Here is a 54598-nt window from a genome sequence, read left to right as displayed (position 1 = left end):
CACATATGTTTTCAACATGATTCTCTGCTACAGTTATATTTTGAAAAGCCTGCTTCTTTCCAGTTCTCAGCACTGAGAAATTTCTTCTTTCTTAGGTACTGTGCTGTGTTTATGCATAACAGATGCCCAGGTAACAGCTCATTTTAAATAAAAGGAGGCCTGAAGGAGAATTGCACCAAACTGCCTATTCAATATTGTGTCAGACACAGCCACTGGCCCAGCTGCCTTTTTTTTCCCCTTAGAAATCCCCAGAAGGTTTTGCTGCCTTCAAATTGGTAAAGTGCATTCCCTAGGATGAAATCCTCTGAAGCAGCACACATCCTTTATCTGTTAGGCAAAAAGGCATTATATTCTCATTTGGTGGTCCACATCAGACACCCTCTGTTTATTCCTTGCTGGCTAAAATATCAGTTCACAAGAATTGTAAAACCTGTTCTCTTAACTCGAAAATCAAATGTCACTTTCTTCTTGGCATGTTACCCAGTCATTTCAGTGCTTCAATCATGTGAATCCTTCAACCATATTTCTGTAAAAACACTGTCAAGTATCTTTCCGCTAATGATCGTTTCCAATTTCTCAGTTATTACTAAGTCTTCTCGCAGCGTATGCACAATTAACAATTTTTTTTCTTTATATATTTATATTTGCTCATCACAGAGTACCTAATTAATTAATTTCACATTTAAGCATCTGTACGAGTATGATTTCCTTGACCACTTTTTCTTCAGTTGCAGGTTAAGTTGTCAGACCATGTATAAAGTCAAGAAACTCAGAAAACTGATTTTCCATTAGCACCAACAAATAAATTGCATCTGCTGCAATTCCTCTCCTACTCTGGGAGATGGTTTGATGCTACACAAAATGTATCATGCAGCCCCTTAAGCCAGCAACTCACTTCCTGTATGTATTTTCCTGCATATTCATCTTCTTAATACTTTTGGAGAGATCGCTGAGAAGGTCCTGCCCTTTTTTTTGTCTCCAGCCACCCTTGCAAATCCTGGAGCCATGCAATTCCTGTCAGTGCTGACTGGGACTGGTCTAATCAGGCTTTGTCTGTTCATAAAAATATCAGTGAACAGTGGATTAAAAAAGCCTCAAAATGGTAATCTAGGCACAGTAATTTTAGTACTGCATGTGCATGCATAAATGTTTTTCCTCTACAAATGAGAAATGTAGGAATACTGCAGTGCTGTAATTTGAACTCAGCTATTGCTGTTGCGCCTCAACAGAACAGGGGAGAGCTCTCCTATCCATCTTTTCCCTCCCTCCCGAGGGCTTTCACACCTACCTCAGCTAACTTCCTGGACCAAAGTTCCATATTTGTTACAAGAGCATACAGCATTCTCAAACACTGCCAAAAACCCCTGCACATTTGCAAGGGCATACACACAACTGCATGATCCTGACCCTACAGTCTCTCCAGACACCTTGATTGCTGTCTTTCTATCAGGGTATCAGGACAAAGCTCAGCTAACTTCGAGTTAATCTCTGATCTAAAGGCCTTAAGAAAGGCAAATGAAGTGAAAAGAGCATCAGATTTTAAATTAGCAAGCACTATCACTGTGTAGGTGCCCATGTTTTCATAAATAGGAAATAGGAGCACAATCTCATCAGTCCTGATGTTACCAACCAACATGAATTTCCCCTTGCAGTGCATCTTACCACTTCCTATAAATATAACAAAAATTGAACACACTTTTTAGTCTCTGTTTTCAGCAGAGCCAGCAAGAAATACTATTTCCAATTCATGTTGACTGATGCATATATGATGATGACTGCTGTTCCCAGGTGTTTGTGCAAGCTCTATCAATCCCCCAACATAATGGTTCAGACAAGGCCACATATACAGAGGTTTTAGTGGTTTATTTCTTAGAAGGAAGGTTCATGTACTGTCTTCTGTTGAAGTGAAAATCCAGTAAGTTTTAGCCCATGTTGAAGACCCATAATTTTTAAATGAAAGTAAATTGGTGAGTGAGCAAATGAAAAAAAGTTAAAATCATTACCTGTTAATTTCAAATAAATATGATAATTAGGTACCTGACTGTAGTCTGGATGGCTTTCTAAAAAAAATACATAAATACATGAATAGAAAGACTAAGAAATAAGTATTAATTTGTGACTGAAATCCTCCAGTTCTTCCATTTCTATGAGACATCCAGCCCCATCTCTGCTCAGGAGAAGTCCAAAGCCCACAGTCCATTCCTCAGCAGGTAACCCTGACCTCCTGCAAAAGGAAGTCTGGAGATGTTAAAGGAAGTCTGAAGATGTGCTACATGACTCAGATGCTTGATGGAGTCCTTCACCCTCCAAACCTGAAGCCAGGCATTAATTCTTCTCAGCTCCAGTGAGTTGAGAAGAAGAAAAGGCTGTCAAGGAATAAAAAATGGTAAGTGGAGGGACTAGAAGGCCAACACAGAGGGAGCAAGCTGGTGGCATTGCTAATGTTCAGTGTTTGCTTTTGAACTCAAGTGTGTTTGTCTTGCAAATATGCAAGCCAGGCTGGCAGGTTTGCTGGCATATGTGAAAACATCTTAGCTGCAGGAAGCCAAAAACATCAATACTTCCCTCTAAACAAGGGCAAAGTGAAAAGATGTATAGGAAATAATTTCTACTTACTAAGTTTCACTTGCATACCACCATCTGATGATGAAATCTTGAAATCCCAAGAATAAGAAAACCTCACTGAGAATGGAGGTCAGTGAGAGCTTTGGCTGTGATTCTAGTAGCTGGGCTTTTATCAGCTACTAACATTGTTCAATCAGCAGTCAAGAAGGCAAAGCAGAAATTAATAGAAAATCCTTGCTGTTCTCTCATGCAGCCACTCACTTTTGATTTGTGGCTCCAAAAGTATAAACCACTGCTGCTAGCAGGTGAACAGAAGCACTACTGACTTCAGGAAACAGAACTTGAGGCACCATAAAATGAAGTTGTCTTCTCCCAAGTGCTGTAGGGATCTGGGCCTAAGAGATCAGCAAAATGATGAAATGAAAACCACTGACCACAAAAAAAAAAAGTAGTGGATAAGACATTTCCAACTCTACTGAATCACAAAATATTTTATTAATTCTAACATCAGTTTCATCAGTCTAGCCTACAGAGACAAAATTTCAAAGGTGCTCACAAAAACCTTGTATCTACATGGGTAAGAAAGACCTTGGAAGAACATGTATACATGTATCTCCTAAAATCAGAAACCCTCCCCCCACACCCCAATCATATAAATAGGTATGCCAAAATGGCATGAGCTTATGGGGATTCAAAGGAAAGGCTGTACATTTTTTATAGAAAACATGAACAAAAGCAAATAACAAAACACATACCAAACTAATCAAAACAGATGCCCAGAGTTCTGGGGGGAGGAAAGGCTGACATTTTTTCATCCTTCTACACATAAGCATTCCTTCATCTGACAGGGAAAGAAACTCTTCTTACGAGCTGAAACCCTTCTAATCAACATGGCAATGCTGATGGTCGATGGCCAGACACATTGCTACACACTCCTTGTCTGACTGGGCAAGGCAGATCCCACACACCAGGGCACAAACCATCCTGTATTGCTGCAGATTACACCCCCTGTTTTCAACAGGACCACATGCAGGGTCAACTCATCTAAAAGGAGGCTCCCAGACAAAATGCAAGTTATACCTCAACGACAATAATTTTTGTATTAATATTGGCTGAATTTCACAGAAATCAGTTGCAAAACTGTTTTAAAAATATAATCGTTTTTCCATTAATCATTTAACACTTAAATGTAAAGACTCAATTTCTCTAACTGTAATTTTCAAATTTTTACAAGAGAATTGTTGATAGGTCTTATCTTGAAAGTTTTATGCACATTGAAAATCCACATAATGTTAAAGTTGGTTGTGGATTCTAGGACACAGCCACATCAGCTGGGCCCATATGAATCTAAATAGGTTTTCCCAAAGCATCACCTTTAAATATTGCTGCCTTCTGCCTTTAAGAAAGATGAGAAAATCCCCATTTTACTCCCAAACCATCTTAAGCATGATTAGAAACTTTTCAAGTGCCATGAACATCTAAAATTGTCAGATAAGTTAAGGTATAGTATTGTCAAGCATGTGCAATTTGAATGCAACTAGATTGTTATTTGTGCAAAATCATGCAGTCATATTCTGCCTTTATGTGTAAATCCACACTGTCTTCAGTGAGGGCTTTCTGGTAGTCACTTAGAGCAGAATATAGCCTACATTTACCTTCTTGGTATTTAAAAGACAAGAACAATTATTAACTACTATCTGTAAAAAATCCAACTTGAGAATGTTTTAGTAGAAAAATAAACATTTTAAGTTATTGGCAGATTAACATTAGTGCAATTTTTTTGACTGCCTTACTTCCACACAGTAGATTAAAAAAATGTCACTTATGAAAAGAACCTAAGACACTTCAGAAGCAGATATGTAGCTGCCAAATAAAAAGGAGCAGATTCTGTGGCACTTTATGAAGCTCTCAATACTTAGTGCCTTCTAAAGCTCCAGGAAACGAGATCCAAGGCTTGTCAACTAATTACAGTTCTTTCCATACAAAAATATATCACTTATGAGCTTTTCAAAAGGCTGACTAACTGCTGACTAGAAAAAGCTTTTTTTTTTTTTTGTATTCAGCTATATCCTAGACAACATCTGGATCAACTTCTTTCTTTGAAGAACCATTTTTGATAGTCCGAGTTGGTACAAGGTCGTAACAATGGTGCTGGGTTCCCATTGTAAGCGTTTGCCTCGGCTTGTAAGCACATCTGGGTTTGTGGGTGAAACAAGGTACCATCCTAGAAAAGACAGAAATAAAGTTAGCTTTTCAGGTCTCAAAAATTGCAGACATATCACTGTGTTTTAAAGTAACAGAAATCATTCGCAACAAATAAATATCCCACATACCCTTCCAATGGGGTTGTGCAGTAAAGCCTAACTTGAGGATGTCTGAAACTTTATCAAAAGATCCTGCTTTTAAACTTATATAAACTGAAATCAGCATTGCTTTAGAGTAACTCATGAAGTGGCCTCTCAGCCTGTAAAGGATGTGCTAACATTTGCTTTCATTGCCTTTTGTAACTGGACCAGAATATGGCAGAAAAGAACTAAGCCAAGCACAAGCATTACTCCCAAATGTATCAATTTATTGCACATCTTGTAAGTAAAAGGTAAATATTGCTCATTAAACATAAATGTTGGAAATATTTTAGCAAAAAATTTTCCTGTCTCTTCGTAGGGTATATTTTTGATGGAAAAAATGGAAAAAGTAAAAATATCTAAGTGTGCCCCTTTCCTGCAGATGTGTGTGGAGTTCACTTGCTTTGCTGAAAGGAAAGCTGCCTCAGAAGTGTAAGGTCTGACAGGCCTCCACAGTCAAATTCCCTAAAGAACACATTTTGACATCTCAGGCCCTTTTTTTATGTTTATCTCCAGATCAAGTCTCTCCTTCCAATCCAGGAGCGCTGTCAGCTAGGACAGCAAGCTGCAAAAGGGCAGCGTAGCAGCTGTGGAGGACTGCACTACTCTGAGGCCATCCTCTTGGCCTGGGTGCCACTCCTACATGCAGGCATTCCCAAGGCCCTGGGCAGCTTTGAAAGAAAAATGCCAATGCCTTGTTTCCGTCCATAGCCCTGACTCCTGTGGAAGTCTGCTCCTTCCCTCATCAGGAATGTTGCACTTAATTGCATCCTGAGCCGCAGCTCCTGATGCCCAGCAGCATGTGCTTGCTCACAGACTTGCTGACAGATTCAGCTGAAGAATTACTTTCTTGCTTCCATCACAATAATTCAAATTTTAGAGTGGATTAATCAGTATCCATCTCACTCATTTTTGACTCAGTGTCCGCAAGAACTCAATTCTTGCCAAGCTGCTGGGAAGGCTGTTCAAATCTTTGATTATGCTCCATCCATAAGGACAGCTGTCTGACACTACTATGCACAAAGCAAAAGAAATGTGGTGCTGACACCTCACCCATCACTCGCCTTGAAAGGTGGAGACTGGTGCTTTTGATTTAGTGCAGCAGCAGAAAAGGAATTGGAGCAGCGCAGTACATTCAAATCACACACACACAAACTGATCATGAGAAAGAACATTTAAAGAAATTCCTAAAGTCTCAGATGATGAAATTAATGGTTAGGGTTACAGTGGAAACAGATGCATTCCATAATTTTTTTCAATTTTTTCATTTTCTCAATTTGAAAAGTTCGGTTCTCTTGATTACTTCTTGAAGTGACTGAAGATCCTTCAATATACGTCATCTTAGGGATTCATGCAATATGACTGAGCAATTTTGTTAAAAGATTACATTAAAAATGAAACATAATTTATAAAGTCAACCTTTTAAACATTTTTATTTAGTAATATCACTATGAGCTTCAGTCTGGACTAGATTTAGGGAACAGACAGTAACTTCCATCTTATTTTTTTAGAGTTTACACTGCTACCTATCACTGCTGGTAGTATCGAAGTGTGACATTTGTCAGCCATGGAGCCTGTAGGGATTCGATGCATTATGCAGACACATTATGTAAATATACCATTTTGATATATTATGTGACCTTTTCCATTAGCCAAATAACAACACTCCAGAACCTGACCAAGGCCATCATTTTTCATCCAGCTTATTTTCTCTCAGGCATCCAGGGGCTTCTTTATGGATTCAAAACTACTAAACACAAACTTTTCTAATAGCATGTAGAGGCAGCTGCTTAAAAGCAGGAAAGAACACAAAGTAATGGTGATGTGTGAAGTATTGGGGGAAAAATGGTAATATAAATATTGGGAAATAAGTCAGTGAAAAGAGAGAAGTAGGCCAGCCATATGACTGGCTGGGGAAGGGTTATATTGAAGCACCTCAATCTCAGGAGAAGACAGTAGGGGCGACATGACAGAGAGAATGTTCCCAACCTCCTTGATGTTAACAAGGGTGCTTTCCTTCCTCTAATCTTCCTGTTCTTTATGACAGGAATACTCTTTGCCCACTACCCTGTTTCTGTGTTCAGATGTTAAAAGCCAAGATAGCCCATTTCTCCCAGAGACCTGTGCCAGTGTTGTAGCATGATGTGTATGCAGTAAGATAAAAATTTTAAAAATTCAACAATTCTCCTTCCACCCACTCACAAAAAAGAGCAAACCCAAACCCAAGCAGGCACACTTACCTCTCTGAAAATAAACTTCTGGTTTTCAGGAACACTGTGGGCATTTTCTTGACACAAGTACATCGTCAAGTAGTCAGTCCCTGAATCAACAGCTGCACAGACTTCCGGCTGTCGCGTGTTGTAACGTATTTCATTGTGGGATGTGTACTCAAAAAACTACAAACCCAAGAGAAGAAACAAAGGACAGCAGTCATTTCATATGTACACAGAGAGTGTTTAGAAAGAAGCATGTACTAAGAGACTATAATTAGGTTCATGAATAAAAGTTGCTGCTGTGAAGGGAAATTTTGCCAGAAATATTCAAGAGTCCTTAACTTCTACTGCTTACTATTTTACAGAAAATCAATCTCATCACAGCACTGCTTTATTCTTGTAGCACTTAAATGTCCTGGAAAACAGGCATTCCAGCATTAAAGAATTTCCAAAATTCAATTGCAATATTTAACTTTCACATTCTAGGCCCCCCTTAAAAATTGGATGGAAAACAGTTTCTGGCCTGACATTATGCCTTCTTAATTCAGTCATCACAAAGTAATATTACTTTTAACTAAGGAATTGCTCACTGCATAGTTCAAATGCAGTTTTGTCCAGGTTCATTTCCAGTTATAATGGCCATTTCCAGCACTAGGGATGCATGATGATAAGCATTTTGTTCTATAAAGTTTTAAGATATTATTTGAAGCAAAACAGGTACAGCTGCTTTTATACATGAAAAATTTTCCTTAAAGACAATTTACTGTCTTTACTTGTTGCACGATATTCTGCAGAAATGTTATGAACATGCTCTGAAACTCCTGGCTTCTGTAGCAGTTATGGTTGAAGACTTCCTTAAAATTTTGTACTTATCATGAACATTTGCCAACTTTTGGACTTTATTAAAGAGTGGCAGAGTTGGAGAGTTGTTTGTATTTAGCAAGCTTATAAAAAATTTAGATGACTATAGTGCACGGATGTGTGTTTAGATCTGATTTAAATTATACTCAATAAAGTAGAGGAGAGTTGTATAAACATCAGAAAATTGCTTATTACCCATAGTACAGCTGCATTAGCAGAGACCAATAAAAGGATGAGGGAGAGAAGGAATCCTCTTTTGTTTTGTTTCCCCTCTGGAGACTGTAAGGCTTTGTGAAGGGGGCTGTACTAATTCAGAAATGTACATACTTGAACTTACCACAAAAACATCCTTAACAACCACCAGGGCTAATAACCTTGATGAGGAGTTGGAAGTGGAGTTTCAGTATAAACAGGACTGTGCTATTACAAAATCTTCAGCCATCCATTTCCAAGTGCAAAAACTCTGATCTGGACTAAACTGATTATAGTTGTTTCATTAAATCTGCCCGTCCTATTATCACAATCAGGAATTTCTCTGTCAAGGTGGCTGTCACACCCATACACTGACCAATGCTGCGCACTGCATCACCCTGTGGAGTCTCATGAGTGTTTTTGAGAAAGCAACATCAGGTTTGAAGTCTCCCTGCTGACATAAGACCCCAGAGACCATGATTTTCCCTTGAAACCTATTACTAAGATCTGTTCCTACAATGTAGGTTGCACTATTTTTACATTTTCCATATGCAAAAAACAAAAAATCTCATCAACAAAAGTAAATTGTGTGAATATTTCCTGTTATTATTATTTACCCTAACAGGCAGCAGCTACTCCCTGGCCTTTAGGCTTTATTCCCAGGTTCAGTACCTGGGATTGACACATGGAAAACCCGCTACTTTGGGCACGACAGTGAGCTACAGAGACATGCATTTTAATCCTATGGCTTGTGAATAAAGAAAAAGCCTCAGTTCTGCTCAGTTGTGTGTGGATGGACACTTTTTACAGCTGCCACTTTCACAAAGCCATATTTAGAGCCTTGCTCGTTAGGGGATGTATTAGATATAATAACTCTTTAGCAATTTGTATTATAAGTGAAAGCTTGCAAGCTGCTGACTGTACCAGATGTGCCAAGAATAAATGGAGCAGCTTCTAGATCAGAGCACTTCTTACTACTGATATCTTTCCTGAATGGTCTCTCAAGGACTTGCACCAGATTCCAAAGAAGAGCAAGTAAAATGGTTAATTTCTGGATAGCTTTAAGGAATGGGGTTATAGTACTAACAACCAAGCACTCCCGCCTTGTTGTCCAATGAACATAATCAGTTTATTACCCTACACTTCAAACTGAATAAATACTTCAGGCTTTGGGCTTTTCCAAGCTCTAGTAGTACAGGAAATAAATATCTTCCTCCTCAAAAGGTAAAGCATTTTTTAGTTCTCTTTTCTTGCATTCTGTCAGCAGAAAGGAGGCATTTTCAAACTGATCCATGGCCCAGTAACTAGTAGCCTTACTGCATTTCTTTCCTTCTGAGAATCAGTAGAGTCCCTTAAGTGCTATTGGCAAACTTGATGAGGCCTTTTACCTGGTGTCTCTGGCTTCTGGACAATCTACAGGATATGTCTCAGTTGCATCAGTGTCTCTCTAGTACTGGGGCCAGCAGCAGATTTTGGCTACCTCACTGGACCCTGAAACACACTCTCATCCTTCTCTGTGCCTGGCTACTGTTGTTTTGTATGCAGGGAAAAGTTTGCATTTGATGGGTAGAACCAGCAGAGAGGTTACCAGGTCTGATACTCTTTTTTGCTGAAAACCCAAGGGCTTTGGTAACTTCTTTGTTTGCCTCTCACTGTTAATGTCAAATGTATCAGCTCCAAATGGGAATTCTGGGAAGAACACTGTCAGTCAGTGTGTTCCCATCCTCTTATCACATCAGGCTGATTTCTTGCCATCATACATTGGTTCCCTCTGTACTGCTTCCCAGCCATATCCAGAAGGGCAAAGGGCTTTAACTGGTGTTGAGTTTCAAAGCCTTTCATTCTCCTCTGTGGGGCACATACTCCCACAACATAAGCAGCCTGAGGTACAAGCAATCAGTAGCCAGTGTTTTGTGTATTTCCTTCCTCTCTTCCATATACACTCAGCTCTTAACACTGCAGTGTTATCCCCACTTTCATGTGATAAGGATAATGCTAATTAAAAAAAAAAAACCTCCAGTTAGTTTTCTTACACTCATACAAAAGGAGTAAAAGAAACCCTCTCAATTAGATCATGGATTCAAGAAGGAACAGAAACAAACTACCACGAACTTTAGTTTTCTGAGAGTGATTTTATTCACTGAGATGTAAAACAGGAGCAGGTGCTGGACCTTATAAATAACCAAGAGCACAGTGCTCTCTCCTCTTGGCATAGTGCACACATATATTCAGAGGTCACCAAGTGGAGACTTGTTGCCAGTGAAAAGAGTTTTGAAGTTGTCCCATACATAAACAGCCACCTGCCTGTGGTGTGGGACGGGGAATGGGAGCAAAGCTTGGAATAAGGGCTTGCTGCTAAAACTCTATTTAGATAAAGAGTGGAGTGATGAGAACAAACTCACAGAAAAAAAGGCTGGAAGAGTTTGGGATTAGGATGGTGGATTCCCTTTAAGGGGGCCAAAGAGAAGTTAAGGGGTGCCTGTTGTCAGTAAACATCTCTGAGACTCTGTGGTTGTTGATACTAGAGGATGACCAAACCTTGCCACAATCATTTCATCAGCAGATAGCAATGGACATAAATGTGGAAGACTTGACTGTTTTGATTGTGACAGTGTCACCTGCCAAAGTATTCACACCACAAGGAACAACCTGCTACCTTTTCAGATTGTCAAGAAGGTGGTGGGATGGGAAAGAAATGGAGAGACATGTCCTGCTGGTAGGTTTCACAGCTATTTGTGAGCCAGAAAAGGGAGCTGCAAGTCCAGCAAGCCCAACTTCATTTCCCACCTCACTTGTGTTTCTACATCTTGTCTTATTTTAGTCTTCCTCTGTTCTCCCACACACAACTCTTCCTGCTGTCCGCTTGTTCTCTTGCAACTACCTATCACCCCTACTCATGCCCCCCTTTGCCAGGTGGTATCTCAGCTCCCACATTCAGTCACCCTGCCCCTTTCTACTAAAAGGTTCTCCAATGACTCTGCTTGGTTTACTCCCTGTCCTACTCTTCCCTGCTCATCACCTGTTGCTCAACCTCTGTCACAAACTACCACTGCCTTTGTCACCTTGGCCCTTTCTCCCTGGCTCCTGCCAGCCCTCCCATGCCTTTTTGCCCATTTCACTAATCTTGTTTTACCCATTTCCTGTGTTTGGCCTTCCCTCCTCAGGCTCTGCAGTTCTCTTGAGTCATCTCATATTTTCCTTTATTGGTTTACACTGCAGTCAGGTGGTTTCTCCACTTTTCCTTCCTCCTCCTGCTCGGATGCCAGCAGAGGGAGCGGTTTGCACAGTTCCCAGAGTATTGCTGCTTCCAGCCCGGTGCCTGCCACCGCAGGTACACGGATGCACCATCAGCAGAGATGGAAGAGCATTAATACCCAGAGATGTGATATCTTGCAGTAAATTCAGTTAATCTCTTAGTGCTAGCTAAACAAAGGATAACTGTAAAAACATGACAATTCGTCTCTGAATTGTACTTCTCTTTTGCTTTCACCTTTTATCCTATTTCTTTATTCTTTCTTGGGGAAAGAGATAAAATTTAAGCTAACTCTCTTTGCTCAGAGAAATGCAAAAAAAAAAAAAAAAAGCGACCCCTCTCCTCTCTGTAATCTTCAATACAAGGAAAAGTATATCTATAAATACCTTTGGCATGTCAGCATGTAATCCTCTACATTAAATGCTTCTTAATCTACAAAAGCTATCAAGTCACTTACAAGAAAGTGACTTGACTGGGTTATCTGATTATTAACTTCTCTATAGATCTATAGAAGTATTCTTAACTTCCGCAAGAATTTGAACTAAGAGAGTAAACAGGGTGAGGTTTATTCCTCTGGTGTGGAGTAAACTTTCACACAGGTGACATCTGTCAGTATTGAGATCCTTTGGCTTTTATGGTACAAGATTCTCCCCCTCCCTTCGCCTGCACCTTGGCCTTAAGGACAGAAATATTATGAAACATAAGACATAAACCAGACATGAGCTAATAAATACTAAATAATAGTTATAATACTTTAGGCAATAAACTTGCTATCAGCAACAAATCTATTTCCTCTTAAGATCTGAGGTACATTGCTTTTTCTTTCCCCTTTCTCATGTAAAGTGCAATTCATATTAGAAGCTTTCTCCCCAATATACATTTGTTTTACACTCCTTGAGCTTTTATGTTTGTTTTTTTTAAGCAGAGTTCAGAACGATAGCAGATACTCTGCTTTACTGTCACATCTCTGGTTTCTTTCCAAACTTCGTTTTACCTTTTTTCCTTTTTCCAAACAATCCTAACTGAATGTTTGGATTAATTTCACTAAAAAAGGACCTAAACAGTCAAGCCACCCAAGCTGTCACAGGGTTATGTACAAGAGGTCTCACAAGACCTTTGGTACTCAGAACTAATGAGACCATATCTCAAGTACTGTGTTTACTCTAATCTGGATTGGAAGCCAAAAATCAAGATAGACAGGCAAGTACATTCCCCACATCAAACATCAAGCTTCAATTCTGGAAGGTGGTCACTCAAAACTATGCAAAGCCAGCCATTATAGCCATTCACACAGTGCCCCACAACACTTTTACTATGGCATTATGCAGAGAGGCTTATAGGTATCAAAACTAACAACTGCTGCACACTGGTTTAGTCAACATGGAGAAAGAAAACAGCATTTTCATCTTCAGAAGTTAAAAACAAGACAGCAAGAATGACAGCCTTAAAGAGAGCCCCTGGTCTCCTGGACTGTGGAGCCCAAGAAAGGAGGACATTTCTGTAGAAGGACAGGAGAAGATGTGGTCTAAAACCTCTTAGGTAATTAGACAAGCACCACAAAGAAGAGACATGATGACAGACCCAGGTGGAACTAGGTGAGGTTTCCAATGTTATTAAGGGCTTTAGAGGCATGGACAGACAAAATCTCAGAGGGGTTTTGGAGATGAGTGAACACTGGCCTACCAGCACTATAACTGCACTGATGTGCCATTAACCCCTGCTAATGAGCTCTGTGGAAAGGCATAATAAAGGTATGCATGAGTTCCCTGGGCTGGGTAGACACATCCTCAGAATGAAGAAAATCTGACCTGAAGATACATCAAAATAAAAAGCATTTAGTGCAAGAATCAAAGCTCAAACTAAGATCACCTTACTGTGGCAACAAATTCTCTCAACTCTACTGCAATGACTTTACCATACTTCCTTACATTACAACCATGAATGTTAGTCAAAATAAAAATAAAACATTATTCTTACCTGATTTTGTCCCATGCCATGGCATGGGTAGAGTATGACCCTCTGTCCAGTTACTTGATGTTCATTTGTAGGGTTATAATCAAAGCAGAAGTTTTCCATTCCTCTATTCTTCAGCTAATCAAAACAAAAGAACATTTTAAAATATTAGTCTAAAGTAAGGAACATATTCTGTAGTCACTCTACACTCATCCTGCTGGGCTCTGAGATCTATCCCAAAGCTAGTGCAAAGCAATGGGAATAGATCAAAGGGATGCAATGGTAACATCTCTCAGACTAATATGAAATAAAACTGGATCATCTTGACTTTGAGCACTCAAGCAGCCAGACATGATGGCTTCCCCTAGGAATGACACTGTGTTCCAATGTATTTGCAAAGGAAGTGGGTAGAAACTATGAAAAAGTGTGTTGAAACCCAACAAGCCAGCAACTCATGCAGAACAAAAGAGTCTGCCATGACTTTTTCCCCCAGGATCTACTTGTTCAATTTTCTTATGAAAAGATGACTACATACTTTTCTCAGTTTGTCAAATGGGAAATGTTAGGAGGATTTGTTCTCAAAAGGACTCCAGTACCCTCTTGAGGCAGAACAAGCAGACAGATTTTAGGATCAGAAATTTTGAAAGTGGGCAAAATATATCTTTGAAAAGAGATATTATTATGGTGTGATATTAAATGCTCTTTACTCATGTTGCTGATCTCTGACAGAAGAGTGCATAACTTCTACATAAAATTTTAAAATATTAAGTTAGCTAATTTTAAAAACAACAGGCTAGTTAACAAGGATTTGCATTTAAGTATTCAGGAGGCAAAAGTAACTGAAAATAAGTTAAACAATCACATAGCCACTGATTCTTGGTATAAGCCACATAACCAAATTTGAAAACACACAGAGCAGAATAGGTTTGGTAAACAAGAAGCTGAATGCCCCTGTTGCTGAGTGCAATTATATCACAGACAAAAAGAATAGGCAGAGTAAATCTCAGAAGAGTTAGTTCAGCAAGGTGTAATTTCACTGTTCTTCCCTAGTCATGATAATCATATCCTGGGTTCTTAATGTGGAAAATGAGTGGACACATAGGGATTGCAGGCGGCTAGAACTAAACAAACAAGACAAACCCTGCGGGGCCTAAACCCACCACAGAGCAAACCACACAAGCTGGAAAATTAAATACTTGTGTTCTACATATGTTTGCTTTGCCAACTTCTACTTTTACTGCTACCCAACATCTTCTTTCCACTGCCTTGTGCTCACTCCCGCATTAGACCACTGCAACCCTCCTTGAACAGGCAAAAGAAAACATTTTGTTTACTTTCCTAATGGGACCCAAGAATTACACTTAGAAAAACAGGAAAGAGAAGTGTCTTACATAGACTATTTTTAACACTGCCATGGAACTACATAAACCAAACAATAAGCTTCTCATGTTTCTACATTCTACATCAGGAAATATCAACCTAAAATTCATAACCACTTAAAATGGTAATTTTATCTGTACAATTGTTGTCAGCAGCCGTCTTCAGGACCAGAGGGTCTCCCATTAGTAGGTTTAATAACATGTGACTCTGCCTGACTGTCTACTGGCTCCAAGGGCAGCAAAGCCTTTACCCATGATGCCCTTCCAGGCAGCCCAATGACTTCACAGTGCTCTTTGCCATCAGCCCCCGGCACATGCTCAAGTGTGAGCTCCCTTTTGGGAAATTTTAAATAATCTGTTTGAAAATGCCATGCACAACCAGAACTACAGTAACTCTTGTATGCATGTTACTCAATGCCCAAATACACACAGCAAAAAGATATGTAAAAGCTTACTAAACTTAAGCTTCATGTTGGATGGTTTGGAAATGAGGCTGTATTCTAGGGTGTTACCATGTATGTTCTCTCCTTTTTTTGCTTTCATGCATAAATCAAATGTCAGCTTGTGATACATGCTGACATTTTCCTACACGTACATGGTTCATGTTGTTCACCTGATTATTTTATTTTGTCAGACATTGGTAGATATGCCCACATTTCATCAGGAAGCCCAATAGGTATTCAAGACCTAATTAGTGGGAATAGTATATTCTAAGCTATTAAATTACCTGATCTGAAATAACATAGAGAAATTTGAAAATCTGACTGCAGCACCATTTATTAAAAAAAATCCAAAAAACAAAGATACACACTTGCCCTCTGTTCCAAGGCAGAAAAAAAGTATGAGAGAATTTGTGAAATATTTTTCTCTTGCTAAATGAAAATATACAGTTTAAGTATCTTTTATGTACAAGAGTGCAAGAGCTCTATCAAAACAGAGATCACCCACTCATTTCTGAAGCTATGTTTATTCCCACATCCACCATAAACAAGTCATGCAACAAGAACAAAATTTTCTCTGTGACTTACCTTAGTTCTTTTGCACAATGCTGCATTAGAGAAACAGAAGCAAGAAAAAATGTTGATCACCTTGCCATTAAAACACATTGTTCAGGTCTAAAACCACGTACCCATGCAGGACTATTGGCTGTGGTTTTTTACAGCATTTGCTTCTTAGTGAAACATTGTTATTGAAACTAAAGGTGTCACTCTATGTGCCATTTAGTTACCACTGTTTGGAGGCTGAGATAGGTAATAAACACCAAGATATTCATCATAGACCTTAACTCTTACTGCTAGGAGATATTTAAATCTATTGTTTCCTAATATCTGGACACTTGCATATGACTACACAATACAGCTGGCATTCTATGAATAAGTCTTAGTTTGATAAAGTCCATTGCAAACAAACCATCAACAAGAGATTTTTGACATTAAAACTTCATTACATTAGTTGATAAGTACAGCCAATGGAGCCCTGCCAGCCTTTCTCTACATTCACAAAATAGATCAGAATCCTCTTTATTCTGCCAGTGGCAGTGGAGCTGATCTATTAGTGATATGGACAGATGATACTGTGGGATGCAGTAAAATATGAATTTGCAGCAAGCCAGACAGCTTCACTAGTACTGATCAAACATCAGCTTTTACCTCAAAGGTAATCCAAGCAGTCACAGGAAATTATTCTACTGAGTAAATGCTATTTTCATATCACCTGTTAACTTCTTAAGGGCAATGCTGAAAAGGGCATACAAGACTGATGACTAAATCCTCTGAAGGAAGATGACACACTGCTGTTGGATTCATTGGCTCACCCCAGCAAGCCCAAATCTCCCTGGGAAGCTCAAAAACCTATAAGCCTGCAGCTCAAGCAATGGTGTGTTCACTACCAAACACTTGAATTTCTTCCAAAAATTCCTTTTAAAAAGCCTCTGCCTAGCTTTCAGAGGCTTTTCAGAGCCAACCAAGTAGTGCATATTTTTCTGTGATGACCATAAGGTCTCCAGGTCTAGTCAGTCTTAATCTTGGCTACCAATTCAACCTCAAGTGGCAGCTCTACAAATTGGATTATAATGAAGTTTTGGAGGTATACCTTAGAGAAGGGACCCTGATACTCTGAGAACTTGAAGCACGAGTCATGCAATATCTTTGATTATGTAATTTAAACCACATAGCTCTGTTCTTCTGCAAATCTGTCCACATATATCATGTGCTCTTTAGATAATTTAAATAATTTTAAATTCTCTTACATGTTGCAGCAAAACAAAATTCTTCATAGTTTTAAAGGCATAGTTTAAAATCTTCCTTCCATTTTTTTTTAAGATTATACCTAGTCTAAATTAAAAGAAAATTATGATTGAGCACTTGAAAATGAAGATGAGATGGTCTTGGAGGAAAATAGGGAAGGAGCTGTCAAAAGAAAAATACAAGTTTTTGATTTCCCAACTGACTCAGTCAGTAACAGATGCCTTTACTGATAGAAGGCAGAAAGAGAGACCAGATAGAAAGTCCCAGCACAAGACATCTATCAGGTTTGTTGCTTTACATTCAGCTGAAGGAAATATCAGCTAAACTGAGAACAAAGAAAAACTTATCATCAGAACATAGTATGGTCTCACCACCAAGTGATCAAACTTACAGAAAATTAGAGTAAAATCCTGATTTTTGTGTCACCACTGCTTTTTAAAAGCAATCTTGATGCCAAACTTAAAGCCAAATTCACTGACTGACCCTAATCTTTATCTTTGGATATGCATCTCAATGCCAGCCATACTTAATACATACCTCAGAAGAGAGAAGAGCCCTGACTACTCCCTTGCTTTGCAGCCATGCCTTTCCACAGCCACCCATAACATGAAAAGACCACAGAGCTGCCCAGCTCCTCTATCTCCATCCAGCTGCACGATGCAGAGATGTCACCACACCAATGCTGAACACACCAGCTGGCTCAAAGCTCTTCCTACAGACTCCCACACCATCCCTTCCCAGGGTAGCTAGGATTTGTAAGCTGACCCAGTCTCTGCTGTCCAGGTGGGCAATCTGTGCAGAGCTGGGGCTCAAGTCTTGTTACAATTTCACACCTACCTACTCGTAGGTACTCTGCATGCTCAAGGATGGCCAAATCAGAGGCTGTGCCAGAAAAAGACACATCAGTGCACTACACAAGAGCCTAAAAGGTATTATTAGCCTTTCCAGAAGTGCTGACATATTATTTTAACCCACTGAGTGTCTACCAGCATCACTTCCTCCTGCCTCCTCAAAGAAATTATTCAAGGCAGAAGGTTCATGTCCCACGAAGTTCCAAAGCTGCATGAAGCCCAAGGAGCAGCAAGAAGATATTTATCTCTTTTATAGGTGCCAGGCAGTTTGCAGGAATGCAATCATATCTCAGGCAAAAAGGTTCATAATTCACTATGTTTAAGTAAAGTTTGAGGCAGTTAGCATTTTAGATAATCAAGGGTAGGTAGTATGGATATTTTTATCTATGTATCAAGAAAAAAAATGTAGCATAAGAAGCTGCTTGCCAGTGCACAGCACTGAATGCTGCTCATTAATTCTTGACTCCGTCTGAAGAACACATGGCTGACTTATAGGTAATCTTAGAAATATTTTTAACTTCAGTTCAAAAGTAAAAAGATTTTTAAGGGAGGTAAAAATCTCCAGATTCCCTTGTATATTCCTTGAACAATTAAATAACCTCACACTAAGTTGAGCTGTTATCAAAGCTGACACTTTTAAATACAGTATTTTTGTGAAGCAGAAAAGCCCTACACAGCTAAGGCGGGAGTAAAGAACAGGATCAATGATTCATTGAAGCTAGCAGATGGGACTCAATATCCACAAATCAGCTGAATCAGTAGGTGTCGTTTCTGCACTCCCAATTTCTCAGAGTACAACCATATTTCCATCACATTTTAAATTCTTCCTCCCCCCCAAAAATGGCGTATTCTCATTATGCTTACAACGAGATGACAGCATTTATGAATTGTTTTTAGAGAAATATATAGAGCACACCTAAATTACACTCTAGATACCTCAAGCAGCTCTGAACAAGAGTTATAATTTCTAGGTACTGTCAACTCCTTGCCTGAAGATGCCAATTAAATCATAAAAGAAACTGCACAAATCCCTTCTCTTCACTATCACTGGCACCAGTCTAACCCTTTCTCTTGGAGGGAGAAGGATGGAGGTGGAAGGAAGGATAAAATTCCTGAAATGCTCCTGGAAGTTAAGTCTTATTGTACCTTACTGCTTCAACTGGCTCAGAACTTGCCAGTGGCAATCCAGAACAAAAGAGCAAAAACAGAACCACTGTTGTACCAGGATTTGTTCAAGGTACTGGATAATGGTGGGCAGCACCTTTCATGCCAGTGATCACAGGGGTACCACCTCTCCTGCAAGCTCCAAGACAAATGGAGGGGGCTGGCAATTCTCTCAGAGGCTCCTAAGGGCTTTTCTGACAACTGCTGCCCTCCCTGGGGGAACTCCCACAGCTCCCCAGAGGAGTTTTCCCCAGGGGAAACCACAGCATTTCCACATTAGCATCTTTTTCATTCAAGTTACAAAGCTATTAGGGCAGACTGTGGGGAGACTTTGTTCCTGAATGTTTTGTATGTCCACAGAGATCAGATTTTTTTCCCTTTCCTGAAGGAGATTCAGCAGAGGCTGAGTAACTTGGGGAAGGGCAGATGGCAGGAAGACAAGGGCTGGATGTGTTGATGCAGCGTGGGAATGCAGCTTAACTGGATCTGCAGAGCAATTGAGTTACCAGCAAAAGTACTTTTAAGTCAATGTGGCATTTAGTAATTAGGAAGATATTTGATACATCTTTGCCTGGTGGAAAGGTGCAGTTTTGTGTTCCTAACATTCAGCTGGTATCTGGTGATTTTTTCAGAGGAAACAGCTACTTGCTGCATCATCTCTGCCTTCATCCCTTCCAGATGAGATTATAGTAATGTAATATACGCAGAGCTATAGTTTATATTTCTTTGTAAGCTGCAAAAAGCATAAAGAGCTGTCAGCTCTTAAAAGAGAAGAGGATTCTGATTGAACCTATTGCCTGAGCCCTTGTTGGTCTAAAGTGATCTCCAGATTAAAAATTAACATGTTGGTTTAATATACAGAATCCCCTATGATCTGGAAGCACTTAGCACCAGCTCTCTTTCCCATCACCAGAGCATCATAGTTTTCATCAGATAAAATGTACGAACATATGTTTCAAAGCACACTCCTTTTCTTTTCAATTCAGCAAGTAAAATAAAACACTTTACTGTTATCTTTTTGTTACGCAATGTTTCGAGAAATAAAAATCTCTTTTCCTGCCTTTAACAGTCCCAAGATGTCACTTAGAAGGAGTAATCCACAGCAACATTACCTGTTCTCCTACTCTGTCACAGAACTCCTTCATAAACAGCATTCCCTTCAATATTCTGATAAATACCACATTTTAAAGCCTACCAGTTTTAACTGAATTCTACCAAAATCCCAAACTGATTTAGGCACAAAAACACCTTCACACTGACTTAGTAGGAGAGCTCAGAGAGCTGCAAGCAGGCTCCCTTCTCAGCAGCCACGTACCATTCCAAAGAAGCCTGGTCTGTCCTCGGGTACGTGAAGTTCTGGATACACGTTCTCCAAAAACCATTTGAAATCCTTACATTTCAGCTTCTCTCGTAGAAGTCTCCTTTCTGTCACATCTCCATATGGTTCCTGAAAGGGAAAAAAAAAAAAAGAAAGGAAAGAAGGAAAAAAATTAAAAAAAAAATCCGGAACAGATGCTCTCTTTTAAATTATCTGTATACATTATTAGGAACCGTATGCTACAGTGATGAGTAGGACTTCTAGCCAGGAAAAATCACCATGTTTGGGTGCTGGATTTGATTTCATTATCCTTACATTTGTTAAATGCTGACAAAAAATAATTGGAACTGTGCAAGTAGAACTTTAAAATATTCTAGAAGACAGTTTGTCTAAGAAAACTCCCTGAATCTGCAAGAGAGGAAGCCCTTGAATACAGATTGCTGGAGACTGAGAAGGCGTACTGGAAAATGAGACTTCCTTTAGAAAGATAATTGAAAATCTCCAAAGCAGTGAATGAATCTTTAGGACTTTAAATTATAACACTATCCATTTGCAAATTACCTGTACAGTTCTACACTTAAGTTTTGAAATTTGTGAAATCTGCTAATGCATCCTTTGAACTTCACCATTTTGGGGGGTGAGGAGTATGAAATCTTAAACCTCCAGAGAAAAGCTTTCATTGCAGACTTTTCCCTGTCTATGGATTGGAGCAGAGTCCATGTCTTTTTATGTCTGTCTTCAAAACCCTATCTTCATACTGACTAGGGATTTCAGATAGTCAGGCATGAGAGAGCATTTGCAGCCCCCAGATTTTTACAGGTCACTTGACACAGTCTTTCATCAAACCACAAATGTATTTGCATTTCTCAGAGCTGTGGAAATACCACTGAAAACACAAAGCAAATGTAAAACAGAGATGCCTGTTTGAATAAACAAACAGCGTGACATATTAGCTCTGAGGTCTGAACATTAATCTTGAAGTGAAACTTCATGGAACCAATTTTTGCAGCCATAACATCAATCATTTTCCTGTATGCTACAGAACTGAATATTTGGGTTTGATGAAGTAAAAAGGTCTGAGCTCAACTGCTGCAACAAGTGGTGCACAGAGCATTATGGAAACCAAAGTTCATTGGCAGCAGCTTTGATATGTGGAAAAATAACCCACATGAGTTTCAGCTTATATCCACTGTTTTACAATAAGCCAATACATGAAACTTTCAGTACGAACACAAATATCCTTTAAAGTTAAAGCTCTGTCATTACAGACATAAGATGCCCAGCACTTTACAAGAAAAATTGTCAGCATTTATTGCTCTTTTTGTGTATGACAAGCTGAAATCAGCCTGGCGTTGCCTATGGGCGAATCCCATATTTCTCTCCAAGTCAGACTCCGATAATAAAACCTAAATGGCTTTTATGACATTAAAGTAAACCAATTATTACAAATGTGTGGACTATAATGATCTAATTACTCAATTTAATCCAAACAAACACAAGATGAAAGCTAACCAAATTCATCTTCTCCAGCATCCTCCAGCATATTTTTTAAAAGCCTCATGTTTTCAAGGGCAGTTTTCCCCCGCTGCATCTATTGGGGTTGGCCACTCAAATGAGCGGGGGCCTCCCTGTGCCCAACACTGGTCCCTCAGGTCTGATCCAGTGAAGCCAGAGACTGATGCCCAGCAGCCCATCCCAGGGACAAAACCAAAAAGGCAGTGTTTAGAAAACTTTTCATGCAAAGAGATCATGCTGGGGAGACCAGGCACCTCCAGAAACAAGCAACAGCAGGCAATGATTTCTCTGAGCCTGAATTTCAGACCTGGTGACAGAGGTTCATTTAATTCATTTCTAGACACTGAGAGAACGCTCCAGTGTTACTGTTTTCCAGCCTTCAGGCCCCTAACAATAAATACGTCCAAGTTATGAATTTGCACACTGCTTTACTGTTTTGACATAGTCAGTTTTCACAGTAATAATTTCCTGAAAAATTTTGCAACCAATGATCTTGTATTTTCATTTCAAGGAAAATAAAAATTTCAACTTAAAAGAACCTCAAAACTGACAGAACTGATATTTGAAACATTTTATTAGGAACATTTTCATCTGAGTTGCCATGACTGATTTTAATTAATTTAATCATTTCAATATTGATTTTGGTTTCTACTTGTTGGTGTTTTGGTTTTTTTTTAACTGAACATGGTGCAGCAGTAAATCAAACAAAAAAATCTATTTTCGTTTACATCAGTCTGAAGTTTTACAATTATCACAAGACAGGTAATTTTGCTAAATATTATTAACATGCTGTTTACCTGAAGGTCTACTGTCCACTGAAACTTGTTGATTTGCATTCATTAATTGTGTAATTCTTATTGAGTGTCCCGGATCAGCCATTTCACAGAAGTGCACATTTTAGGCAAAACAACTCCTTCTTGCTTTGATGACCCCACTTCATATTATTCTTTCATTTATTCACTTATTATTGACATGGATTGGGCCACCTTGTATTCTTACAGAATTTTAATTTTTTCCAAAGAATTAAAAATTATACACTTATTCTATGTCTGGGAAAAACTTTCAGAAGGAATAAGAAATAAACATAGAAAGCACTTCATGTTAAATATTAGCTTAGTCAATAGTTAGTAGGTTGAAAACAAATTCTGAAATTCCAGGAACAATAGAGTTGAACTCACCAGGCGAGCGTGTGGGTTTCGGTGGTAATAAAGTTGTTTATATTCATCCATCCACACTTCAGCTGCACGCACACTGTTTGCCAGAGCTTTAGCCCGTGAGTACGGAGCTTGTTTGGGGAAAACATGACCTACATGGGAGCAAGGATGGATCTCAAGACTTCCTCCACACTGCCATATCTGAGCAAAGAATTGACAGTGTGTATCATTAATTTTGTCTTTTGCAAGCTCAAGGATATAGTAACAATAAGCCTGTGTAAGAGCAACACCGTCTCAAGAATACCACACCATACTACAAGTAACACATACAATAATTTTGTGTCTCATTTGATGACTAAACTGGATAAAATTACATCCTTGTTGCTCTTAGTAATTTGCTCTGAGTTCACAAGGAGATAATCACTCTCTGGTTTTATCTGGAGTGCAATATTCCTTTCTTAGTTTTATTTTCTCATGATAAGATGTGATCTACCATACAAGTCATGCAGACATTGTTAAAAAAAAAATAAATTAAAAGACAAAAGAAGCATGTTTCTTTTCCAAATTAAGCACGTAAATAGCTATCTCAGAAAGAAACCAGTAACTGATAACTAATCCTTACCAGAAATCTATAGATCTATATACCATCTATATATTCTACTGGAAAGCCAACTTGACAAAGGTAAGCTTCCCATTTGTACATTCACCAATCTAGAAGGGAGGTATAGGTGCCTGGTGATAAAATCTCACTAACTTTTTCCATTGGAAAGCTGGGAAATGTACCCCAGACCCAACACATGAAAAGAAAAAGCAAAGTACTTCTATAACTTATGATGGTCCAACCAACAACAACGAAACAACCTCCTCCATCTAAACCAATATTCCTGCTTGATGCCAAGGAAGTACTTGCACCCAAATGTGGAATTGGCAGATCCCTGCAAACCATCACTCTGCCCAGGTGCTCAGACTCCTGCTTCTCTGGCTCCCCAGGTTGGGAAATGTACAGCCCATGAGGTAAAGTCCAGAAACAACCATCAAGTGGATCCATTAGCCTCAGCACTATGTACACATTTTTGTAATTACATTCTTCTCCTTTGAAAACCAAAGACTTTTGGCAGTTCATCTACACAGCCACTTTCCCATCACCCATTCTGATCTCAAGTTTGATTACTTGAAAGGAAAGCAGAACTATGCATTTCCTATTCAATATTGTGTGTGACCACACCATGGCAGATGCCCGGTTTCTGAAGGGTGCCTGAAAGAAACAAGGTTTCTGAAATTTTGCCAGATAGGAGGAAGGCCGGAGATGTTGCTGTACTTGAACTAACTTGAGGCTGAGGCTGTCACCAATGGCTCTGATGGACTTCCCATAAAAGATTTAGAATTCTCCTCATGTATTCAACAATGCATAAGTGGCAGCTCATCATTCCTTTGTAAATGGAAGACAAAGGAAATTAGCTGGGATAGGTCTAAGGGGTAGAGGTTTGCTCCCTGATAACTTTCTTGTATAAGACATACATTTTTAATTATATGCTATTCAAATAAATACAGCAGGAGTGAAAGATATGAGGTAGCAAATAAAAGCTCTGCTGCTAAGAGTGCCAAAGATCAGTAGTGGGACGTTTCCCAACTCTCTCTCTCTGGGAGTTTTAGTGATCTAAAAAGATAAAGGCTTTCAGCTCACACAAGATAGGACTTGGTTTTAGACTGCTAACTTTTAGGGGATTTTTTAAAAGTTACTTAGAATTTCTCTAAAATTTCTAAATTTGGAAATCAATGAGTGTCATTTCCATTTATTTGGTTTTGGATAACAACATCAGACTTTCTGCATGGCACAATGCTGTATTTAATTACCAAAGTGTAAGCACTCTAATACATATGTTTACTTTTCTTTAAAGTTTCTTTAAAGATAGAGGTAATTCATTAAACATCTATAGGGACTACTGGACAATTATTACTTCCTGGATTTAAAATTTTAATTTCTTCTTTTTCCATGAGAAGTTTCTCTCCTCTTTTTTGCTTCTTTTCAGGGAAGCAGCATATTTGTCATTTGAACAAAGATGATTAAAGGAATTACACAATAAATCGAGAATTCTGTACTAATCTTTCAAACAATTTGCATATTTTCTTAGGTAAGTTACTTTACTGCCATTTTGAAAGCTGCTATGAAACCAACTATCCACTTTCACTTTACAATATTTTTTTTGAGATTAATTTCAAAACAACATTTTTCATAATTATTATTTCTATGTTCAAGATTATTTTTTAAAGCTGCAATTTACCATTCAAGATTTGTCAGCAAATATTAAGAGCCATAAGTTTATTAGTTTAAAAATTTCCAATGTTATATTCCACATAAGATTTATTAATTCACCTACTTTTAAAAAAGATATTAGGAACAGATGATAAAGACTACTGAAATAAAAATGTAGTTAAGAAGGAAGCACATGCCTCAGCTCATCCATGATAAAGTCTGATTTCAAAGGAATGAAACAAACTGACCATACCTCTGTTAAATTGATGCCAAAAAGAGAATTCTGTAACAGCTGAATTTTTAATAATTAAAGCTCTCTAAAAAATAACTGTAGGTTGCTAAGCAATGCTCATTAAATTCTAAGTATTTCATAAAAACAGTACAAAAATTATCTTGTCATCCTATTACAAAAGAAAATTGAATATACTTCAGCTAAACAATTCCTCAAAAGGTTTATTCACTTTCATTTTAATGGAAAAATTATGACCTCTATATAAAATCAGGTACAAATGAACAGCCATAAAATAAAGCAAGGAATTTAATAGAGAAACTAAAGTTGATTACTAAATGCTAAGTAAGTGGTTCTGCAGAAGATTCTCCATAAAACTAGTTCAACCTTCTTAACAGAAAAATACATAAGGTTTCATGCATATTTTGCAAGCTCATGTACATGTAGATCTGTTTCTTTACTAGGTCTGGGTAACTCACAGCTCTCATCATAAAAGCACACATTTTTCCTCCACTTCAGTAAGAAAACAAGGTGACATTCCTTTTTTCACTTTCACTTTCATCTTGATGCATGCAGACTATCGGCATATTTTCTTTTGTTTCCAGAGACAGATGGTGGCATTATGAAAACCTACAGAAAATGTTCAAAATCTCACCTTGGGATTGCTGTCCCTGCCAGGGTCTCTGGACAATTGACCTTGTGCTGGGTCAATGAATACTAAAGAATAAAAGCTCTACCAGCTCATTCTAACATTTTAAGACTATCTGGAAGAAATAAAAAAAATAGAAAGGATGCTATATCCTAAAAAAGGGCAAAATGTGGAAAACCCTATGTTTCTGCTGCTCTCTCTCTGCTGCAATGTTTTCTTGACAACTTGTGGCTAAGCCCCCAGTGTGGTGCTCATGCACAATCTGCTGGAAGCTGGGTGGGTGGAGAGGCACCCCAGACACACTCACCCAAGCTGCTCTCAACACAAGACAGAGTTCCAGATCCAGACAAAAAGAAACAATACAAAAATACTGGAAGAGAGAAGACCCTACGTGTTCTGAGTTGTATCACCCAGGCTCATGGGCAGTAACACTTCTGAGAAGAAAGGCCTTTTTGCACATGGTAGGCTGAAGGACAGACCACAGACATATTAGGCCTTGGTCCAGAAACAAACTTACATTGCAGCGCTACTTGTGGCACCAAGAGCAGAGAAGGGATAGAAGCTGTGACCAGGTTCCCTTTGCTCTGAGTACATGAGGGAGAAGATGAAAGAGCATGTTTTGAATCCCTCAGAAAGAGGAGTTTCAATGCCCATTATGCCCATGAAGTGAAATCTTATCCAGCCAAATAGCATTAAGCAATCCAAAACCAAGGTACATTGACTTGATTCTGCATTCAGCACGTAGCCTCCATCTCTCTTAGTCATTGTGCTTTTAGTGAAAGCTTTGTCCTTGTTGCACCTCTCAAAACCATAGAGAATTTCTTCAGCTCAGAATAATCGAAGTGCAAGAAAGAGGAGGCTTGAGGACAAGTCTTTTCATGTCATTGGGAGTGGTGTTTTCAGAGATGAGAGCAATAATAAATTAATTTACAGCAGTTTTGAGTAGTTCTGCTCCTAATTTTCAGGTCTGACAGGTTTAGAAAACACAAGGACAACAACACTAACAATGATTTATCCCTTCCGACCTCTTGGAACACTGCAGGCAGCCAAAAGAACACAGTTAAACAGCATCGTAGCACTCTGCTCTGTTCCACAAAAATCCTCTCCACACAGAGCACAAGTACAAGGGCTCCAAATCAAACAGAGCAAAGCATGTTGCGTACAAATACCCAGATGCTACTGGCAATCTGCACTAGGAAAATTGGCCAGGCATATTTGTTGGCCATTGCACAGGCTGTCCTGTTAAATCATTTGTCTCCCAGGAGTCGCCTGAACCACCTGCACCTACATGCTGGCTTAGACCCTTGCACAGTGCTTGTGCGCTCTCTCCTGGGGACTCTGCTGCTCCCTTTGTGCTTCTCCTGTATGCTAGGCCACCTCTGAGTCTTCCTCTATCCCATAAGGAGACCTCTGTCCTGCATGCTGAAGGAGTAAAGGCACTGCTCGTACATGCTGCTGCACCCCATGGAGTCCTGGCTCAGGGGAACCAGTGATATACAAAATGAGACTGGCTGCCAGAGCTTCATAGAGGTCAAGGGCAATGGAAGGGTGGGTCTAAAGCAGCAACTGGTACTGGGGCACTCTGAGCCAAAAGGAAGGGTCATGCTGCATGCAAGCCTTGGTCTCCCCAAAAGCAAGACACAAAGTGCAGAAACCCAAGAACTGCATGCCAAATGTGCCATATTAGAGATTTTCTCCAAGGAGTTGAAGTTCTGGGTACACTGGGCCCAGAGACTCCTGCTTCAGAAGGTCACAGGCTGATGGAGGTGGATCAACTGCTTCTCCCTTCAGGTGGAGGTCTGCTGAACTAGACCAAGACTACTGAGTAGGCTGTGTTTGGGCTTATGTGCCAGAAACTGTTCCCTAGATGAAAAAGGAGGTAGTCATGAACTCAGATCGAAGAGCGTTTCCAGCTGAGAAGTCTCCCTCCAGAGAGAAACCATATCAACTCTAGGCCTGTGCTTGTTATTCCTAATAATTTTTGTTCCTTATTTTTATACCTTCTTTTCTATGATTTCTGCACTGCGGGCAGCAGGAAATCGTAACAGCAGCCAGGAAGACTCCATGCTTCTCTGGTTAACACACAGACATCCAGAAAGACAGTCTGCTGATGTCTCCTTTCTCAAGAAAGTGATTTTGTAACATTAAAATGCTATTTAACCTTGAAATCTGTTGTTACCTGGTAAAAAATCCAAAAATCCTCCTGAACCATGAGTCAATGACTCAGAGAAATGCAAACATGACCATCAAAAATAACAGATGATGGGCAGAACAGACAAGTGTAATTCAAGATAATAAGCTGTAAACTCCATGAAAGCCAAAAGAGGCATCCCTCTTACGTCACCACAAGATGGCTTCAATGAGCTAAGTGTGATTTGGGGTAAACCACAGGCAGCCAGGGCTCAGCGGGAATCAGCACTGGTAACAGCTGAGCACAGGAGAACTCTGCTTTGCTGATCAGTCTGGACTGTCCTGTGTCTCCTCTCTTTTCCTGCTGTAAATCCTTTCCATTTCAGCTATCTGTCTCACACCTGAGCACTTCGTCATGCCTCCTGTGGGCACAATTCTACAGTTACTGGAGATCTTCCACCTTTTATAAACTTTGTACAAACTTTTTCTGAGGTGAAACAGAAAAAAGCCTTAAAATTAGTACAGGGGCTGCCTTCTCCTGCCCCACTGGGAACTGCTTGCTCCATCAACCAGAGCAAGAACTCTTGAGTCACATCAAAGCACCGCAAATCTTCCCCATGACCTTCTTCAAGCTTCAGGATGTAAACTTCACCCACTAGCATCACAGCCCTTTTTACATTTTATACTAGAGCTCAAAACAAAGACATGTATTTAAAAATTGCTTTAAAATGGCTATTTGGAAGAAAAGTCCAGTGATCCTGAAGTGCAAGAACAAGATACTTCCAAAAGACTCCCTTCTTAGCACTTGCTTACATTACAGCTACCTCATTAAGTAAAAGGGCATGAAGAAAGAAGCAGGAACTTGTTGTATTCTGAGGAAAAGAAACTTTCAATTAAGCCACCTACCCTAAATGAGAATTCAAGGTTTTCTCCTCCCCAGACTTCCATTCCTGTGTCATAGGAACCAAGATAATCAAAGTATTTCTTGCTCACAGAAAATAATCCACCTGCCATGGTTGGAGACCTATGAAAGAGAATAGTAACTCTGAACTGTATAAAAAGAAATAATATTAAACCAATGTAACAGATAAAGAAAATACAATATATTTCTACTTTCTATTTTCTCAGTCTTTTCTGGATACAAAGTAACAGTCAGAAATTTATCAATTATTATGAGGCCATTTGAATTTAATTTTGTACTAAAAAACTGTACCTAAAACAACCCCAGAATGTAAAAATATTGTGTTAAAATAAATTTTTCCAATTGCAGTGTCTGTGTGCAAATGAAGAGCCTCTTCACATAAGAGAACATTAACTTTGTGGCAGAACTGTATTAGTAGGCTCTGAAATTCTACATGCTGTATCCCTATCTATTTTACTTAAGCAATAATTAAAAAAATACTTGTGCTTTAGTAATTAAAACCAACATTCTTGATCCCACTAATATCAATTGAAAAAAACTCTCAGACTTTAATTATTAAGTAAATATAGCCCCTAAAGAGATTTATTTTCTTTCTAAGAAAATCTACCCATCTGTCTGTTCTTAAATTTTTTACTAAGTTTGGGAAAAAAAAATAAAAATCAGGAGTCATGGCTGGGTCCTCATTGGACTGGGTCCTCATGTCCTTCAAAGGACATGATTGAAGATCACAAGGCCCACAGTGACAGCACACTTAAGGGATGTGCTTCCATTATGGTAGAGTGTGCACATATACATAAATTTGTATTTGTTCAATGTTGTTCCCTATTATTTACAGTCTTAGGATGACTTTCTTTAAAGTGCCAAGTATATAATGGTGATTAGAACTAAGTTCATCTGGCATTGTGTGAATTTTACTAAATTGCTGCTGAGGTAAATACCAACAAAAGTGAGATGAATGATCAATTACTCTTAATCTGTCAAAACTAATTTTACCAGCTATCTTTTTGAAGCAACACTGTCTCACACTGTCATATGTTGTTTCAAAGAATGGAATGAGATGAGACAAGACAGAAGGAAAAATAAACTCCATAACCAGTCAAGTCCTTCTGTCTCCCTCCAGATCCCTCCAAACCAAGCTGTTGGTGACACCACTCCCAGCACTGCTGCTTTCTCCAGACACTTGTTGAGCTCACAGTCCTCAGGCTACCCTGAAACTTTATCCCTCATCATTTTCCTCTTGTCATGTCAAAGACAATTCTTCTTATCATGAAGAAAAAAAAGCATCATATTTGAACTAAATGTTTTAAAAATATTCATTCCATTTGGATTTTTTTGTTTTAAGGAGGACATGGATTAATACATGCTGAGAAAGACTCAATTACTACCTCACTTTTCCCATTTAAAAAAAAGTTCATTCTGTTGAGGATAAGTACATTAATATTTGTGAAATACTGGGTATTAATATCATGATAAGCAACTTACAAAAGACTGAGAAAAAATAATAATTCCATTATTTGTGGTCTCTACAATAATAGATAAAAGTACTAACAAAATGATGGTATTAAAAATGCCAAACAGGTTAATTTACTTCAATAAACTGCTGAAATACAGAAACTTCCATAGCAGATGGGGCTAGGTTGAACATGGCAGATCCTCAGCTATCAGGATCTTGTCTACCATTCCCATTTTCCAGATGCCTTGTTTGTTCTATTCTCTTACCTCTCCTAAATATACAATGTTGAGTGACAAATAATACCAATTGATGGCATCTTGTCTTAAAATAAGACAAAACTAAAACCCATAATGAAGACATCAGCCTGAGCTCTGCGAGTTAGTCCTTCACAGAAACCATGGTGGATAGAGCTGTGCTGTTTCACCCCAGTAAAGAGCTGGCAAAGTGGCTCACCTTTGAAAATAGCACAGTGAACCACAAAGCACAGAAAAAAGTCTTCAAAACTGCTTTTACCTTCTTACTCGTTGGTGCTGTTTTTCCCTTTTCATCATTGCCCATGATACATTCTTTTTACAACACAGAGCTCTTTGCTTTGCACAGAGGACATCCTCCAGTATTAGTTAATCAGTTACACTCTTTCCATGTGCTGATAAGCATCTGTAAGACTTTCTCTAGAGGAGTCAAGAGACTACTTTGCAATAAGTTTTCCATATGGAAGATGAAACAGGATTTTCATACTTTAGAGCACTATTTTTTCCAGGAACAGGGTAAACAGGAGTTATTTTAGAAAAAAAAAATGGGGAACTAAACAAAATACATACATTTTTGTAATATGTTCATTTCCCAAATATCTTTCAGCACCTGGCATTTTCAGGTGAAATCAAAAACACATTCACAGTTTCTAGGATGCATAAAAATTAACCTGATCACATCAGTCTTGGACTTCCTCCGTTTTTGTTCTCTTTCAGGGGTACTGTGCCAAGTGAAGACCAGGCGCCAGTCAAATCCACCAATCTGTGGCTCACCAGCATTTCCCAAGTACTCAAATGTGTTCCAGTCAATAACATCAATAACAGGGCAGACAACAGCTGTTTCTTCTTCAGCAATCCTGGTAAGGTTTTAAAACAAAAGGGTGACTTCCATTAGAAACATCTCTAAAAATAAAAAAAAAAAAATAGAACTGACAAGAACAAAGAATGCTTACAATACCAAACATGAAGTTTTGCTCCTTTTCAATTCATGCTGTAATAACAAGGAAATGATGATACAATAAATACAAGAATAACCCCCCTTTTCCTACATCAGGAGAATGTATCAGGATGGACTCCACTGGCAAGCATCAACCTTCCTGGATGGTGGAAGCAAGATACGCCAGATGGCTTGAGATAACACATTCAGCATCTGGCTTGGCTGCCATAGCCAGCACCACTTTATCAAGGAAAAAAAAATGTTCATTTTCTTTTGTACACGTAGCTATTTAAGAGAGCAGTTTGATTGCATACTTTCGCAGTGATGAACAATAAACCAGCCAGACTCTTGGCCCTTGGAAGTCATGGCTGCTCTTGTAACTGTGATCATCTGCAAATGTTGCAGTGAGTACTGTAACAGCAACTCAAAAAGAAGCCCTGAGCTTAGAAAAAACCAAACCTGCAACATGGGAATTAGACCTCCAACAATGAAACATAACTGAAGGAGGCCTCAAGAAACCCTGGCAACATAGGAGATGAAAAGGAGAAACAAGATAGCACTGCAGAATGACATTCCTAATACCAATGGTGATCTAAAGATAGTCAAGATCTTTATCATACTACGAATACATCAGAGCTGATGACATTTCTTGCAGGTTTACTTCTACAAGGAGATAAACCCCTTCCTCCCATTTCTCAATATCATGCAGGATTTTCAGGATTCCTTTCCAAAAGGACTCATCCTTACAGGAAGCAGTGGGATTATTAGCCTTCTCCTCACCTTCTAGAATGGCCCCCCTCAGTACTAGGAGCAACATCAAGCACACAAGCTCAAGCCAAGGTCTTTCTTTTAAATCACTGTTTAGCATCTTCCCTGTTCTAGTGTTAGACATGCCCTGATAGTTCAGTGACATGCAGTCACTTGTTTCACTTAGAGACACAGATATGCACTTTAGCCTTGCATCTTGTATTTACATGTTTCAGAGGTGAAGGAAAACTGAACACATTACATTTTCAAACAAGTAAGAGATGCAGTACATCTGTCATCCAAAGGGAGCTCATTCCTCATGGGATTGTTAGGCTAAAAATCTGTAGACTGACCGATGGCTTACACTGTGAAATTAAAGTAGCTTGTGATAGTTAAATGCAGCAGAGAACAGCAGCAATTCCAAAGTAGTATTGTCTGAGCTGAGAAAGACTGCCCGAAGTGTGAAATGGCCTCTTGTTGCTGGAGGGAATATGTGAAACAGCTGTTTTCTTCTTTATGATCTCCCATTGAGACCTTGTTTGGTAGAGCACACAAAAGGGCTTATACAAATATTGTTATCTCTTGTCTCACTTGCATAAAACTTTGTAGGAATCCTCATTGTACAAAGCAATGAAAATTATATCCACATGTAGAGGAGAAGGAAAAAAACAACAATAAAAAGTAAAAATATTTTTCTCCTCCTGTAACAAGTAGGAAAATAAGTAAAAAGTAGGTAGCTGGCATATGATATCAATTATGAAAGGAATGAAGTAAGTGAAAAGCCATCATCTTTTCTGTAAGTTAAGAATTAACTAGATGGTACAATGCACAGGCAACTTACAAATACAACTATGTTTGCACTGCAAAATGCTAACACTGTGGTATTGCTGCCACACATTGAATCGGATATGCCAGAGAAAAACGCCTTAGAGATGCATGTCTGCATCTGCAGCAAGAACGGCAGGAATTCCAAGAGAGGGCTAACTTTTTACAGGTGGTGACGATTGCATTTAAAAAAATCCCAATCCTTCCTCAAGATTGCCATCTAGTGGTGCGCTAAAGAAGCGAAGAAATCATAGATCTTTCCCCCATCTTACACTTTTTTAGGCGACAGTTGTTAAACCTATGCCCATGATTTGAGGTTTATCCCTTTTCCTTTCTTCACGCTATCATAGCTACCCCCCAGTTATCTGGAATACACTCGGTGTGAAATTTAGAAACAAGGTACATATGACAATTTTAAGAAAACAAAAAACTGAAATTGTATTATAGATACAATTTCAAAGGGACATGGGGAATTTGGGAACACAAGTCCCACTCCAAATCAGGAAGATTCGCACACATCAAGGCACTTTGTGCTTTTGGAAGTCTCTCTCCAGTTTGTATTCGGGCTGTTTTTCCTGGTCCTTTTCTGTTACTCTGCAGTACCTTGTGGGAATCTTAACAGGATCCAAATCAAAACACAGGCCTGGTAAAGATTTTTTTTTTTAATTATGTTTTAAATAAAGTTGGTTTTCTACATACAGTATTTTGGAGGTCTGATTCAGGTCCTGTATCTATCATTATCTGCTAATGGCATCCAAGCAGGTAAAGCCATGAGCTGTTGGCAAAAGGGGCAAAACCAACAGAGCCTTTTAATGTGATTCAGGAGCAGCAGGTGCTGTGGTGAGGTGCCAGTGGCTGAACCCATAGCAGGAAAAGTTGATGTATGGCCGCTGGCTACACATGGGTGAGTCTACAAGAATATAACAAATATTCTCAGCCGAAATGGAAGGCTAGTGTTCTGGTTTCTAGGGATTTTTTGTTAGAGTTTTGGGAAGGTTCCTTGGTTTTTTTGTTGTTTGTTTGCTTGCTTTTAATTAACCAAAGTTTTCTGAACAGCCTGACGGATCTGCAGAATTAACAAGAGACCACATAGGCATAAAGTAAAGTGTCCCAGGACAGATGATTTCCAAATAAGAGTTAGTGTTGACATAACATTTACTCCTCCCTATCCTACACCATGATGATTTATGTCAGAACCAGTCTGGAAAGGTGGATTTGCTCAGGACTAAGACAATGGAGTTTATTGACTTGTATTATGCAAACACTGCCTTGCAGGGCACACATCTTTCCAGACATTCTGCTCATCCAGGCTGACAGAAATAGACTTCTTTACCAATGTAGTTCCAAAGCTGGAGGTGAGGACTCATCTTCTTGAAAACCAAAACTTTCCATTGCCTGAAGAGGCAGCTTGGTCCTCAGGGAAAAAAAAATAAAACAAACAAACAAAAACAAACAAGCAAAAAAACCCCACCCACCACGCCATGATCTTTCAAACTTCCTTTTGCATTTGCTCCCCCACAGCCAGGAGACAAACACCAAACACTGGCAGTGCCTCAGGGACCAGACTGCAGTAACCTTTGGTGAACCATGAGTCATTTTTTCCACTGCAGAAGTGGGCCAAACTGTCTCGCCCCTTCTTCCCCAACGGGAGAGAAAACCAGCCCAGAGCATAAGCTCACCTTGCCAGCAGTGGCTCCAGCCAGCCCTCATGGCATTCACAGTGGCAGTCCAGGAATGTTAGGATGTCTCCTTTCGCCACAGATGCCCCCAGCAGCCGGGCTCGGACCAGCCCCTCCCTCTTATTTGCACGGATAAGACGCACCTTGCGCAGGCCAGCCACGTAGTTTTCCAAAGTCTCCTTTAAATGTTCTGTAACAAGCCAAAAAAAGAGGGAATAATACACTCTGAAATTATTTGTTTATGTCTTTCTATAGGAAGCTCTCTCCTCACTAGCATTTTACTTATAGTAGGGCTCTAAAGATTGCGGTACTTTGAACTCAGATTTGTCTATACATGTTTAGAAAGGACATGAAAAAAGCACAAAACCTGGATTTGGACACAAATCACAGTTACTTTTAAGCAATTGAACACTTCACATTTACCTCTGTAATACATCCCCAGATCAATAAGAGCTTCTCAAATGTTACTTAAGACTTTCTGTATAAAAGTTTTATTCTTAACACAATTCATGTGTGGTGGATAATGCCAGCATTTCCTTTATGTCCTGTTGTTCAAACAAGACCAAAGAACTAGGTCACTGTCATTATATGAGACACCAGGGGAGCATTGGTGCAATCGAAACTTGCTCAATTCAGAAAACCCAAAGTGCTCTGTTCAGACTGGAGTCTATCTATATACACAAGCATTCATGTTACCGCACAGCAAATCTGCTTCACCATTCCAAACTAAATTTGGTACATAAGCCAAATTTTTCTCTGGCACACTACAAGAAAAACTGTTTTTCAGTGAGAGGTCTTTGTCATACAGTTTTGTGTTATGTGACCTGAACAGCATAACTCTTTCTCCTACGAACTGGTTGACCAAAAAAGCCCATCAACAATCAATACTATTTAGGCTTGTTCTTCCTACCTTTGTCACTGTAATCATCTACAAGGATAATTTCTTCCAAAAGTATATCCGGAGATGTCTCAAGAACACTGTGAACGGTTCGCAGAAGCGTTGACCAAGCCTCGTTATAAAAAGCTATCACAACTGAGGTTTTTGGCAGGCTATAATAATCATATTTCTTCTCTCTGCATCTGTAAAGGGTGGGGGAGATAACATTTAGTAGAAGTGCAAAAGCATTTCTTAATTTTCAGGAAACAATTCTCAAATCCATTTGCATGCTAGTTACGAACTGCAAGCAAGAACACAGAATGGATCTTAAAAGAAATGCATGTCTATGGAAAATTGTATGAGAAGACATTAGGAAGTTGCTTTTACAGAGGTTCCATTTCCACAGAAGCATTATGAATAAAATTCTGCAAACTATCAAAACGTCTAAAAAGACAAATAATAGGAGGTATTCTGGGCTGGTGTAGCTGCAGTGGCTGTCTTCGCACAACTTCAAATAGAAGAACAAGTAATGAACAAAATGTGCCTCAGATTAAAAGAAAAAAAAAAGAAATGCAAAACCTAAGTGGAGTAAAAACAGTAACATAAACTAGCGATAACTGTTGCTTTGGAAAATAGAACAAGTGCTAGACAGTAAAAATACGACTGTGAAGGAACAGCAACATATAAAGAGGAAAAAAAAACCCAAACCAAACAACCAGCAACAAAACTGAAATGTATGCACACTGAAGCAGAATTTGGAGAGACCACACAACTGGCAAAATCTAATAGTGAAATCCACGGAAACGTAAAACAGATATAGAAATGCATGGTTTTCGCTCTATGGAGAGCCAGAAAGTTTGCAAACCTTTGGATTAAGCTCCAGAATGTATTTCCTATAAATATATATATGAACTTCCCTAAATGAACATAAGGATGCCAAGAAAGTTATAGCTGAGCCAAATGTATAAATTCTTAAAAGAATCCCCTGGTTTAGAAGAATTTTAAAATAACGATGGCATCTTCTACAATTTCTCCTCTTTGCTCAGAGCGTTCCATATTGGCAGCTTTTATTGCCTGCAGTCAACAAGGGCAATAAAAGGGGCAGAAGGACAGACTTCAACTTCTGTAGACTGCTAAATCACAACAGATACCAAGGCAAGTAGCAAAACAGCAGCGAGTCCTCCAGAACATGTGCTATGGGGAGCTGAAAAGGGAAATTAAAACTGGTCAGTAGAAAATGCAACAGGAAAATACTTTAGGTCAATTTAGGGGCACAAAAATTCCCCAAAACACTAAGAAAATTATATTAGATGCAAACTGCTTACAACATAATACAACTGCTTACAACAAGTCTGTAGAGTAGTTCTGTAATAAATATATGAGAATGAGGAAGCAACAGGACAAATGACACTCAGGCAAAGGAGGCACCCAAAGGCTGCTTCTCAAACATGACAGGAATGCCCTGTGACAACACGTGCGCATACAGACATATATACATAGGTAGTACACATAAACACACACATTGATATAGTGAAGTACAAGAATGCTTGTCCCTCCAGGCTGTAACTTATCCTGAGGGGCTTTCACAGAGGAACTGTCTCACATCAACACCTGGTGACAGAATTGATTTATTTAGCCAGACATTCATGCACTGACACATAAAAAGGAGTGACAAGTGACATTTTAATTAACTTATTTAATTGTAATGCAGAACAACCCACTGTATGAATCCAATTTTAGAAATACATATTTAATTTAGCCTGCTGAAAAACATTTCTGCTCAGTACCGCCAGGAAAAAAAAAAATCCATATACATCAGTTACTTGTACCAGGTAATTTTGAGTTCATTTCTTGATGGAAATAGGAGCTCTACAAACTCAGTTTAGAAAGCTGAAGGAAAATATAAATAAATTAAAAAAAAAAACCACCAGGAAAGCTATCTTTGAAAAATATGTCAGGAAGATTCATGGGAAAAAATGCTGTATTCCATTTAAAGAAAGGAAACCCAAAAGGTCTAAAGAAGCTTATAAGTCTAATTATAGATTAAAGACTTCAATGGATTTGCCTGACATTACATGCTGGAGATGGAAAACATAACTTGGCACAGAGCAAGGCAATCCCCACACTGTTTGTGATTCACTGTGCATAGCTGCCTCCTTCCTTGAACGCACCCCACACTGCAGGAAAAGGTCAGCCTACTACAAGACATACCAGAACACACATTTCTTAGGTTTCCAAAGTCAAGAAAGAGGCCAGTGCTAAAAAATGGGTTTAATTTACCAGCTCCGTGGTGGAAGGCAGCACAGGAGTGAAGAGAAGTGACCCACCATGGTAGCACTGCAGGCTGCTGGCCACTGGCCAGCACTGCCATCCTGACCTGAGCAGTACCCTGAAGTCCTTATTAAAAAAAACAAAAACAAAACAAAACAAAATAAAACAAAAGAAAAAAAAAAACCCACCCATATTGTTCAACTTCTGCGCAGATTTGCATGTTTATCTCAGATATTATTTCCAAGACATATTTCTTGCTAAATTGCTAGAAGATCTCAACTGTTAGCAGTCTCAGTGTTGCTAAAGTGAAGCACACTTTTCCTTATCTTTCTGTAATGAGAGAGTTTCACTAAGCCTTAAAAATTAATCCCATTCGGGAGATTACAAACCCAAAGCATTTAAACCCTGGAAAAATTATAGCAGAAGAAAACCTTTAAAAAGCTAATGAATCCCTGAAATGGAAATGCTTGGCAGTGTTGCTGAATAACAATTAAGTGGCATGCATATGGACACTAAACATTACCACTTCACAAGATATAAAAATTTCAAAAAACCCACTACAAGTACAAAAACTGATTGAAAGCCTTGTGGTCATAACTCATCTTTTCCATTCCTCAACTCCTGTTTACCACAGAAGCGCCTCAGCAGCCCATCTTCTGTATTCACACTTGCAAACTTCAAGATGTACTTTTATTATCCATGTGTCAGCCAAGTATCCCAGCTCCTACTTTCCAACTGAATCATTTCACTCCTACTTTTGGATTATTCAGAAAAACAAATGCATATCAATTACAGTATGCTGTTAAAATGACAGCAACTGGTGACAGCAGTCCCAAAATACGTTTTTGCACACACTGGGAGCATCTATTTATGCATACTATACTGCAACTTGCTTTCAGCTTCTGAGTAGAACACTCTTTAGTGCCACCCTCAAACCCATAACACTGTCCTTTCCAATAGAGAGGATCATGTTAAGACAGTATTAATTGCATCTCACATTATTCATCCTAAAAACTACCTTTGAGCTGATCATCTGGGTTCTGCAGGTCCATAAAGACAGATCCAGAAGGCAACTTGCCTCACCCTCCTTAAGCCATTGATCCAGCACAGCCCAAGAGACCTCAGCGAGCAAGGCTTGATTATGGAACATTCCTTAACTTTTCTGTGAATAAAGTTAAATGTGGTCCCTTCCACTAGCTGTGATACATCACTTTGAACCTAGTCATCATAACTACCAAATGGTTGGTAAAAACATAACACAGACAGAAGGAAATTGGTTGCCAGTAAGCGTGACATTTCCAAACATGGAAAATAAATGCAGATGCATTTGAAGTCCAACATTCCTTCACAATTCTCCTTATCTTATTCAATCACAGGAACTTTACTGTTTTGTAATAATTTTGTAATTCATGTTTTAAAATAAACAATTACCTAAATTAAAAATGGCATGTTGTGCACATTGAGTGGGTTCATTTTCTTTGGAGAAGTACACATATCTCTAGTCAACCTGATTTTGGTAACAGTTATCAGATACCAGGATCACTCACTGAGGAAAAACCTGTTGCCAACACATCCAAGAGGCTTTCCTAGAGGCAACAAAATAAATGCATACAGTTTTAAACAGACTCAGATTTCACTGACAAACACTGGTATATAATGAATAAGCCACAACAGGTATGGCAATGCAAAGGAGTGACACCTGCTCAGTCTCTGCCCTCTGGTCACTCCTGCTCTCTGCAGATTCACTGGAAAATGCACAAGCAGAAGCCTCGTGTAGGAATGTGCCCCCTGTTGACGGACTGACAAAACTATCCTTTGTCTCCTTAAAAAGGAAAAAAGCCCAGAAGTTTCTTTCCTCAATTAGCGAAAAAGGCACCTCATAGGACCTGGGGGACTTCACCTCAAACTAAAGGATAGCCAATTGGACAGAAGCCAAAAAATCCCGCCTAAGCAACTAACTAGAAAAAGAAGAGAACAAAGAAATGTTCAAAGTAATGACTTTTTTTTTTTTACTAACAAAGTAATGACTTTTGTGAGGTGTTTTACCGGGAGCAAGAACCTCTTGCACCTGGCTCAGTTTTTCTCTCTAAAGAGTTTGGTTATTTTGCCTTTTATTAAAACTTTTTTGTTTCCAACACTACCACAGAAGCCATCCTGCTGATTTTATGCTTTCTAAGGTAGCTCAGCTATCTTGGGTGTGAAATAGATCTCCAAGAGCTTACCTGGCTCGAGGAGACCAATATTTCAGCCTTGTGCACAATAGAGTGACAAACAAAACATGGCCAGGACTGCCCCGGCCATCTTCCAAGGAGCAGATGGGGACACTACCATGCTTCAGCTTCATCCTGCTTCTGCATCATCCTTCATTTCCCTGAGGCACTTTCTGCCACACTGGGTGGGTGTTCCAGCGACCCTCCTACTTGATCACTGTGGCATAACACAGGCATAAAACAAACAAAAGCTTTGTCTTCTGGCATTTCTTAGCAATTTACACTAAGACAACATCTATGTTTTAGAATTCTTAATGTGTTCATCCATAAATCTTTAAATCTCTCAATGGGAAGAAAGAGAAAATAATGCTGGTATGTACCTGAACACAAAACCATGTTCACTATGTACTGCCCTTTCTCTATGTTTCACTACAGCTTCTACTCAAACATCTAAGTCCAAAAAATGCACACTGAAGCCAAACACATAAAAGTGCATCTTCACACATCCAAATTCCTGTGGGGTTTTGGTTTTGCCTTTTTTACACTGCATTTTTAAATCACAGTCTAACCAAGAGTAAACTGCTGACAAGTTTAATAAATTAACCTTGGAGTCTACTACACTACACAGTCTTCTGTTAGCAAGTTTTACAATAGGTTATTTATTAGAAACCAAGGAGACATCACTCAGGAAATGCCTAAACAAAATTAAATGGGTTGTTTTCAAGAACATTTGTGTCAATTAATGTAATCACTCAATTTATTTCTTTGTAAAGAGCTGTTTCTCTAAGAGATGTGTATCTATACACAAGGAGAGAGCATGAATGTGTGCACACTGGGCGCACTGCCATGAGTTAATTAGGAATGGTTGCTGACATGCTCTTACTTGAGACTTTCACCACAACTGTGACAATGATACAGAGAGGGAAAACAGATTTTCAATCTCCAAATCTGATCTTCTATATGCACAGTTACTTATATTTTAACCAAAAAAATATGAAATGTTCTCTGAGTTTTCAAAAATTTGTCAAGAACACAAACTGCTCATCAATTATTTAATGCTTTCAGAAGGTATACTCCGTAAGTTTCGGTTTTGAAGTTTCAGTCTGAATGCCCCAGGCAAGTTCAGGATTGCACAGCTTCTCTCAAGAAGTGCAAAACAGCACGTGTCACTGCTGAAGCTGATTTATTTAACTTGATTTATGTGACTACAGTATGTGACATCCCATTGTCACCCGGAAAACACTGCCAGGGTTCTACCTCAGGCTGGCTTTCACATGGTGGGCTAGGAACCAGGTTGGCTGGGCTTGCTGTGATGGGCCATAGACATGCTGACCCACCACACAGCCTCCTTTCCTCTTCCTAATTTGAACAGCTAAAACACCGACTTAAACTGCTCTTTCAGTAAGAGGTGTGCTCAAAAGTGGCATTTCGTAGGCTGCAAGTAAATGAGGCTGATGGGGATGAATGGCAGCATCCATGGTCATCTCAATCTAGTTTCACCATCTTCACTCCCATTCCATAAACTGCAGAGGCAGCAATGTGGGCATTGGAATCTGCCAAGTACCTTCACCCAAGAGAAAGCACCTCCGTCTCTCACTTTCCCAAAGGCATGGCACAGGACACAGCAGCACTGGGATCTTCTATCCCCTTTTCTACTTTTGCCCAAGCTGCAGCTTGGAGTTCTGCACATCCATCCACAAGCACCCCAAGTCCTGCAGCATGATAGAGGTGGCAGCACTGGTTTCTAAGCCACCTCACAGTTACCAAGGCCGTGTCCCTTACTCCAGGCTGAATATATAGCTGAATATCCACCCCTCACCCCTCTGTGTGGGAGAGTAACCTATCGATAAAATGCAGCACACCAGCCAAAAGCAACACCTCCCAAAGCCTGGGATACAAAAGCGCAACATCTCCGGTGGAATTAAAGGATATGATAAACATTATTCTTATTTCCTCCAAACATTACCCAACTTTCCATGCCAAATTTATTTTGTCACATAAGACTACCTTGATCCAACTGCCAGTTCAGGGATTTTCTTTTTCTTTTTTTTTTTTTTTTTAATTAAAAAAGGTTTATCTGGACATGCAGAGGCTCCACCTGGTTTTACACACCTACACAAGCCACGTGTTCAACTATTGCAGAAAAAGGCATTGAGAGTTTACAGAAGGTGGGTCTTGGTGTGAGTAGCAAAGCACACAGCAGCAAGGTGCTGATAACTGCCAGAATGGACAGATTATTTGGGCCAAGGCTGGAACAGTTAAGCAGGTGAGTTCAGGATGCTGGCCTACACTTCCCCACTGCTTGCCCCAGCCCAGCAGGCTGGCTAAAAGCTCCCTAAATTATACCTGCTGAAACAAACCATGTTAGAGAAAGCACCCCTTTACAGGCCACAACACTGTGATATGATCACGTCTCTGGAAACAGAAGCTGGTTTGATTGTGAAACAGTTTTTCAGGTTATTTAATGTTCTACAGAATGATTCTCCCAATGACAAGAAGGTACTGACAAGATTGACTGCCAAAAGCTGTGTTAAGATTTCAGATAATAATGGGCTGTGCTGCCTTGTATACAGACATTGCGAGAAGCAAGAAAAAAAGACATGAAGTCTGAAACAGAAGAAAATATTTGTTAAGAAGTTGGGGGTTGTGAAGGAGGTGGAACAGAAAGCAAATCTCTTTAAGACAGATTAAAAATATATTAAGAAATAAATATCTAGAAAGACTAAGTAAGAGAATTTACTAAGTCTGTATCCTAAAACCCACAAATTTAGGAAATCCATAGAGCCTCCTAATTCTAAATTGTTAGAGAAATACTACAGAATTTCCTAACTGACCCAGATTCTGGATGTGCAGATGAGAAGGAAATCCTGCATGTGACAGTGGGGAAACCCACTTGATTTTTATTTTATTTTGCTGAGCTGAAACAGTGGTTGCATTTTGCTCAAATGTTTTCACTTTTCTTCCAAGACAGTGAGTGAGATACACTTAACCTTTCCACAGAGACATACTATTTCCTACATCTACATTCAAAAACTTACTTTAGTGTGAGTAATTTGATTCACAACAAGAAAAAATATTTTGCAAAGCCATAACTGAAAGAAGCTATTGTATTCATCACTACAAATAAGGTGTGGATGCACCTGATCCTTATAGACAATTGTTTAAATGAAAGCAGCTTTTGAATTTTTAAAAAAAAATCAGTTTATTTGCTTACTGTCAATCACTGATCTAGGAACTTTTTCAATTTAAAAATTAAATCAGCTGAAACCAAGCAATAATCTTGATGTCAAAGGAAGTTGAGGAAGTTTACCAGAAGCTGGAAAGGAAAATGGTGAAAAATAATCATGTGAGCTCTTCTGGAAAATATTTGCTGGGGGTTGTTAAAAGCATAATGACAATGAAAAGTGACACATTTTTACAGATGACAGGAAACAAAAGTAGCAAAATATCCTAAATATCAAAGCAATAGTGGAAGCATTGCTTCATTTTGTACTGCTATAAAATGCAAGCCTTTTTATTAAAAAAAAAGAAAAACAAACAAACAAAAACCACAAAAAACCCAAAACAAACATACAAAAACCCAAAAAGAACAACTATAGTGAAGAATTATTTTTACCCCACTTACTGTCTGAGGAAAGACTGAAATGTCCTAGAGAAACATAGCTTTGAAGGTCTAAAGCCTGTTTATATATGAAAGAAATCCTGCCAACTAACACTAAAGTAATGACTAAAAGGTATTATAATTAATATAGTTACTCGTATCCAATTACATATTTCCAAAAAGCTCAGAAATCAAACCAAAAAACCCTAACACCAAACAGGTGACCACAGTGTTCCAAAACTACTATACCAAACACACTCTTAAGTGTTTAAAGCAAAGCCTTAGCTTGCTAGAAGTCGTGTGCTGTGTCTCCTGATCAGACACAAAGCATGGGAACACCCATGCCAAAGCCAGCTCTGGGCACAAGGTGCACCATCAGGTGATGGTTTAGAGGGAAAGGATGTGCCAGAAAGTCAAGCTGCTGCAGCTCACCTCTTCAAAGGGTTGGATTTCCTATAGCACAAAAAAAAAAAAAATTAAAAAATCACTGCAGTTATTTCACCTTTAGGTAAGAGACGAAAGAGAAGCTCCTGGGTGAAGTCAGTCTTTCACTGTGAGCTGAGGAAGGAAACACTCAGCTGCTGTGCCTTTTCCCAGAACAGGGTCAGGTTAAAACTCCTGTCAGGAATAGCTGTGATTTTTGGAGTAGAAAAGGAACCCAAACCTAGTATCAAGGCTTATTCTTGGAACTTGCTAGCAAGACACTATCAGACAAACATCCTGGTATAATTTACTATTTACAGCCCAGAAAACAAAACAAACCATAGAAGAGAGACTTTGGGAGAATCGAATTTAAATATGGGAACAAACAGGAAAAACAGTATTGAAAGACAAATCAATCACAGCACAAGATTGTTATGCTAAAGTCAAACATAATATTCCCCCAAAATAAATAAAATTATAGGCATAAATGATGGTGGCAGAGGAATTTGAGCATTTGTGTGTATCTAGCCATCTATACAAAAACACTTAAAGATATATGGACAGACACTTATACATAAAATCACACCTATAAAAAAAAAATTATACAAAGAATCTCTCCAAAACACAAAAGATTACCTAGAATTAAAGAACAAACCTCTAAAACTTTTTTTAATAGCTGAAAAATACTATGCAGACCACATTCAATATTTTGGGGGCTTTTGTGGCTACTTAGAAAAGACAGGAAAGAATTAAAAATCCATTTCCTTGTGACCACAAGTAAAATGAGTCCCAAGGGCTGAATCAGGCTTCTACCATGAAAGAGAAAACATGAAATGCCGAGTCAGCACAAAAGTGCCTAGTCTTGACTTGCTCCTTTTGTACCAAGAGTCAGCTGAAAGGCAACTTGTGTGATTTACAGAAACTATCCCCAAAGTAAGTGAGCAATGCATCCCTACTGTAGTACAGTAAGAAAAAGTAGAATGCCTAAAATCTGAAACAATGCTTGAAAATAGCCCTTAATCTAAAAGTACCCAAGTAGAAAAACTGGAAATGTAATTCTTACACACTGTAATAAGCTGTAAAAGGCTAAGAGAACATATCAGTTGTCTGCCTAGCCCTACAGTTCTGTACAAGCACACAAGGAGAAGCCCCATGGGACACAATGCTGACGTGTTGTTGCAGGGAGAGGAAGGCAGAGCAGCAGCAGCCAAACCCATGGCCCCAAGCTCATCACACCCACTTACAGAGCATCAGCCCCAACAGGGCCCTCAGTAAGTCAAAGTCTGACAGAAGACACTTGCTGGTTTTAAACCTCCTATAACTGTTGCTCCCTTTATGAGTACAAACTCAAGAAATGAAGGGTAGATATTGGGAAGACAAGCTGAGCCATGCAGACAACCTTACAATCGGGGGACAAAAATAAAAATTAATCACTGTGGCAGTGATGTTGCATTTAAAGAGGTGTTCAAATGTTGTTGAATCTCCATCCTTGGAGGCTTCAAAGTTGGACTAGACACCCCAAAGTTTCCTTCCAACCTCCATCCTTCTCTGACTTGGCTTATTTCACTTCTAGCCTTGTACAAACTGTATCATCATTTAGTAACTTATCTTCTTATCCATAAGATTCTTCCAAATGGACATTTTTCTAGATTATTTATACATAATGTTTATTTGTTTATATGTATATTTTCAATAAAACTAAAAAAATCCTGTGTGATGAAACACATTTTCAGTTGCTGATGTCAAGTTCAGACAGTTAAAGGAAGCAGAAATTGTCTAAAGGAAACAATGGTAGTTGTCAAGTTCTTTGGGTCTATGGGTCAATACAAACAGAATCAGTCATCACAAAAAGCAAGTTATGGTGGTGGGAACAAGAAGGAATAACAACTTTCTGAATATTTTCACTGTGAGGAATATATTAGTAGGAGAAAGATCTATATTAGAAACCTCTTGGATTCATAGTCAAATATCATCAATCAATACATTATTTGAGAGAGTAATCTCAGCCAAATTATTCTTCTCTTCCTGTACAGTATTACCAGACATAGCTATTAGCAAATACCTGCCACACTTCTGTTCCCATGGCAGGTCCAGGATGTACAACATGCAGCAGTAGGAAAAGATTTTTGGCTCGAGTTTCTGACACAGCAACACCTTGTGCAATCATTTTGCATATCACATTTAACAGCTTATTGGCTCAGATACTCTCTATCTTACTAGCCAAACTCTAGTTTTCATTGGATTCAAGTGTTTTCACCAATTCACACATAGAGAGTGAGTTCATTGATCACTGTGGGAGGACATTAACATCAAAAGGACCGTTGGGGCATCCAGGTGGTGGTAATGTTGTCTATTTCCTTTTTATTCTCCCATTTTTTTAGTATCTAAAATTTCCAGATTGCCTCCACACAAACAAGAATATGCTGAAACAGACCAAAAGCCCATAGCCCAGAACAGAGTCTCCAAGTATAGTATCTGTCAATACCTCCTAATATTTGATTTAAATTTTCTAGAGGATGGACTATGCTTTACAGGAAATGGATTTTCGGAACAGGGAGGTGGCAGAATTTGTTTTATCCATTTTCATGCATCAACCATGTATTGCAGGAATCCTGCAGGAGTTACACTTCCAGAAGGTCCCCTGTCTTTCAGGCTGAAGACCTGTAAATTAGTCACTTCTTTATGAAAGGCTGTAAGTTGAACTGCATTGAGTCCAACACAGATTTCTGTGGGACTTTATCTTTGCTCCTTAAAATAAAAACCAAAGCTAACAAAACAAAAAAAAACTGAAAAAACCCCACCAAAAAAAAACCCACAAAAAAAAAAAACTGCTTCACAGCTTCTACTCAGTTATTTATAAATGCAAGGAAATTTCACTTTATTTCACAGTTGTTTAAGGAACTCTTCAAGTAACAACACACTTCTTTATCCATATAATTACGACCTTCAAAGAACTCATATAGATTTGTAAGACACGTCATCCTTGACAAAAGCCTTGTTGACTTTCTCAATAGATCACACCCTCCCATCTGTTACTAATTCTTTCCCTTACCACAGTTTGTAGATAACATGCCTGGAAAAGATCCAAGGATTGCCAGCACACAGTTCTCTGGTTCTCTTCTGGGACTCCACTAAAGAAACGGTGCATTTGTCATGTTCTGGTCTTCTGGTATCAAAGCTGTCTCACTGATCACATCTAAAATTTAGCCTTTGCATGATTTTGGTGGACCACTGAAGTCTAGTTGCCATCTACTATTACTACTTATTTCCCATCATTGTAGCCTCACCCATTAACAAAATGTTCATTAAAGGTCATAAATAGTCAAGCATTACCCATCTTAAAATAAAAAAAAAAAATAATTCCCCTAGACTTGAGATTTTGAACTGCATAACCTCTAATCTTGGAACTAAGTGCAATGCATTTCCTATGGCTGTGGACTTGGTGAGAAGTACTTCATTTTTTTTTTTATAATTATGGGGGGGTTTTTATTTCATTCTCTTACATGGTCTTCCTTCTTGAGAGAAGGAGTTAACACTTCATTGCAAAATTTTCTTTGGGAAAGTTTTTTATATTTGCTGTGTGAGTTGGAGAGATGCTCTGTGACATTTTTGCCATAATTTAGATTTAAGTGTGCACAAAGGCATGAAGCACCTGCCAACAGTACAATACAGCCCCAGCTTCAAAAGGCAATTATCTCTGAGATTATGTCACTGATGCTTCTGTGATTCTTTTGGTTTGGATATAATTTGTCATTTCAGCATCCATATATTCAAATCAAAAAGGGTCTGCCGTTGTAGCAAAATCTATTTAAATTATTTTCATTTCTAGAATAGTCACCCACACCCATCTATAATGTCTCCTATTCAACAACTGTGACCTTCCATTTCTTCTAACACCCTGTCATAGAGAAATGGCAGAAGTCCAAAATAACTCATTGAAATGATTTAATTCTTCCCACGGAAATGAAATTTAAATGGTCCTTTTTGACCTATAGTCTACAGACTGCTGATAAGAGGGGAATAATAACTGAGTAAAACAAGCCTAGTGTCGGGCTTAAACTTATGATGAAAAGGCTTTGCATTTGCACTGCAACTTTTTGAAAGCCTTCCTAAGATTCATGCTTTAGATTCAGCACTTACAATTAGAGTTGGTGAAACATTGGGCAGGACACACGCGCGTGAAGTGAATGCATGGGAGTGCCAGAGCCCTGCTTTTTCCACAGCTTTTTGCTACCATATCCTACAAACCTGTTGTAACTAAACAAACCAGCTGAAGCCAAGCTCAAGTGAAACAGAAGTGAGGAGTCCGTAGCAGCCGTGGCTCATCCCAACCCCTGTGACAGCTAACACAACCCCCTAAATGGCTGGCCCTTCCTCTCACCAGCCAGCAGCTCACTCACAGGAGAGCCCAAGACGGTGCCACCCTGAGTATTTGCGCAAGGGCACAAGAGTCAGACCTGTTGTGCCACGCTGGCTTCACAGCTGCATTGAGCCATTGCCTGTAAACGTGAGCCACCTCATCGAACATTATCTAACCCTTTGTTTACAATCGCCTGTGCCATTATCTGCCACTGGTGTAATAACTATACATGTAATTAGTAAATGCACCTTGTCCCAGCAATCATACATCCCGAATCAAGAACAGTCCCACTTTAGAATACTGCTACCCACCTTTGTGAGCACCATTTCTAGCTCAGTTCTGGTAAAACTGCTGATAAAACAATCTCCTTTAAACTGTGCGTCTTAAGACATTTGAATACAATGCACAGCTGAAATCTGGGAAGCATAACATTTGTAAAGCTGGGAGTGACTGAAAAAGTATGCTGCTGCCCATGGTGACTGACCCAGGGGACAGCAGCAGTAGGAGGGGACAGCAGCGGGAGAAACACGGCAGAGCAGCGTAGCTTGAGGACTGAAAACACACTACCAGGGCTACGTGGGGAAACAACCTGTACACATACCACCAACACGCGACTTCGTACTGCCTTGTGTAGGTGCGGCAGCCTGGCAAAGTCACCAATCGACTTAACTCCGAGAGCGAACGCTGTGATCCAAGAGCGTTTGTGATGGGAAAGTTTCCAAAAGCCTCCACGCTCCTGAGCGAGAGGTACTGGAGAGAGACACGACTACCCCGCGCTGACCGCTGCCAGCAGACACTCCAGTTTGCCGGAGCGGCTCCCTGAGCCGCAGCAGCAGCGGCAGGCATGGCTCCCGTGCCCCGGCCCCGCCTGCCCTCGGCGGTACTCACAGCGGATGCCAGCGCTCGGGCAGGCGGCGGTGCAGCGAGATGCGGTCGCTCAGGTAGATGTTGATCTGGTGCCGGCGGATGCTCTCCTCCTGGCGGCGCTTCTCGGCCGGGCTCAGCTCCAGCCTCACCGCCCGGCCCAGCTCCCCCAGCGCCCCCGGGTCCAGGGCCGGCTTGGCGTACACCGGCCGCCGCAGCAGCTCGGAGTCGGGGGACGGCGGCTGCGGCGGGGCGCGGCGGGCGGCGTGGAGGGGCGGCGAGCCGTGCCGCCACACGAGGAAGCCGAGGGCGGCCAGGAGCCCCAGGGCGAGCAGCGCGCCCTCGCTCCGGCCGCCCCGGCCCCGCTTGCCCCAGCACATCCCGCGGCCGAGGCGGCCGGCCATGCCGAGCGAGCGGTGGCTGCCGTCTCACGGACACGGGCGCGCCTCCGCCCCGGCAGACTCGGCGAAGTTCTCAGGACCTGCCCACGCCGCGACACCCGCCCGCCGGCAGCGCTGCCCCGCCAGGAAGCCGGCACGGCTCCTCCGCCGCCGGCTCCTCCCTCCTCCCCGCCCCGCCGCCGGCTAGCCCGGAGGGGCGCGGCGCGGAAGAGCCGGGCTCGGGCGCTGCCGCGGGGCGGGGAGCGGTACCCCGGGACAGGGAACCGGCCCCGCTTGTCCCCCGGGCGTGCTGCGCCACTGCCGCCCGCCAGCCGCCACCCCGGGAACGATGTCCCTCGGTTTCCTGGTGGTCGGAAGGCTGCTTGGCCCCCGAGGGTTCCGGCATCCCAGGGAAGGCACACGGCTCCAGCCTGCTCCGCGGTCACCCTGGGGACATAGCCGGTGGAACCAGCGCTGGTGCTGACCCATCCCGGGGCAAGGAGGGAGCGGAAGCCATCCCGGTTCTGTCGGATCACACAGAACTGGGATGCGGGGAGGAGGGAGGCATGTTCCTTTTGCTGTCACCCTTCAAGGGTGATCTGGTCGCATGGAAGCTTGAGGGACCTTCATAAGCGCTGGTTAGCTGCGTGGTGGATATGCCATTTCCCCAGAAAGGGAAAGATCTGCTGGCACTGAGGTGTCAGGGCCACAGCAAGCTGGAAGTAATTGAGGTAGCCTCTGGAAGTAATTGAGGTAGCCCCAAGACTTGCTGTCTGTGGACAGAAATTTTCAGAGCTGCAGGACAGCATTTCCCACAGAGGAGCTAGGAAGAGTTTAGGGGTCAAAGGGAGCAAATTGATAAGAAACCAGGCTTCATCCATTCTGCTGCCTGTAGGATAGCATGTGCTTCAGAAGAAGAGCAGAACGCAGGCTAAGAAACTATAGGCATTAATGACAAGCTTTTTTGCTGAAGAAAGGAGTGTTCTTGGTTGAAAAAAGTCAACCAATGTGGCCTCATTGAGAGAAATCCAAAATACTAGTGAAAATCCCAAGTTTGTTATACACATATTAGGCAGTCCATTCTATGGCTTGACAGAATCATGGGGAAAAAAGCCAACAGTAGCACTAGTTAGAGCTTTCAGATTTGCTTCACACTCAACAACATATCCATACTGCTTGTTTTACTTCAGCTCACAACAATATGAAGCCCCGTCTGCCTAAACTTGTGATCTGGAGACCGTGAGATTACGCGAGTTCCTGATTTTGTGTTTAAAATACTTTAACATAAATGTAACATAACTGGATACAGTTTCTCATTCCCAGTAGGGAACTGGAACTGGTTTTGAGGGGTAATTTGCTCCACGCAGTTTCCACGTTCACTGCAACATCCTCTGCTGTTGGGGGCCTGTCAAGATCAGCCCAGCAGAGGAGTTCGGTCATGCCCAGAGAGAGAACTTCAGCCCAGTACACAGCACTGGGCGGTGCTCACCAGCACTACTGAGGACTGAGTGAAACTAACACTAAGGAACGGAAAAAAATTCATCATTTTCAGGGTCAGAGCATACAGCTATGAGCTCTTTCTGATTTTACACGATAATAAATATTGACTCAACTACTGTGGGGGCCATGCTCTGGACAGAAGGATGCTGAAAAATCAGTGACAGATTCTGATTCCGGCAAGCTAGTATAAATCAAGTAATCTAGGTGGATTTGCCATGAGTGTGTGTATGGACGGATTATTTCTTATTCAGCTATACAGCTAGCTATCACAGGAAATTATATAGGCACAAATCTAGTTTCAATATGCTTTGTAGAGAACTACTAAATATCAATATGTTGGACATGAGAATTTACATTGCATATGAAGAATGTCATGTCTAGCAAACTTTGGGTCTGAAGAGTCAGCTGGCACCAGTTATTGCATGCCCAGTGTTTGCTTTGCCTCCTTGCTTGCCATCTTTCTGAATGAAGGAAGCCTATTCCTGGTATGAATCAAAGGAGAAGAGATCCTCCTGGACTCCCAAAAGAAGTTACTGAGGAGATTGGGAAGAGCAAAATGTAGGACTAAGAGTTAACTAAGAAGAGTGAGAAAAAAAAAAAAACACAAAAAAAGTCCCAAGAAAAAAACCCAGAGAGTTCTGCTGCAGAGGTTCTTAAATATTATAAGAATCTGTATTTTATATAAGTATTTTAAGTATTAGAGCAATATGGAAGAAGCACAAGAACATGATCACATGACTAAAACAAGTTCTGAAACAAAAATTGGGAAACAGAGAACCAAAAATTACAGAACTGCTCTCAGCAGTAATAATGCTCTTATGGCAAAGTCATGGGTGAAGACTTTCTGTGATGACCACTGCAGTGGGGATTGAAGTATTGCTAGTAAACAGTAGTTCCCTGGGGATGACATCCAAACACATAAACCAGAGGAAATTCATTAAGAGAAAGTACAGTAATTAGGCTAATGTAAAAATCATAAAGAATCAATTATTTGCATTCACAAAGAAGTATGTACAAGATATAAAGAATATGAAGGTAAAACATGTTTTGTCAAACCTTTTCAAACATTTTTGGGATGTAAATGTGATGGGAAGACTGAACATTCTGAGCTGAAATAGTTAAGGTGTAAAAATTCTCTCTGAACATACAAATAAGCCCCAGCAGGGAAAAAAAAAAATAAATCTTCAATCAACAAGGCAAATGAATGAGTTTACTGCTAGCCATAAAACTTGCAGCAAAATTTTCATGGAAGTGTTCCTTTTAAGCAGTTCTCTTGTTTCTTTCAGGTTGAATAACAATGGAAGTTAAAATAATTTGTTATGATTTCTTAGTGTTTAGTGAGTTATAATTTCAATTTCTTCAGGAGTTTCAACCAAAGATAAGTAGAGCAACCAAACAAGTCATATAAAAACTCTAATTACCTATCTAGAGATATCTATTGTGTCCTTAGTTGTCCAAATTAAAACAGATCAGTAGAATAATCAATGGCTTTGAAAAGTTTATTTTTAAAAACAGAAAATTTTTTCTTCACCTCAGAAAGTATTCAAAATATTAATTAAAACTTTCAAAAAGCACTAAGAGAAAAGGACTAACCACAACAATATGCAAATGTCCACAAGAATTCACATAATAGTGAATGTAATGGCTGAAATTAAGGGTGTATCTCTTGCTCTCTGAAATATGCTTGAAATGCAGGTAATATTTAGTTCACCTAAAATACATGAGCTTATTGAAGAACCAGGTTTACATATAGGGAATACCAAAAGAGGTAAGATAAGATGAACTATTAAACAGCTGTATAGTTATTAAAAGGTATTCTTATTTTTAGTGACGATATATACATTACAGAAAAAACAGAGCTATTAAATTTTGCCAAATATTTAAAATTCACCTCATAGAAACCTTTCCTTTTTTTTTCTTTTGTGTGTAAAAAGCAAAAATCTAAAATGGAAATAGAGTGGGAAGACTGCATTTTCAATAAGTTAAACAGCTTCCCAAATTCACCCTTTCAGACTAAAAATAAAGTATCAAATAATATATTTCAGAATAAAGTTCCTAGTTCTAGAAAATGCCAAAGCTTACATATTCTAAAGAAAAAAAATCAGAAGAATATGATAGGAAACATCATGTATGAATACTTTGGACATAGATAGGAAATTTGCTTAAGGAGAGGAAGAATCATCCAAGCTATAAAACATACTCCCTGGAGATAGCATTGGACCTATGGGGTCATTGTTCATCATTGTTTTAACTGTGCATAAAAACTGTGCACAAAAACTGTGCACTGTCCTGCAAGACCCCCCCCAATTCTCACATTGGCTGCTCTTTCTCTCCTTTATTAGCACAAATATTTTTAAAATATTATTATTCAGCCTATTGTACTACCAGTGCCAAGGATTTTTTTTTTAATAAATGTGTTTGGATTAAAAGTCTCTTTATTTGAGACAGCTGCACAGCTCATGCAAAACACGAAATGAGCCGCACCCTGCTTTCCCAGGACCAAAGGGTCCTCAGTGCTTCAGCAGGAACCCTGTTTCACAGCGTAGGCTCCAGGTCAAGAAAGAAGCTGGGTGTATAGTGCAGAGGCAGAAAGATCAAGGAATTGAGAGGAAGAACCCTAAAAATAAAACAGAATAAAAACACAGACTAGACGACTGAGATAGAAACTGTCGCCTATTCCAGGGATCTTCTATCCTAATCTTCTATTCATCAGCCTTCTAGGCTGATGAATGCTGTGAAATTCTCCTAGTGACAGGTCAATAAAATGAGGCAGCATTCAGTGGACTACTTGGGCAAGACCTCAGCTGCACCAGTTTGCAGATCTCTGTAGAACATGTATGTGCACATGTGTATGTGCACCCATAGATAAAATACACATACAAAATGCCTGCTCAAAAGGTCACATACAAGCCAGGATGGACAGACAGAGACAGAACATGCATGTCAAAGCCATCAATCAATATATTTGCTTGCTGTAGGTATGCATCGATTGGATATAATTTTTCTCTTACGCTAAATAGCAAGCAT

General features: G+C 39.7%; 1 protein-coding gene across 1 annotated transcript; it reads right to left on the bottom strand.

The window, feature by feature from the left end:
• Positions 1 to 3036: 3036 nt before the first annotated feature.
• Positions 3037 to 50095, bottom strand: GALNT12 (polypeptide N-acetylgalactosaminyltransferase 12). Its single transcript, XM_066560566.1, has 10 exons — positions 49716 to 50095; positions 35996 to 36165; positions 35086 to 35275; positions 31569 to 31754; positions 29178 to 29295; positions 23034 to 23210; positions 20338 to 20469; positions 13407 to 13520; positions 7151 to 7306; positions 3037 to 4789 (listed from the first exon to the last, which is right to left on the bottom strand). The coding sequence occupies exons 1-10, from the start codon at positions 50093 to 50095 to the stop codon at positions 4652 to 4654; spliced, it is 1761 nt and encodes a 586-aa protein (XP_066416663.1). The 3' UTR covers positions 3037 to 4651.
• Between the last annotated feature and the right edge of the window lie 4503 nt (positions 50096 to 54598).

Source organism: Molothrus aeneus, chromosome 1 (genome assembly GCF_037042795.1).
Source record: "Molothrus aeneus isolate 106 chromosome 1, BPBGC_Maene_1.0, whole genome shotgun sequence".
Taxonomy (NCBI): Eukaryota; Metazoa; Chordata; class Aves; order Passeriformes; family Icteridae; genus Molothrus; species Molothrus aeneus.
This window is presented reverse-complemented; position numbering and strand designations above follow the sequence as displayed.

Bases quoted from the DNA above. Each gene is read 5' to 3' on its own strand.
- GALNT12 (XM_066560566.1), bottom strand. From the start codon at position 50,095: ATGGCCGGCCGCCTCGGCCGCGGGATGTGCTGGGGCAAGCGGGGCCGG. The intron at 31,755-35,085 runs GTGAGCTTATGC...AAACCTTACCAG, and splicing joins CTGGAGCCACTGCTGGCAAG to GATTGCTGAAGAAGAAACAG. The intron at 29,296-31,568 runs GTTAATTTTTAT...TCTCTTTCATAG, and splicing joins TCCAAGACTGATGTGATCAG to GTCTCCAACCATGGCAGGTG.